The following is a 72,089-nucleotide window of genomic DNA, read 5'->3' on the forward strand; positions in this document are numbered from 1 at the left end:
CTGGGATACATAATTGCTATATATGTGAAATATTTCATATCTCAAGGAGTTAAAAGAAATTTAAGAAATGGTGTGTTTTTGGTCAAAGGTAGTCAAAAAGTACCAAAAAATTAAAAATTGTGTCTTTGTAGTACTGTCTAGGCATGTAGTTTGCAGCCCAAATAACCAAGGCCTCAAACAACTAAATTTTAGATGCCAAAAAAATATGCAGTTAGAAGTATGACTGTGCTTACCATCAAAATCAAAATTTAACATATGGCTTGATAATATAATTGACAGTGTTTATGAGTAGAATTTAAAAGTAAGTCACAAAGGTGACCAACCCATCAAGCAGAGTGTTTATTGGTAATAAAATATAAACAAAAGAAATAGGATATTTCTAATGATTTTTTTTTGTTAATCTATGCATTTCATAGATTAACATAGATTATCTTGTGCTCCTGCATAAAATAGGGATATTCTCATTGACAAAACTAAGGCAGGTTGTAGAACAAAGCTCCCCTTCTCCACTGGCTTTGATAAACGCTCGTTGGAACTATGCTTGCAAATCTCCATTTTTTCTCTGCTAAATACAGGCTTTTGATGCTTTTCAGGTGAGCAGGAGCAAAATGAAAATAATAAAGTTTTTGTTGTTGATTCTGTTTTGTCATATTCCAGGCAGTATCTTCTTCAAAGTGTATTATTCCTGAGATTAAAAGTGAAGGTTGAATACATTTCTGACATAGATCAAGTTTGTGTGTCTGTGCCTCACTACACCTGCTTTCCTTCACTTGTAAATTAATGTGTCTGGTAGTACCATATAAGTCTGTTATGAACATTAATGGGAAAATGCATGTGAAAAGCTTGGCACAATATCTAACAAATAGCAAATGCTGACTAAAGTTAACTATTTATTACAGATCATTCCTGAAGGAGAAGCATTTCTGTGAATAGTATATCCCATTCACTATATACTGATTTTACAATCTTTTGTTTTAAAAGATGACTTTTTCTTATCTTCATTCCCATCACTCAATAGTAGTGATCTTATCTGAGCCTTTGTTCTCTATGGAACAATTACAACTTCTACTCCATCAAAAAAGAACTAAATCAAACTGTACTAGTAGATTCATCTAATCAGAAAATATTTATTGTGCATTTAATGAATCATAGCACTCTATCAGAGATTCCTCAGGTCATGGGGACCAAAATAATATGAATTTTTCTGATTCTGTAACTTATTATTCGCCTCACTATTCTCTAAATGAGCAGCACAACCATAATTTTATTCAAGACTGATCTAAAATGCTCTTTTTCCACGCCTTCCTTGCACACCCCAGACCCAAGTTATGCCCCACTCCTCTGAACTCTCAGAGAAATTTTTCCATGCCACCATCATGACACATCTCATTTGCAAGGCGTGTATGGGTCTCTAAAAAATGATTTGGTCTGGTTTCCAAAATATATCATGAAAGATTGCTGAGAAAATATGGCCTCAGTACTTTACTAGCACAAGTTTATGAAAAGGAAAATTAAGGGCAAGATAAATCATTTTGTTCACTTCAAGTAAGAAGCTAATGGTGTGCTAAATACACTAATTCAAAATGCGTGGATACAAGGAAGTAATAATGGTCTCATCACCAAGGTAAAGATATCTTCTTAGAAAACAAAATGGAAGTAAACAAAACACCACTAGGTGTCACTGGGGAAGGAGAAGAAACAAGAGAAGAAGGTTAAGGAGGAGTTAAGTTGAAGCCTTACCAAAAATGCATTATTTATGAAAAGATGAATAGCAGCTTTTGCAGAAAAATAGCATGACATCAACAGTTCCCAAGAAGTGCAGAAGTAGAGGGGGAAAGAGTGTGGCTTCAATAATTCTGGAAGCAGCTGCTGAGATGTGTCAAACCAGAAGAACTCCAGCTGCTTGTTCTGTGAGCATTGCCAAAGGTTTCACACGCTAAATATGTATCAGAACTCCCGGAGAACACCAACACTTAAAATAGGTATGGATGAGGAGTAGAAGTCAGAGTTAACAGACATAAAATGATATTCCAGTCCTTTGAGAAAATTTGATATTTAGTTCTAAATTTTGTTATGATTGTGTAACTTGGGGTAAATCACTTAAAACTTCCTGCTTCCTTCAGTGTCATCTTTTACACAATAAGAAGAGGAATACAGGACTTCTGATTTACAGGTTGTCTGTGGGGATAATATAAGAACAGGTATTCTATAAATTACTCTTCTAGAATTAATATTATCAATTTTAGTCATTAATTTATTTTTCTTACATATTTAAAAGAAAGGAATTAACTGTTTTAAATTGTTATTTTATTAAAGAAGAATTTCTTTTTGGAAAACAATTTATGCTTTGAATCATAAAAAAATCATGATCTAAAACAGTTGAAACTATTTGGAATTCTCCCACTGTTAGTTCATCTATTGCTTTTCGGAGGCCCTAGTTTCTTTAGCTATTATTCAAAGAATTGTGAGTTGGGATGGACTAAATTTGCCAGTTGGACAAAAGAGGATTTTTATGCAATATTTCAGTAAATTGCTGGAATAAGGAGGCCTATGGCCCAGACTACGAATTCTGTTTTCAAAGATTTTAGATAGTGATATTTTCCTTAGGAAAGTTCTTTTCTAGGACTTATCCAAAGTGCTAAAGTCATCTTGTCCCTGATCCCAACCTGGACATAAGTCAAGTATAACCGTTCTAAAGTTGGTTTTGTGGTTTTTATCATAAATGGCCCCTGCTTGATTTCCCTGTGCTTCCCAGGCCCCAGCCATGGGTGCTCTGCTATGCAAATCTTTCTCATTGTATAACTCTCAACACAGTAAGACCCATGCTCACAGGCTCTAATTCATGCTACACGCTTGCTGAGCAGGATTACCTGATGATCTCATCCCCTCATTTTACAGAGGAGGAAATAGAGAGTTCTCATGATTTACTCAGCAGCAGAAGTATTGTAGAAGCATACATTTATGTATAAATTATCATTTATCTCCAAGAGAGGCTACTTCCAAACGCTCCTTCAAAACTACTCCCAGAGTTATGTTTCTAAAAAATCAAGCAGGGAATTCCCTGGCGGTCCAGTGGTTAGGACTCGGTGCTTTCACTGCCGGACCAGGTTCAATCCCTGGTCGGGGAAACTAAGATCCCACAAGCCGTGGGGCAAGGCCAAAAAAAAGAAAAAAGCAAGCAAAAAAGCGCAATCTTGTCACTCTCCTTTATAAACAATGAACCTTCAAAAGAGCCTCAAAGAACCCCAATGCATCCATCAAGCCATATCTTCGTCACTCATTGATTCTTTTAATATATATTGATTGAGAAACAAGAGACATTGAGATAGATGCTGGGAGTACAGTAAACGATACAGAAATGTTCCCTGCCATCAGGGCACTTAAAGTTTAGTACATGAGAAAGGTCGTACAGATGATTACAACTACATTATTTACACAGAAGACTAACTGAGCTTCTGGCTTTCTCCCACCCACACTCTCTTAGCATCAGTTACGCCACTCTTCCCACACAATTCCCAGCTTTTCCTAATCAAGCCCCGTTATTTCACGTGGCCTTGGATTTACACATGTTGTGTTTTTCCTGTCTAGAATATTCCAGTTTCTTTCTTTCTCTGGCAAACTACAACTCATTCATTTTACTCAGTTAGGACCTCTCTGAAAGCCTTCTCTACCAGAGCTGACTGTTTTCTGAGGCACCAGGGCACTGTTCATATATCTTGTGTATTCTGTTATTGAACCATCTTTTAATTAGTGCATTTTGCTCACTGGTTAAGAGCAAAGTTCTAACATGCATGGGTTTGAGTCTTGTCTTTGCTAATTTCTCACTGTGCTCTTGGACAAATAATTTAACTTCTCTGATAATCAGTTTCTTTACTTTAAATGTGCTTGTAATAGCATTTAGCTCTACGTGTTGTTGCAAAAAGGGAATGAGTTAGTACCTGTAAAACATTTCAACAGAGCTTAGCAAATATTAAGTAGTTTGTTAATACAGGTTTTTGATATTATTATCAAGCCAAATATCCCGAATCACAGTAATTCTCAGTAAATGTATATTGAAAATGTGAAAGTGTGAGTTTACAACTAGTGTAAGTCTTTGTAGTGGACTTTAAATAGATTCAAAAAACAAACAAAACTAGAAACTAAAACTAAGCCTAAGACTGCCTACCCAAATGTAAAACAGCACCCAATAAGGGACGTCCCTGGTGGTGCAGTGGTTAAGAATCAGCCTGCCAATTCAGGGGACACAGGTTCAAGCCCTGGTCTGGGAAGATCCCACATGCCACGGAGCAACTGAGCCCGTACGCCACAACTACTGAGCCTGCGTTCTAGAGACCGCGAGCCGCAACTACTGAAGCCCCTACACCTAGAGCCCGTGCTCTGCAACAAGAGAAGCCACCGCAATGAGAAGCCTGCACACCACAACTAAGAGTAGCCCCCGCTTGCTGCAACTAGAGAAAGCCTGTGCTCAGCAACGAAGACCCAACGCAGCCATAAATAAATAAATAAATAAATAGATAGATAAATTTATAAAGTACCCAATGAGAATCAACATTTTTTAATAAACAGACTTTACAATTCTAACCATATTCAATGATGAAAAATGCTACAGATATTTAATTTTTTTATTGCATTCATTTGTCTTAAGTTGACTTGGATAGTTTTAATAAGGTGACCTCTTACTGTTGGTTTCAAATTGGTTTTCCTTCATTATTTGGTTACGAGTCTAATGAAGCAGCACAACAGTGTTTCCCTTTTTGCTGTTCCTCAAGAGACAACTCATTTAATCATCTGAACACTTGGAACTCCATTGTGACACAAATAAATGATTATGCGGTATAGCTTTAAAAAAAAATCACTGAAAATTTCACCGAAAAGAAAACATGCAAAACGAATTTAAGAGAAGCATGTATATTTTACTGTAAAATTATATCCTTTGACTTACTCAAATATTACTGCATGTGTACCAAAAATAAATACATAAATAATAAAAGGAAAGAAAATAAATTACGTTGCCTTTCCAAAAATGCATATGCATATTTCTACTCTGGTGGTCAAACAACAACAAACTGTGACCGCAGCTTTACAACCACATGAGTGCCACAGGTGTCTAATCCTGGAGAGCAATTGGTACCCTAGAAAAGAAATGATTGCAATGTCACTAGTCATATACAATGCTCCTGGCCCCGTGAGGAACTACAGTTTATACATAATGAGACTGATAACTTTTCCCATCTCTAGCTGGAAATTACCATGTCATCCTTGTGTATTCTCCAACAAGGTCTGTTTTCAGGTTCAAAGTCACATATTTATGGATTACATTCTTCAGATTCTACATTACTATGGTATGGATCTCAAAGAGATAGAATACTGCCAGCCCTTAAATATTGATCTTTGCATCACTATATTTATTTTATTTATTTAAAAAATTTTTATTTTATATTGGAGTATAGTGGATTTACAGTGTTAGTTTCAGGTGTACAGCAAAGTGATTCAGTTATACATATACATATATCTATTCTTTTTCATATTTTTTTCTCACATAGGTTATTACAGAGTATTGAGTAGAGTTCCCCATGCTTTACAGTAAGTCCTTATTGATCATCTATTTTATATATAGTGTGTATACGTTAATGCCTCATTATATTTAAAAAAACAGTTTAAAAAACCCAAATTTGAACGATGTAAACAATTTTAGTGAAAGCCATATAAATAATGTTTGAATGAATCCAACAATTTATAAAGATGAAAAAACAAAATTTAAGTAAGTGGATGGAGTAACAGATTGTGTTAGTTTCATCAGCATTCTGAAAGAAGAGATTGATTACTTAAGGTCTAGAATAAAACATTAATTAACAATGAGGTTTAAAAAAATCCCAAACCTTAAAGATTATATTTCTAGGAAATGATGAATAATCATACAGGAAATGCCAGCCAGTATTAAGAATCCATTGATATTGTTTCAAGAAAATGACAAGCAGCTTAACATACATGATGGCTACCTGTCACCATTTTTTTAAAAAAGAATTAACAGTCACCAACAGCAGGGTCTATACACACACAAAAATTCAAGATGAAGTGGAGCTAACAACGACATCTCATTCTCTGACACCTAAGGCTGATGGCTCACTGCCTGTTAGACTGACATCAGACACTGAGGACCTAACTTCTGCCTCCCATGTGAAGTCACAGGAAAAATCATACCAATTATTGCAATGTGTACAACATCCATCTCCATCTGTTCAATGTTCATTTGGTGGATGTAATTCTAGTCAACATTATCATCATGCATTATCCCTGCATCAGCACTGGCCTAGTCAGCTTAGCAATATTACCATGTCCTTATTCTCGCAAGAGTATCCTGGGTGAAATCTGTCTTAGCTCGGGCTGTCATAACAAAATACTGAACACCCGGGGTGGCTTAAACAACAGAAATTTATTTTCTCACAGTTCTCAAGGCTGGAAGTCCAAGATCAGGGTGTCAGCGTGGTCAGGTTCTGGTGAGACCTCTCTCTGGCTTGCAGAGGGCCATCTTTTTTTGATGTGTCCTCACATATTAGAGAGAGAAAGAGAGCCCTCTCTCTGGTGTCTCTTCTTATAAGGACACTAATCCCATCATGAGGGTCCCATTCTCATGACCTCCTGTAAACCTAATTATCTCCCAGAGGCCCCACCTCCAAATACAATCACAATGGGGATTAGGGCTTCGATATATAAATTTGAGGATTTCATGAACATTCAGTCCATAATATAATCCTAAATGCTCAGGTTTGCAGTTTTCCTTTTTCACTCTTTAGTGTTTCTTTCTATAAAACATCACCATTACATTTTTGTATATGAAAATGATTGAACAGAAACTGTATGAATTAACACTAAAGATCAAATTATTAGAGAATTAAGAAATCAAGGACCTTAACCAGTTTACTTTACTAACAATATCAAAGATACAATTAATTGTGAGCACTGACAAAGCAGAGGGAGGCATAAGGACCACAAATATAGCTCCCCAGGTTTTTTTCTTGCCACATTAGGGCATTCTCTGGCCCATATCAACATAAAAGGTCTCTAAGCTCCATATTTCATCACATCAGTTGTGCAGAAAGGAGTTGTTTTGGTCATGAAATATTTCCATTTTATATTCTGATAGGTACGTTGCTTAAGTGACATTTTCCACATTAAGCCATAGGTGAATTTAATAAGTAAAACTTGAAACCCTTGATCAACATGTGTAGTTAAGTTGAAAAATATAACATAATCATGCATTTTAAGTGTTTTGTGCATCCTAATGTAGCAGAACAGTTTTACTTCCTAATGTTGATGTTTCTAGCAAATTTATTTTTCCCCATAAATCCATAGATTTGTTTGTTTACAATAATTCAGGGGTTAGAAATTTATTTTTTTTCTGTCAAGGGCCAGACAGTCAATATTTTTTAGACTTTGTGGGCCACATATAGTCTCTGTTAATCTTTGTATTCTATTTTTACAACACTTAAGAAATGTCAAAACATTCTTAACTCATGGGGTCATGGTTTGCTGACCCCTGCATAGGCAATAGTAGACAGATCAGATAGATTCTGCTAAAAGCATGCCTTAGATGAGGACTCTCTTGCTAGAAAATATTATTTATTTGCTAGGTATATTGTTTTATATATATATATATATTTATTTTCTGTATATTATGTTTTGAAACCTTTCTTTTCCTTAGCAAATAAATTTAATTGTAGTAAAATATTTATATGTACAGATATTCATTACAGTGTTACTTCAAAAAAACAAAAACAAAAACCCCACAAAAAACAAATGGAAAAACAACTGCAAACAACCTAAGTGCCCCAATAAGGGGAATGTTTAAATAAGTCATCATTTACTTGTAGGATGAAATATTATACAGCCATTAAAATCAATGTTTACAATGCTTCATAACATGGGAAATGACTATAGTATAGTGTTAGATAAAAATTAACATAAAACCATGTATATATAGTATGATCTCAATTTTATACATTCATGTGGGCAGAGAACCCAGAATGAAAATAAATACACCCAATATATGTCAGTGGTGGACTTGTGTTTTTTCCTGTTTTATATTTCTGTTTTTCCAAATTTTCCATCAGGAGTAGATACTATTTTTATAATCCTATTTTAAATTTTTGATTGAGAACTCTAAGTGAAAATTAAATTATGATTCCTGAGTTGCCCTCAGTTTTCCTTGGGTCACTCTGACTGCTGATTCCTCTGTTCATTTCAGTTATAGACTCTGTGAGGTCACCCCAACATTTGTTCCTAGAACAAGTGGTCAAACATGAGTGATTGGATAAAAGGCCTCAGGGTGTTGAATAAGAGCTGAGCTGGTGGAAAACTTCCCAAATCAGGTGGGCTAACTGAATCTCTTGATTACTTTGCCTTTTTTCCCATGACAGACTAACATCCCACAAATGGCTTACTTTTGAGAAGAATCTTTCATGCACTGCAGAGCAGAGATATTGTTCAGTCAGTTCTGGGTCAAAGAGGAAAAGCTGAAGAGATTTAAACAGGAAATGACTCGACTACAAAGAAATTAGAAGTATAAGTGAATAAAACGAGCCAGGCACAAATGATGAATTCTAGGTGTCCTAGAAACAATAGGGCCCATTGCCAGCTCAAATGGGTGGAATCCCAGGCTGATGAAATGCTCCAGAGCTCCAAGGAGATCACTCCTGGATCCATCACACCTGTGTCACATGTTTTGCCATCTTAAAAAAACTTTCTGGCTGAGGAGACTGTCCCTTCTGGGCTAGCCAATTCTTAGAGATGGCAAGGGACTTGGCCTGCAAACCTTTGATATGCAAATTAATCAATCCAGATCTATCCCTCCTCTGGGCTCATATACCCCAGCAGGCAGTAGCCTTCTGTCTTAATTATCCCAAGGCCAGGTCCCAGGCAACTAGAGACCACCCATATAGCCCAAAGCCAGCCAACTTTATTCAAACTACCCAGTCCTAAACTGTTTACCCTGTCTTGCTTTGCCTTTCTTGTAGAAACCCCAGTAAAGACATGGGTTTTTCCTCACTTCTGCTTCTGCTTCCTGACCAAAACCTGGTGTTTCTCCTGTGGATCTGTGTGGTGAGTCATGTCTCTTGTTTCTATGAGAAATTGAAGTAACATTAAACTTTTCTTTCAATGGCATTGACTTCACAGTGTGATCACTCAGTCATCTTTATAAATTAAGACCTGAGCGCAAAACGCCAGAAGGTCTGACGTCAGTATATTTACAAGGAGACTCTCAATGGGGTTATCTGCTTTCTTTATTCCCAGGAATGTCACTCGGTAAAGGGAGGGAATGCTTTGAGGGTCTGCAGCCAAACATTTCCTTTCCAGGGTATTATTGTCCACTTCATATATTTTCACATGTATAGTACTAATAATGACTTAAAAAAACAAATTATAAATATTATACTTGTATTGCTTTATTAGTGATTTTAGTTTCTTTTCTTCTTTTAAGTCTAATGTTGTATTTGCTTCATGCTTATTATTCTGTAAATTCTCTCTGTTGAGAGCTTATGGGTCAAGCGGAGGTTCTAACTACACAAATGTACTAAATGTTATTCACAATGGTGTGCATCCAGTCCCTTGGTGGTTTCTATACCAAAGCAAATCTGAGTGACTTACAAATTGCATGGTTCACCAACGTAGAGTATAGGATATAATCTAAGAACACGGGCTCTGGAAAGAGATATACCTTGTTTTTTATCCCATCTTTGCTATTAACATATTTGGGATTTTGGTATAACACTTCATTGCTTAAAGCCTTATTTCCTTCATATATTAAATAGAAATACAACTCTCTGTAGAGTTATGATTAAATAAAATGATTCATCAAATGCACTTAACCAGTGCCTGAATCATAGGAAACAATCAATTAAGATTGTGTGATTCCAGCCCTAGTAGTTGTCTACTGTTACCTCCCAGGAGCTTGGGAGTCTTTCATCTAAAAGTAGGAATCTTACAATGGGACTAGGGCCTTTTCACTATTCTTATTCAATATCTTTCATTGACAGTGTTTCTAGCAAAACTCATAGGTTAGAGAGCAAAACTCTTCTGCTACACTGGGAGGTACAAAACACTTAAAAATGCATGATAGTGTTCCATTTTTCAAGTTGGCTCTACTGCACACTGATCAGGGGTTTCAACTTTTACCTACTCAATTCACCTTTGCCTCCAACCGCAGTTGAAGTTAACATCATCCTTTTACTGCATTGGCCACTGATGAAACAAAGTCCTTTCTGGAATTCTTTCTGGGCGTATCTGCTGCAGTTCAATATCGAAACTACACTCCTTAAAACTACACTCTTAAAAAGGGTTATTTCACTTTGCCTGGGTCTCTTGCCTAGAAACTCCCTTGAGCCACCTTCTTACTGGCCCAAAGCACAGTCCAGTTTAAATAAAGGAGGTTTCTCTCCTTTCATATCTATCTTCTTTAGTTTCCTTTTTTTTGTACAAAAAAGTTTCTTCTAAGTAGCTGGTTGCAGGTTTCAAGATATTGTGGCAGACTTAAAGAGAGAAGCTACACTTTCACTTTTTTTATTGTGACCTTTGAATACCCTTTCATTTACACATTCATATTCCAGAAGTTAGCCAGATTGTTATGACACCTACAAACTTAGTCAATTTTAACACCATGTTTATATGTTATAAGTTTATATTTTTTTAACATCTTTATTGGAGTATAATTGCTTTACAATGTTGTGTTAGTTTCTGGTATATAACAAAGTGAATCAGCTATATGTATACATATATCCCCATGTCCCCTCCCTTTTGCGCCTTCCTCCCACACTCCCTATCCCACCCCTCTAGGTGGTAACAAAGCACTGAGCTGATCCCACTGTGCTATGCAGCTGCTTCCCACTAGCTATCTATTTTACATTTGGTAGTGTATATATGTCAATGCTACTTTCCTCCCTTCGTCCCAGCTTACGCTTCCCCCTCCCTGTGTCCTCAAGTCCATTCTCTACGTCTGTGTTTTTCTTCCTGTCCTGCCACTAGATTCATCAGAACCATTTTTTTTTTTAGATTCCATATATATGTGTTAGCATACGGTATCTGTTTTTCTTTTTCTGACTTACTTCACTCTGTATGACAGACTCTAGGTCCACCCACCTCACTACAAATAACTCAATTTCGTTTCTTTTTATGGCTGAGTAATATTCCATTGCATATATGTGCTACATCTTCTTTATGCATTCATCTGTCGTGGACACTTAGGTTGCATCCATGTCCTGGCTATTGTAAATAGTGCTGCAATAAACGTTGTGGTACATGTCTCTTTGTGCATTATGGTTTTCTCAGGGTATATGCCCAGTAGTGGGATTGCTGGGTCATATGGTAGTTCTATTTTTAGTTTTTTAAGGAACTTCCATACTGTTCTCCATAGTGGCTGTATCAATTTACATTCCCACCAACAGTGTAGGAGGGCTCCCTTTTCTCCACACTGTCTCCAGCATTTATTGTTTGTAGGTATTTTGATGATGGCCATTCTGACTGGTGTGAGGTGATACCTCATTGTAGTTTTGATTTGCATTCTCTAATGATTAGTGATGCTGAGCATCCTTTCATGTGTTTGTTGGCAATCTGTATATCTTCTTTGGAGAAATCTCTATTTATGTCTTCCGCCCATTTTTGGATTGGGTTGTTTGATTTTGATTTTGAGCTACATTAGCTGCTTGTATATTTTGAAGATTAATCCTTTGTCAGTTGCTTCATTTGCAAATATTTTCTCCCATTCTGAGGGTTGCCTTTTCGTCTTGTTTATGGTTTCCTTTGCTGTGCAAAAGCTTTTAAGTTTCATTGGGTCCCATTTGTTTATTTTTGTTTTTATATCCATTTCTCAAAGAGGTGGGTCAAAAAGGATCTTGCTATGATTTATGTCATAGAGTGTTCTGCCTATGTTTTCCTCTAAGAGTTTTATAGTGTCTGGCCTTACATTTAGGTTTTTAATCCACTTTGAGTTTGTTTTTGTGCATGGTGTTAGGAAGTATTCTAATTTCATTCTTTTACAGGTAGCTGTCCAGTTTTCCCAGCACCACTTATTGAAAAGCCTGTCTTTTCTCCATTGTATATTCTTGCTTCCTTTATCAAAGATAAGGTGAACATATGTGCATGGGTTTATCTCTGGGCTTTCTGTCTTGTTCCATTGATCTATGTTTCTGTTTTTGTGCCAGTACCATACTGTCTTGATTACTGTAGCTTCGTAGTATAGTCTGAAGTCAGGGAGCCTGATTCCTCCAGCTCGGTTTTTCTTTCTCAAGATTACTTTGGTTATTCGGGGTCTTTTGTGTTTCCATACAAATTGTGAAATTTTTTGGTCTACTTCTGTGAAAAATGCCATTGGTAGTTTGATAGGAATTGCACTGAATCTGTAAATTGCTTCGGTTAATAGAGTCATTTCCACAAAGTTGATTCTTCCAATCCAAGAACATGGTGTATCACTCCATCTGCTTGTATCGTCTTTAATTTCTTTCATCAGTGTCATAGTTTTCTGCATACAGGTCTTTTGTCTCCTTAGGTAGGTTTATTCCTAGGTATTTTATTATTTTTGTTGCAATGGTAAATGGGATTGTTTCCTTAATTTCTCTTTCAGATTTTTCAGCATTAGTGTATAGAAATGAAAGAGATTTATGTGCATTAATTTTGTATCCTGCTACTTTACCAAATTCATTGTTTAGCTCTAGTAGTTTTCTGATAGCATCTTTAGGATTCTTTATGTATAGGATCATGTTATCTGCAAACAGTGCCAGTTTTACTTCTTCCTTTGCTATTTGGATTCCTTTTATTTCTTTTTCTTCTCCGATTACCATGGCTAAAACATCCAAAACTATGTTGAATAATAGCGGTGAGAGTGGGCAACCTTGTCTTCTTCCTGATCTTAGAGGAAATGCTTTCAGTTTTTCACCATTGAGAACGATGTTGGCTGTGGGTTTGTCGTATATGGGCTTTATTATGTTGAGGTAGGTTCCCTCTCTGCCTACTTTCTGGAGAGTTTTTAACATAAATGGGCATTGAATTTTGTTGAAAGTTTTTCTACATCTATTGAGATTATCATGTGGATTTTATCCTTCAATTTATTAATATGGTGTATCACATTGACTGATTTACATATATTGAAGAATCCTTGCATTCCTCAGATGTACCTTACTTGATCATGGTGTATGATCCTTTTAATGTGCTGCTGGATTCTGTTTGCTAGTATTTTGTTGAGGAATTTTACATCTATGTTCATCAGTGATATTGACCTACAGTTTTCTTTTCTTGTGACACCTTTGTCTGGTTTTGGTATCAGGGTGATGGTTGCCTCATAGAATGAGTTTGGGAGTGTTCCTCCCTCTGCTATATTCTGGAAGAGTTTGAGAAGGATAGGTGTTAGTTCTTCTCTAAATGTTTGATAGAATTCGCCTGTGCAGCCATCTGGTCCTGGGCTTTTGTTTGTTGGAAGATTTTTAATCACAGTTTCAATTTCAGTGCTTGTGATTGGTCTGTTTATATTTTCTATTTCTTCCTGGTTCAGCCTTGGAAAGTTGTGCTTTTCTAAGAATTTGTACATTTCTTCCAGGTTGTCAAATTTATTGGCATATAGTTGCTTATAGTAATCTCTCAGGATCCTTTGTATTTCTGCAGTGTTGGTTGTTACTTCCCCTTTTTCATTTCTAATTCTGTTGATTTGAGTCTTCTCCCTTTTTTCCTTGATGAGTCTGGCTAATGGCTTATCAATTTTGTTTATCTTCTCAAAGAACCAGCTTTTAGTTTTCCTGATCTTTGCTATTGTTTCCTTCATTTATTTTTCATTTATTTCTGATCTGATCTTTATGATTTCTTTCCTTCTGCTAACTCTGGGGTTTTTGTTTTTGTTCTTCTTTCCCTAATTGCTTTAGGTGTAAGGTTAGGAAGTTTATTTGAGATTTTTCTTGTTTCTTGAGGTAGGATTGTATTGCTATAAACTTCCTTCTTAGAACTGCTTTTGCTGTATCCCATAGGTTTTGGGTCTTCGTGTTTTCATTGTTATTTGTTAGTAGTTATTTTTTGATTTCCTCTTTGATTTCTTGAGTGATGTCTTGGTTATTTAGTAGTGTATTGTTTAGCCTCCATGTGTTTGTATTTTTTACAGATTTTTTTCCTATAATTGATATCTAGTCTCATAGCATTGTGGTCAGAAAAGATACTTGATATGATTTCAATTTTCTTAAATTTACTGAGGCTTGATTTCTGACTCAAGATATGATCTATCCTGGAGAATGTTCCATATGCACATGAAAAGAAAGTGTATTCTGTTGTTTTGCATGGAATGTCCTATAAACATCAATTAAGTCCATCTGGTCTAATGTGTCATTTAGAGCTTGTGTTTCCTTATTTATTTTCATCTTGGATGATCTGTCCATTGGTGAAAGTGGGGTATTATAGTGCCTTACTATTATTATGTTACTGTCGATTACCCCTTTATGGCTATTAACATTTGACTTATGTATTGAGGTGTTCCTACGTTGGGTGCATAAATATTTACAGTTGTTATATCTTCTTCTTGGATTGATCCCTTGATCATTATGTTGTGTCCTTCTTTGTCTTTTATAATAGCCTTTACTTTAAAGTCTATTTTTTCTGATGTGAGAATTGCTACTCCAGCTTTCTTTTGATTTCCATTTGCATGGAATATCTTTTTCCATCCCCTCACTTTCAGTCTGTATGTGTCCCTAGATCTGAAGTGGGTTTCTTATAGACAGCATATATACGGGTCTTGTTTTTTTATCCATTCAGCCAGTCTATGTCTTTTGGTTGGAGCAATTAATCCATTTACATTTAAGGTAATTATTGACATGTATGTTCCTATTACCATTTTCTTAATTGTTTGGGTTTGTTTTTGTAGGTCTTTTCCTTCTCTTGTGTTTCCTGCCTGGAGAAGTTCCTTTAGCATTTGTTGTAGAGCTGGTTTGTTGGTGATGAATTCTCTTAGCTTTTGCTTGTCTGTAAAGGTTTTAATTTCTCTGTTGAATCTAAATGAGATCCTTGCTTGGTAGACTAATCTTGTTTGGAGGTTTTTCCTTTTCATCACTTTAAATATGTTCTGCTACTCCCTTCTGGCTTACAGAGTTTCTGCTGAAAGATTAGCTGTTAACCTTATGGGGATTCCCTTGTGTATTATTTGTTGCTTTTCCCTTGCTGCTTTTAATATTTTTTCTTTGTATTTAATTTTTGGTAGTTTGATTAATATGTGTCTTGGCATGTATCTCCTTATATTTATCCTTTATGTGACTCTTCTCGCTTCCTGGACTTGATTGACTATTTCCTTTCCCATATTAGGGGACTGTTCAACTATAATCTCTTCAAATATTTTCTCAGACCCTTTCTTGTTCTCTTCTTCTTCTGGGACACCTATAATTCGAATGTTGGTGTATTTAATGTTGTCCCAGAGGTCTCTGAAACTGTCCTCAATTATTTTCATTCTTTTGTCTTTATTCTGCTCTATGGCTTTTATTTCCACTATTTTATCTTCCAGATCATTTATCCATTCTTCTACTTCAGTTATTCTGCTATTGATTCCTTCTAGAGAATTTTGAAGTTCATTTATTTTGTTGTTCATCATTGTTTGTTTGCTCTTTAGTTCTTCTAGGTCCTTGTTAAACATTTCTTGTATTTTCTCCATTTTATTTCCAGCATTCTGGATCATCTTTACTATCATTATTCTGAATTCTTTTTCAGGTAGCCTCCCTATTTCCTCTTCATTTTTTCTCTGGTGGGTTTTTACCTTGCTCCTTCATCTGTTGCATATTTCTCTGTCTTCTCATTTTGTTTAACTTCCTGTGTTTGGGGTCTCCTTTTCACAGGCTGCATGTTCATAGCTCCCGTTGTTTTTGGTGTCTGTCCCCAGTGGGTGAGGTTGGTTCACTGGCTTGAGTAGGCTTCCTGGTGGAGGGGACTGGTGCCTGTGTTCTGGTGGGTGGTGCTGGATCTTGTCTTTCTGGTGGGCAGGGCCGCATTCGCTGGTGTGTTTTGGTGTGTCTGTGAACTTAGTATGACTTTAGGGAACCTCTCTTCTAATGGGTGGGGTTGTATTCCTGTCTTGCTTGTTGTTTGGCATGGGGCATCTAGCACTGGAGCTTGCAGGCCGTTCAGTGGATCTTGGTCTTAGTGTTGAGACGGAGATCTCTGGGAGAGCTTTTGCCAATTGATATTACATGGGCCGTGAGGTCTCTCATGGTCCAATGTCCTGAACTCAGCTCTGCCACCTCGGAGGCTCAGACCTGACACCCAGCCAGAGCACAAAGACCCTGCCAGCCACATGGCTCAGGAGAAAAGGACGAAAAAATAGGAAAAAAATAATAATAAAATTAAAAAATAATAAAATAAAAAAATAAATTAATATAATTAAAAAAAAAAGAGCAACCAAACCAATAAACATATGCACCAATGATAACAAGCACTAAAAAGTAAACTAAGATAAACATAAAAATCAGAAAGAAATCAGTCGCAGAAAGGAAACCCCAAGTCTGCAGTTTCTTCCAAAATCCACCACCTCAATTTTGAGAACATTCTTTGTCTATTCATGTATTCCACAGATGCAGGATTCATCAGGTTGATTGTTGGGATTTAATCTGCTGCTCCTGAGGTTGCACAGAGAAGTTTCCCTTTCTCTTCTTTGTTTGCCCAGCTTTTGGGGTTCAGCTTTGGTTTTGGCCCCACCTCTGTGTGTAGGTAACCCTCAGGTGTCTGTTCCCTGCCCAGACAGGAGGGGGGTTAAAGCAGCAGCTGATTAGGGCACTCTTGCTTACTCAGGCTGGGAGGAGGGAGGGGTACAGTAGTCATAGTTGGAATGAGGCCTGAGCCTGCGGCAGCAGAGGCTGACATGAAGTTGCAATAGCCTGAGGCACGCTGTGTGTTTTCCTGGGGAAATTGTCCCTGGATCTCGGGACCCTGGCAGTAGCATGCTGCACAGGCTCCCAGGATGGGTGTGGGTAGTGACCTGTGCTTGTGCACAGGATTCTTGGTGGCAGCGGCAGCAGCATTAGTGTTTCATGCCGGTCTCTGTGATCCGAGTTGATAGCTGTGGCTCATGCCCATCTCTGAAGCTTGCTTAGGTGGTGCTCTGACTTCTGTGGGCACACAGGGAAGGAATTCCCTCTCTTCAAGCACCCCAAAACAATGGTCTCTTGCCTCTTAGGTAGGTCCAGACTTTTCCCCTGACTCCCTCCTGGCTAGCTGTGGCACATTAGCCCCCTTCAATCTGTCTTCACACAGCCAGCTCTCTGTGAAGGGTCTCCCTGGGATCTGACCTCCAAAGCCCGAACCTCAGCTCCCAGCCCCCACCCGCCTTGGCGGGTGAGCAGACAAGTGTCTCATGTTGGTGAGTGCAGTCAGCACCAATCCTCAGTGTGGGAATCTCTTTACTTTGCTCTCTGCACCTCTGTCACTGTGCTCTCCTCTGTGGCTCTGAGGCTTCCCCCCAGCCCACCCCCCAGCCTTGCCAGTGAAGGGGCTCCCTAGTGTGTGGAAACTTTTCTTCCTCCACAGCTCCCTCCCAGAGGTGCAGGTCCTGTCCCTATTCTTTTGTCTCTGTTTTTTCTTTTTTCTTTTGCCCTACCCAGGTACATGGGGATTTTCTTGCCTTTTGGGAAGTCTGAGGTCTTCTGCCAGCATTCAGTAGGTGTTCTGTAGGAGTTGTTCCACATGTAGATGTATTTTTGATATATTTGTGGGGAGGAAGGTGATCTCCACATCTTACTCCTCCACCATCCTGAAGGTCTCCCATAAGTTTATATTAACATAATTTTATCCCATAGTTTCAAGGGATCAAAATACCTCCAAGAACTTTTGTAGCATGAGAGATATAGTTGATAACTTGTCATTGGGGTGTGGGGATAATGCAAATATAAATATAATTACCCAACCTTCTTTCTTTCCAATTAGCATTAATTTGAGTCTCCTCTTAGTCATTGGAAAATAAAGAAATTCCCCTCTCCATTACCTCCTTTGCCTCTAAATGTACCATGGACTGTTTATAGGAAGACAAGATCAAAAGAGAAACAATGTACAAAGCACTTAAAATTAACCACCCCATTTCACCTGGTGTCCTTGGTTCCAGAAAATCTTAGAGGTCCCAATGCTACCAAGAACATTTCTGCTGCAGATCTCTTGTATCACCCTTGGCTAGTGGCTAAATTGTGCCAGCTCATCCTCAGTTCTGATAACATAATACCATGAACTGTCTCCCCTTTGATATATCATGGTGTACAAATTTAATCTCTTGTCTCCTGAAAGTTGCAAAGTATCCTCTGTGTGCCATGTCATTGTAATGCACCAATATTTCAATTGTTCCTCAGTTATGGTCTTCAACTGACTATTTTTCTTTTCCAATTAGGATATTAGAAACAACTATCCCTGAAGTTTCTGAATTTGGAGAAAGAACATTATTATATTCTTCAAATGAAGTCCTTATGTGATTTAGCATTGTCTTAAGTTCCTTCCTGAAACTAGGGAGTAAGAAAATGAGTGGGGTTTCAATGTATTTTCTCTCTTCTCTCTCTTTCTCAAACTTTAGGGATAATCGCAAGAAGAATTATAAACCTTTTGCCTTTGTCAGCCATTTTATCCTTTTCTCATTTATCTTAAACATATTGGTGTGTCTATAGTAAAAGGTATATCAGTCACAATATATTTTCTCCTGTCTTTCTTTCTAAAGCAGTCATTTACTCCAAAGGTTAGTTTCACAAGGTCCTAGGATAGTTTTAACTTTTAATTTGGATATTTGGTCCCAAAAACTATACAGTGAAGTATTACAGTTGAAATAGTATTTGAAACACTCTGACATTGGCTACACAAATGAGCCTTGTTTTGTTTCAGAACTATTGTACTCATATTCACATTGATGAGTATTAGAAAAATACCAGGTGTTCTATAAATTATATAAAATAAGTGACTCCACCCTATTCATTTAACCCTGAAATAGAATTGTTCAGTATCTGTGTATTTTGGTTTGGTGTACCTTGTACATATAGCAAGAAAAACATGGAATAAATGAGCCAGACAGACAATAAGATGCCAGCTTTGGCATACAGTAAATCAAAGAGGAAAGCACAAAATACTAAGGCTGTACTGGATATTTTTTTTTTAAAAAGCCCTCTAAATATATTAAGTGTAAAATAGATAATCAGTTGCAGATGCGTCATCACAATCCTCATACCGATGAGTATGATCATCTTCATCCATTTAAATATTTATTGAGCACCATTTATTGTGCCAGGCACTGTGCTAAGAACTAGGGATAAAGTAACAAGTGACAAATCTCTGACTTAAGATAACTTCATCTTACCATTTAAATTTCAGCAAATTATGTTTCAAACAAATATCTTCTTAATGTTTCCTCCTTTAAAATAAGATGATAAAGATAAGACATGGCTGTTTAAATCTGTATTTTGAATTTGGCCCTTGGATGACTGAAGCACACTACTATTGGGATTTCTCTTATGTATCATGAATGTAATGCAGTAGAAGTGTTTCAAGGATGTATACTACTATGCAACTATTTAAAATCAAAGCAGTTTGTGTTGGGCTATTTATATTTCTAATAAAATCTCTAGCTTTGATCCTGCTAAGTCTAATTTTATTTAGAATTCCTAAAAAGACTCCTTAGAATAATTTGTCTGTGTCATTCAGCCATGAGTTCCTACTACATTATAAGTCATTTAAAATTTTAGATTCAGATTCTAATAGGAAACTTTCAGCATAAAAGCCACAGCACTCAAATTATTTCTGTGAAAACCAAATTATTCATATTACCATATTCATATCAATAAATTATCCTATTTTTCTACCCAAATCATTTCAATTAATCTCTCATCAGGACAATCAGAATTGTTTTGTCATTCTAGAATTAGAGGATTTGCCAATGTGTTCTCCATTTCTACTACATTTTCATCATCTTTACATTTAATCTTTTTTTTGAAATGTTATGTCTACAACAGAACATATCCGGGAACAGTTGAGGAAATCAAGCAGTGTTGATATGAAATTGTCTGTCTAATTCCAGGAAAGAATTCCTGATGAACCACATGCTCATTTATCATTGTCTAATAAATGTTTTGCACCAATCCTGCTTAGGTCTTACAAGTCATTAAATAATTTCACACTTTGCTTTCTTTAAAGCAGAGTTTCCCAACCACAGCACTACTACATTTCAGACCAGATAAATTTGGGCATAGAGGACAATTCTATGCATTATAGAATGTTTAGCAGCATTCCTGGTCTCCACTAAATGACAGTAGCTCCTGCCCAGTTATAACATTCAAAACTGTCTCCAGACATTGCCAAATATCCACTAGGAGACAAAATCACCCTGGTTGTATTATAAAGAAATAAAATAAAATATAATACAAAGAAAAGGAAAAAAGAAAGGATTATTCAGCCATACAGCATATTTTGATTGAATATCCACTGTATGATAACTATGGAGGAGGATATTAAGATGCATAAGATTTGGACTGTAGATAATTTTTTATCTTCATGTTAGATGAGATTATGTCCAAAATTCAATATACTAATAATCATTTTCAAGCTACTTACAGATATATTTTATTGAAATTTTCCATTTCTCCATGAATTTTTACTAATTTCCTTTCCTAACATGTTTGTTATTTTATTTTTAGACTGTCTTACCTAATTAAGAAACCCATAAATTCCTTGATATTATGGTAAGTGAAGTTTATGTAATTATCTCTATTTTGATTTTAATTTTTCTCATCCATGAAGATAATTCTAAATGTAGGCTTAAATCTCCTATGGTAGCTGTCTTTCAGACATGGAGTTCCTATTCCCTCTGGAAGAGAGCATTAAGCTTAAACTCTACTTAGAGCTTCGGAACTTAGATTGGAGTCCATGGAGAGTTTAGTTCCTGACTCTTGGTTTCATGGACTCTTTGAATATATTTACCATGTGATCCAGAGTCCTTCTAAAATCACACATACATTCTATTATTGCCCAGTATTAGAATTAGGGAGGAGTGCTCAAAGACACCAAAGTTTTTAGTAGTATCATTCATGTCTTCCACTTCCAAAAATTCTTTGAGGATTAATAAGAAAAGTCGAAATAAATCTGAATGTTGCTGTTTCAAGACTTTTTTAAGCTGTATAACATCACATCAAAATGTGGGGTGGGTTTGTTGTTATTTTATGGCACCATGTCTCTTTGGTTATTTGACATCATTTTTTTACTGAAATGCCTTTATGCACCATATTAATACATTTATTTATATAAAGTTTACCATATATAAGAAAATCATACCATTTCTTGGAGAATTGGCAAGGAGGAAAATGTTAATTTTTTGGAAACTTCCTAGAGAAAAATTATTTGTCCTCACCTTTCTTACATAATTTTTTCTCATAAAGTTAGTTTTAATTTGTGAATATGTATAATTATGACTCGTTATCAAGGTTATTTTACAGAAGCAATTGCTTACCATGAAGAAAAAATAATAGTGATATCTAGAAAATCAAGTAAAGTAATAAAAATAACAGTGCAATAATTTACAAGCATGCTTTCTAAATTAGGTCATTGCTATGTTAGTTTTACACTCATTGACAATCATTGGAATGACATTTAAAAACCAGGTATCTTTGTGAAATTGTCTGTATTGAGCACAGGGAGTGATATACACCTAACTTGTTCTCATGAAAATTTCTTCAGGCTGTGATTTGATTAGCTTATGATTCTTTTAGTTGCCATGTTCCAAATGCAAGTTAGAGTTATAAATGTATTTTGCATTCATCTGTAATTGATATGGAACTCAACTAACATATCTATATCTTGTTATTTTGGAAATTCCTTGTTCTAATACAAATTGAATAGATATCCTGGAATCCAATGCATCTGAAGGTTGACCTATTAATTTATTTGGTACTTGGCACTATAGTTTATTGCCACATCATCCAAATCATGAATTTTAGAGCCAGATTTTACTTTGGAGACCATCAACTTGATCCAAACCTCTTGTTATATTGCCTAAATTGGAGTAGGTATTGTATTAATTTTCTAATAATATATGAAAATTTGGGATTAAAAAAATACGCATTTATGATCTCACATTTTCTGTGGGATAGGAGTCTGGGCATGACTTAGTTGGGTCTTTTGCTAAGGGACTCACAAAGCTACAGTAAAGGTGTTGGCTGGGGCTGCAATCTTTCTGTGGCTCAGGGTCCTCTTCCAAGTTCATGTGGTTGTTGGCAGAATTCAGTTCCTTGTATTTGTAGGCCCTCAGCTCATAGAGACTGCCCATAGTTCCCTGCCATGTGGCTTTCTCCACATCAAAGAAATTTGCTTTTTCAAGGCCAGAAGGGATAGAAGGAGAGCAAGTCTATTCCAAATGGCTAAGTCAGAGTCTTATACAATGTAACATAATCAGGGGAGAATCATCCTATCACCTTTGTCATATTTGACCTGTTAAGAAGTGAGTCACAGGTCTATCCATACTCAAATGGAGAGATTATAGGGCATTACTCATTGGACATAACCTTTGGGTATGTCTTTTTCAGTCTTCCTTCTGATCCCCAAAGATTCATATCCCTCCTAATATTCACCATGTTCCAGGTTTCCCAGAGTTTCATACCATTTCAACATCTGCTCAATATGCACGATCTCATCATATAAACCAGTTACCGATGCAGATGAGGCTTTAGGACATAATCCATTAAGTACTGCTCCTGTAGCAAAATCTCTCCATCTGTGACCTGTGAAACTAAAGAGGCAAAATAATTGCCCCCAACAAACCTGACATACAATGATGGAACAAGTCTAGGAAAAAAAGCATTCTAAATTCCAGTTCAAAAGGGGGCAAATGGGAGGTAAAAATGTTGCAAGTCATTGAAGTTCTGAACTCTAAGCTGACAAAGATTGGGGGTTTCTTGATTGAGTTTCGAGGCCTCAGAGTAGTTTACAGTGGTCCTAGGCTCTTCCTGTAGAATCTTGCTCCTACCCTCTAATTCCTTCTTTCTTTTTCATGAAAGGTAGCACAGTTTTGCTGCTGAATAATTTCATCAAATTTCTTCTTGTCAGTAGAATTTTGGATACCTTTTAATTTGTACTCTTTATGTCCTTTTTAGTGCAGATTGGCAGTGTTTCTGCTGGAACAATTTTCTGAAATGCTTTTTGGATCTTCCATGGGTTTTACTAGCTTTCACTCCATTAGATAAAAGCTGCTTCCACAGATTCTTTTAATATAATCCTTTGTTTATATTGGCCTTCTATTGAGATGATTCAGGAACAGTACTCTGAAGACTTATAGAGCCCCAAAATTTGATTGATAGATTCAAGGAGATATACCCTTAATCTCTTAAAAGACCCCTTTGTGTGACAAAATATTCTGACTTTAAACTTTTGATCTTATAAGGTTTCTGCAAAAGACTGTATAGTCACACTTTTGGCCTTTTCTTCTAGAGCGTGGTATCTGGACAACAAATCTCTTAATTTAGCATTTTTTGCCATCTGGAGATGATTTTTCAAAATCATCAAGTCCATGTCCCCTTTTGTTTAGCAATTCTTTCCCATAGTTATCTCTCTGCTCTGCCATTTTACTATTGCTTCCCTGAAAGAAACCATTATCTCCTATAGATTCAGAACTAAGGTGCTGAGAACTAAATCTAGAATCACATTTAGCAAATAGCTTAGTTGCTACAGAAATTTAGTATCTAACCTCATAGAGTGTCTGTGCTAAACTGAGGGCATTGATTAGAAAATAACAGGATCCTGAAAATTGGAATGGGGGCATATTAGGAGATCTTGGTGAAACTGGGGACATTAAGGCACAAATTCTGATGAATGTTTGCTAGCAAAGATAGCTCTATTATCTCTGAATGAGGAGACTCACTCTACTTTTTCTGAATAAAGTATAATAGCTTCTTCTGAGGTCATTGCCTTACATGACATTGCTGATTCTCCTTAGGACCCACTCCCATCACTCTTTGCTGCTAGACCTATAACTGAACACGAGTCCCAGTGCTTTCCTAAAGGTAGGTACAAAGCATGTGACACATGAGGAAGTATGCTGCACTCCAAAAAACACTAAATGATTTCTCCAATTTATACAGATGAAAATCTCGGGAATATGTGTGGAAATAAATATTAAGTAGAAGGGACATAAAGTTGAGTTAGGCTGAATTTATTGATTTGGACCCACTAAACAGAGATTCAGGATTTAATGTTGCAAATTGGGTGGTTTAAAAAATGATGTAATAGTTTGTTTAGTTGGTTGACTCAAACAAAAGTTGGCCTACACTAAATGAAGTTGAAATATCAGAAGTGTTGCAGTATATATACTACAGTGGAAGAAATCCAAAGGCTTAGGGAGATTGGAATGTTAGAGAGGATTAATTATTTAAGACCTGCTCACCCAGGGACTAGAGAACACAAGTTTTACCAAGACTGTGAGGAATAAATTTGTGAGGGAGCCCCAGCATCCTTGAAGGGCTCTGTGATTACTTGTCTAAAGGCCAGAAATTACAGGGGCCCTGCTGCCACTGAATTGGTAAATCTGAATACAGCAGAGATAATTGGATCCCTGGGTGTCAGGGGTCAAGCGCCAGCACTTAGTCACCAAAGGCAAGGTGGGCATGGTTGCCATAATGGATAGCAGAATAAAACCAGTAATCAGAATAGTGTGACTTGCAGAGACCTATGGTGTTGTCTAGTTGATCAAGGTGTTCCTAGAATTCTTACTTGATCTGTATAAGTAGAGAAGTTCTAGGACAAGTGAACAAAAGTCCAACTTGAATCATGAAAACAGAGATTCATGGCCTACTTAATTAGTTCCTAGACTTGAGCCAGCTTACAGAATTCCCCTTAATAAAGGAGAGGTCTGGTCTCCTTAATGAAGGACCCCACTACACTGCCAAAATTTTACAGTTACTCTTTCTCCCAGACTTCTGTAAAGGGACCTATAGGCTATCACCAGGGTGACTGTACATTGGTAAAAGGAAATAATCAGACTCTTCAAGGATTACTGAACACTGACTCTGAATTGACACTGATGCAGGAGACCTAATATGTCACCATGGTCTACCAGTCAGAGTAGGGATTTACGGAAGTTATCCTGTGAACTGAGGACAGCTGGGCTCACGATGCAAACCTATCTTGATTTTCTCACTAGTCAAGCAGAAAATCTGGAAGAGTGAAAAGTTATGGAAGGCCATTGAACTGTATTTCTGGTTAAGAAGTGGAAGATAATGAGTGATCTGAGGAAAGACTCTTCGTTCTGGTTCACTCAAGCTGGCATACTTCCTTGCACAATGAGACCTCAGGTATGGACTTGAGTTTGGCCATCAGCTTAGTGTAAGAACAAACATCCAAGACTACATGAAGTTGAACCTCTTATTGTGTGAGTTGACATTTAACACATCTATTCCACCAAAAAGTGAATACAGAGCAGGTTAATTTCAGGTTCTTGTCAATAAAAGTATATAGTCCTCCTCATTTCTGGCGAACCAAATTAAGAGACTGAATTTGGAATAGAGACTAGAAAAAACTGAAGCCACTTACCCTATGGATACATGAGGAAATATAGCATATATTTTCTCTAATAATATTCTTTCATCTTGAATGGCATTACTAAATGTATAGTTACATACCTATTTTTCTTGTAGGTTGTATCATTGTTCTCACTTCTTCACTCCTCTCTCTTCTTCAAGGATGTGGTTTTCTAATCAAGACATTTAATATAACTGAGAATTGCTGCAGCTTTCTGGTGAGCTTTTGAAAACAGCCTGCTTCAGTACTTCATGGTGAGATCTTCAGTGTTGGTTCCAGTGACTTTCTCAGGTATTTGCTGATTTCTGAAGCTCTTCAGAGAACGATGTTAAGAAAGACGTCTTTGAAACAGGGCAAAATTCTTGGTAGTTTCAGACAAAAAATTGGAGGTAAGGACCTGCTAAAGAGGAGAGGTATTGTTAAACACTCCAGGTTCTCAGTTGAAAGCCTGGAAGGATGCATTCTAAAAGTAAGAATAAAACAGAAGTAGATAGAGTCTTTCAAAATCTGCAAACAAAAATCCAGATAGCTAATTAGATTGACATTATCTTCTCACTGTATCTTTCTTGTTGAACTCTCTCTGAAGTGATTCAAAAATCTCTTCAGAGACTGTAGAGATTTTTCTGCAAAATCCATTACATCTAATCAAAAATTACCAAGGATCCCAAGAACCAAGATCTGAATGTAAAATATAGAAAATAAAAACATATCCACAGATAAATCAGGTTTTGAAAGTATCAGACATAGAGTTTAAGATGAAAATAATTGTGACTAATAGGTTCAAAAATATATGATCAGATAAATAATTTAATCAGAAAACTAGAATTGTAAAAAGAATTAAAAAGAAATGCCAGTACTGGAACAGTACTAATCAAAGACTACAGCAAACATACTTGTGATTAAGAAAAAAATCTTTCAATTTGCCTCAGCAAAGGTTATTATAATCAAAAAGAACTGTAAATCTTCTCCAAAGAGGAGAGTTGGGGAAAATACACCAGGGATTTTAGATTTGGGTGTTTTAGTCTTAACAAGGATTCGTCAGAATTTATGAACAAGGCAAGTTGCTGGAAAAATCAATGCTTACATTAAAATATGTAAGTCCATATTGAATTACTATTAATTCAGGTTGTTTGCAGTCTAACCTTATAAATATATTTCTGAACAAACTGGTCTAAAAGGAATTTGACCTCAGATAGTCTGTGATATCATGGTTTAGTTTGGTATAGTTCTGAGAGTTTTTTGAGAGTGGTTTTGAGAGTACAGTCCTTTTTTGCAAATTGTAATTTCTGATTTAATTTTCAATATGAACCAAATCTAAAAAAAAAAAAAAATCTTTAAAAATCTCTAAAGAAAATCAGGAAAAATAATTATAATAAATAAAAATGATAAAGGTTTTCATGAATTCTAGGTTTATGGCTTGGCTGCCAGGAAGAGTGATCATTTAATTAATTAAAGTAGAAGATCCATGGAAAGGTCAAGAGTTAGATTAAAGAGACAATCATTAGTTTTCAAAATGTTAATTTTGATGTTATTAAGGCATATCCAGGTGGTAATTTGAATAAGAAGCCGATTCTTCCTATGTAATATCTGGTATTAGGAAGGTATAGAAAGTAAAATTCATTTAAATATGTAATGCTTATTTTAGCCAACTGTTTTCTGTTCTTAGTTTTTCAATAAACTATTTTTTGTACGTTATACAGTTACTCTCAGCATTTCAATGTAAATTCGAATTGTTTTACTATAAAACTATCCTCAACTTGCTTTATATCTGTTGCTTTATTAATAAAACATGCCATAGCAAAGCTTATATAAACACTGTAGCAAAAATGAACTGATCTAGATATGACAGATTCTTCTAGTCATCTTAGATGTTTTAAATAATTCCTAAAATTTGTTTACTTGATTATACAGTGGTGTCCTATGGGGTTTTGATAATGAAGTAAATCTGTAAGACTCGGGATGACATGCTGAGTTATTAAATTAGCCTCTAAATTAAATTTTGAGTATATCTTAGCTTGTCTTTGGCACCACATAAGTTTATTTAGCTCAGAAGTACATTCAAGTACATTTTAAATGGTATGATATGTCTTTGAGAATAATAAAAAATTTGTGTATAGGATTACATCTCTTTTTTTTAGAACTTGGAAATCGATATCCACTTAAGTTTAACTGACTTGTTATCTATGTAAAATAAGAGGCAGTATTTCTAAAAATTTTGTGACTAATAATCATGCAGAGTGGAATTCTCTTCAAAATTCATGTTTAATCTTACTTAGCTAAGGGTATGGACAGTTTATTTTCATGATTGTGTCATCATGACCTTTATTTAATCTCCTTTTCTGTTTTGAGTTCTATTCTTTTTTTCTCCTCTTGAGTTTCTGCATATTTTCCTCTATTGTTTATTGTATTTTTTCTTCTTTTTTATTTACCCCATTTCAGTCTCACATCATGAGATAGCTACAATTTACTGATTGTCCAGTATCTGGAACCATGGGCTAGGGTCATGTTTGAAATATGTAAGATAAAGTCTTTACTTTTTACAAACATATGAACATAGTTGTACATAAAGATCATGGGCTCTTCAGCTTTCTCCACGTGCTCACAAAGCAGAGTGCGAACAAGTGCAAATATACAAGGTGAAAACCACACTCATGAAGGCCAGGGGCAACAAGAAAGAGAGTGTGATAGTTAGAAACATCTGATTAAAAAAAAAATCTTGGAGAAATTTGAAAGGGAGCTGGCTTTTAAAGAAAGAGACAGAAGAATATCAAGTGGGCAAAAGTCACATGCACAGTGGTGTCTAGCACTGTCTCACAAATACCATCTGTTTGTTGAATTAGTCTCAGGTAGCAACGAGCAAGTGACAAGTAGGCAAAATCAGTCAAGTGAATCTGGCTGGAGCAGGGAGTCTACAATGGGAAAACAAAAATTAAAAGGTAAGGTGAGGGAATTTGGAGACAATTCCAAAATCTTAGAAAGATCTGTATGCATTTTGTGTTATTACAGAATCAAATTTGGAATATGATAAAAGTACTATTTCAAATAGTTTTAGATGTTTTGGAAGTAGTGATTCTTGTGGTAATCTATACCTAAAATATTGTAATTTTGATGGAAAAGTACTATGAAACCAGATAACAACAATTTTATACTTGCATTAGAAAAGTATTTGCATAGGTAGTAGGCTAGCTAACAGGTGCAAAAGAAGTTGAATTAAAAATAATTCCAATTAGCTGCTATCATTGTCAACAATGGGCACAAAGTTACATTTAAACCAAGTAGGACAAACAATAATCACATGAGTGCAACCCTATTATATGGTGTTATTTTAAAAAATGTAAGATTAATGCTGTTTTCCTATTTCTGTAATGTATTCAAGCATTAAAATAATTACACAAGTACTACATGAAATGTAGTGATTAAGAAAATTCAGGCCCATACGTGTTGTGTTCATATCCTTTTGAAATACTAGCTTTTTGGACATCAGATGCATTACTCAACCTATCTGCGCCTCAGTTCCTTTACATATTAAAGGGAGGTAATTGCAGATGTCTGATAGCATTTTTATGAAAATTAAATGAGTTAACATTTGGAATTTGGAAATGCTTGTCAATTAGTAATCCACCCCTAAATGTTAGCTATTATTGCTGTTGATACTGTTGCTGTTAGATAAGATTCAAGTAATACCTAAAATATAAAGTGAAACATAAAACTTACTCTTTACTCATATAGAATCACCTCATTCTCCTTTCCAGAGTGGAGAAGAGTTTTATTTTCTTTGTATACTTTTATTCTGAATTTACTTAAAAATATGTGTTTATGCATGTTTATTTAGCCTTTTAATGTAAATTTAGGTCATACCTGTGTTTAGTTCTGTATTCTTTTCATACATCATTGTGCCTGAACATTCCGTGTTAGCAATAAAACTTAAAATAGCTTAAAATATCTACTCAGTAAGTCATCATGTTCATGTACAATGATTTATTTAATCAGTTTCCTTCAGCTAGTATTTAGGATATTTTCTTTTTTTTTTCTATTATGAACAATGTTGCAAAGGGTATTCTTTTACAAACAACTTAGTATACATATGATAGTAAAAACTTTTAACCAAGCAGTGCAAGAACCAACTAATCACCATGTGTAAAATAGATAGCTCCTTGGAACCTGCTGTTATAGCACAAGGAGCTCAACTCAGTGCTCTGTGACAACCTAGATGGCTGGGATGGGGTGGGGGTGGGAGACAGGCCCAAGAGGGAGGGGATATATGTATACATATAGTTGATTCACTTCATTGTACAGTAGAAACTAACACAGCATTGTAAAACAATTTTATTCCAATTAAAAAAAAAAAGCCTACTAATCAGAATAGCTGCTAGATGAATGTGCTATAGTAAGAGACAAGCAAACAAAAAGTAGCATCTTACAAAATAGATAAATATAAATTCTGATAAGTTTTTCCGTGGACTAATTCTAAGAAGTGAAATTAGTTGTTTAAAAAATGTGGCCTTTAAAAAAAAAAAAAAAAAAAAGTGGCCTTTAAAATTTTTAAAGGTATCATCAAATCTGTCCTTCTAAAAGGATTTTATTTTAAAAAAAACTTTAAATTAATCTAAGTTAATGTTTATAGACACTGATATTATAGTGATGACAGAGTAGTAAGAAGTCATGAGTATTAAAAGAGTAACTGAATAATTTATAAAATAGCAATGTTGGGCTTCCCTGGAGGCACAGTGGTTGAGAGTCTGCCTGCCAATGCAGGGGACACGGGTTTGAGCCCTGGTCTGGGAAGGTCCCACATGCCGCGGAGCAACTAGGCCCGTGAGCCACAATTACTGAGCCTGCGCATCTGGAGCCTGTGCTCCACAACAAGAGAGGCCATGATAGTGAGAGGCCCGTGCACTGTGATGAAGAGTGGCCCCCGCTTGCCACAACTAGAGAAAGCCCTCGCACAGAAACGAAGACCCAACACAGCCAAAAATAAATAAATTAATTTAAAAAAAAATAGCAATGTTGCAGAATCCATTAATGACATTCCTTATTGAGTTAATGGTGGCAAAATTAAAGGAAATGTTTAATATCTATTCAAATGCCTAAAATATGTATATATTTCATAGAGCACTTGATTGTCTCGAAATCACAACTCACGATTTTTAGTTTTATATTAGAATCAGTGATCAAATAATTGCTAGAGTATGTAGTCAACAAAGAGTGGCCAGTAAGACTTTAACTCTTTGTATGTTAAAGCTAAACCTTAAGCCAACAGGGTAGTAAGTTTTTCAGAGGAATTTCATATCTCTGTGTATATTAGTCAAACAAATTCAGCAGCTGCAATGGCCAGAGCTAAGTCATGGTTTTTCAGTTTGAATGTGATTTGAATCAACTTTTGACAAATATTGACTAACCTTACTTTATGTCCCTGGTACCATGCTAGATCCTTTGGATTCAAAGGTGAGTAAGATACAGTGACTTCCCTCAAGGAACTTAAAATCTAGAGAGCTAGACATATTAAATAGAGGTCAATGCAAAATACTGTTCAGGGGAGGAGATTTAAGATGGCGGAAGAGTAAGACATGGAGATCACCTTCCTCCCCACAAATACATCAGAAATACATCTACATGTGGAACAACTCCTACAGAACACCTACTGAACGCTGGCAGAAGACCTCAGACCTCCCAAAAGGCAAGAAACTCCCCACGTACCTGGGTAGGGCAAAAAGAAAAAAGAAATAACAGAGACAAAAGAATAGGGACGGGACCTGCACCAGTGGGAGGGAGCCGTGAAGGAGGAAAGGTTTCCACACACTAGGAAGCTCCTTCGCGGGCAGAGACTGCGGGTGGCAGAGGGGGAAGCTTCAGAGCCGCGGAGGAGAGCGCAGCCACAGGGGTGCGGAGGGCAAAGCGGAGAGATTCCCGCACGGAGGATCGGTGCCGAGCAGCACTCACCAGCCCGAGAGGCTTGTCTGCTCCCCCACCGGGGCGGGCGGGGCTAGGAGCTGAGGCTCGGGCTTTGGTCGGGTCGCAGGGAGAGGACTGGGGTTGGCAGCGTGAACACAGCCTGAAGGGGTTAGCGCACCACAGCTAACCAGGAGGGAGTCCCAGAAAAAGTCTGCAGCTGCCGAAGAGGCAGGACACTTTTTCTTGCCTCTTTGTTTCCTGGTGCGTGAGGAGAGGGGATTAAGGGCGCCGCTTTAAGGAGCTCTAGAGACGGGCGCGAGCCGCGGCTATCTGCACGGACCCCAGAGACGGGCATGAGACGCTGAGGCTGCTGCTGCCACCACCAAGAAGCCTGTGTGCGAGCACAGGTCACTCTCCACACCTCCCCTCCCAGGAGCCGGTGCAGCCCGCCACTGCCAGGGTCCCATGATCCAGGGACATCTTCCCCGGGAGAATGCATGGCGCACCTCAGGCTGGTGCGATGTCACGCTGGCCTCTGCCGCCGCAGGCTCGCCCCACGTCCGTACCCCTCCCTCCCCCTGGCCTGAGGGAACTAGAGCCCCCGAATCAGGTGCTCCTTTGACCCCGTCCTGTCTGAGTGAAGAACAGACGTCCTCAGGAGACCTACACGCAGAGGCGGGTCCAAATCCAGAGCTGAACCCCGGGAGCAGTGTGAACAAAGAAGAGAAAGAGAAATTTCTCCCAGCAGCCTCAGGAGCAGTGGATTAAAGCTCCACAATCAACTTGATGCACCTGCATCTGTGGAATATCTGAATAGACAACAAATCATCCCAAATTGAGGGGGTGGACTTTGGGAGCAACGATATATATATATTTTTCCCTTTTTCTCTTTTTGTGAGTGTGTATGTGTATGCTTCTGTGTGTGATTTTGTCTGTATAGCTTTGCTTTTACCATTTGTCCTAGGGTTCTGTCTGTCCGTTGAAGTAGAAAAATCATATGATCATCTCAATAGATGCAGAGAAAGCTTTTGACAAAATTCAACACCATTTATGATAAAAACTCTGCAGAAAGTAGGCATAGAGGGAACTTTCCTCAACATAATAAAGGCCATATATGACAAACCTACAGCCAACATCATCCTCAATGGTGAAAAACTGAAACCATTTCCACTAAGATCAGGAACAAGACAAGGTTGCCCACTCTCACCACTATTATTCAACATAGTTTTGGAAGTTTTAACCACAGCAATCAGAGAAGAAAAAAAATAATAACAAAAGGAATCCAAATTGGAAAAGAAGAAGTAAAGCTGTCACTGTTTGCAGATGACATGATACTATACATAGAGAATCCTAAAGATGCTACCAGAAACCTACTAGAGCTAATCAATGAATTTGGCAAAGTAGCAGGATACAAATTTAATGCACAGAAATCTCTTGCATTCCTATACACTAATGATGAAAAATCTGAAAGTGAAATTAAGAAAACACTCCCATTTACCATTGCAACAAAAAGAATAAAATATCTAGGAATAAACCTACCTAAGGAGACAAAAGACCTGTGTGCAGAAAATTATAAGACACTAATGAAAGAAATTAAAGATGATACAAATAGATGGAGAGATATACCATATTCTTGGATTGGAAGAATCAACATTGTGAAAATGACTCTACTACCCAAAGCAATCTACAGATTCAATGCAATCCCTATCAAACTACCAGTGCAGTTTTTCACAGAACTAGAACAAAAATTTCACAATTTTCACAGAAACACAAAAGACCCCGAATAGCCAAAGCAATCTTGAGAAGGAAAAACGGAGCTAGAGGAATCAGGCTCCCTGACTTCAGACTATAGTACAAAGCTACAGTAATCAAGACAGTATGGTACTGGCACAAAAACAGAAATATAGATCAATGGAACAGGATAGAAAGCCCAGAGATAAACCCGCGCACATATGGTCACCTTATCTTTGATAAAGGAAGCAAGAATATACAGTGGAGAAAAGACAGCCTTTTCAATAAGTGGTGCTGGGAAAACTTGACAGCTACATGTAAAAGAATGAAATTAGAACACTCCCTAACACCATACACCAAAATAAACTCAAAATGGATTAACGACGTAAATGTAAGGCCAGACACCATCAAACTTTTAGAGGAAAACATAGGCAGAACACTCTATGACATAAATCACAGCAAGACCCTTTCTGAAACCATCTCTTAGAGAAATGGAAATAAAAACAAAAATAAACAAATGAGACCTAATGAAACTTAAAAGCTTTTGCACAGCAAAGGAAACCATAAACAAGATGAAAAGACAGCCCTCAGAATGGGAGAAAATATTTGCAAATGAACCAACTGACAAAGGATTAATCTCCAAAACATACAAGCAACACATGCAGCTCAATATCAGAAAAACAAACAACCCAATCAAAAAATGGGCAGAAGACCTTAATAGACATTTCTCTAAAGAAGAGATACAGATTGTCAACAAACACATGAAAGAATGCTCAACATCACTAATCATTAGAGAAATGCAAATCAAAACTACAATGAGATATCATCTCACACTGGTCAGAATGGCCATTATCAAAAAATCTACAAACAATAAATGCTGGAGTGGGTGTGGAGCAAAGGGAACCCTCTTGCACTGTTGGTGGGAATGTAAATTGATACAGCCACCATGGAGTACAGTATGGAGGTTCCTTAGAAAACTACAAATAGAACTACCATACGATCCAGCAATCCCACTACTGGGCATATACCCTGAGAAAACCATAATTCAAAGGAATCATGTACCAAAATTTTCATTGCAGCTCTATTTACAATAGCCAGGACATTAAAGCAACCTAAGTGTCTATCAACAGATGAATGGATAAAGAAGATGTGGCACATATATACAATGGAATATTACTCGGCCATAAAAAGGAACAAAACTGAGTTATTTGTAATGAGGTGGATGGACCTAGAGACGGTCACACAGAGTGAAGTAAGTCAGAAAGAGAAAAACAAACACCATATGCTAACATATATATATGGAATCTAAAAAAAGAAAAAGAAAAAAAAAATGGTCAGAAGAACCTAAGGGCAAGATGGGGATAAAGATGCAGATCTACTACAGAATGGACTTGAGGACACAGGGAGGGGGAAGGGTAAGCTGGGACAAAGTGAGAGAGTGGCATGGACATATATACACTACCAAATGTAAAATAGATAGCTAGTGGTAAGCAGCCGCATAGCATAGGGAGATCAGCTCAGTGCTCTGTGACCACCTAGAGGAGTGAGATAGGGAGGGTGAGAGGCAGGGAGATGCAAGAAGGAAGAGATATGGGGACGTATGTATATGTATAACTGATTCACTTTGTTATAAAGCAGAAACTAACACACCATTGTAAAGCAATTATATTCTAATAAAGATGTTTTAAAAAAAAATACTGTTGGGAGTAACTATATATAAGAAGCACCTAAACAAATATTAAGTGGAAAGTGAGCAAGTTTTAAAGAATGTTTCCTGAAAGAAGTAATTGCTTTTTAGAGTTTTAGAGGGAGATGGGGACTAAGGCAGTTGAAGATGCAAGGAAGAGACTGTCTAGCCCTGGCTCTTACAAACACCAAGTGCTGGTTCAATTTTGCAGGTGTGAATTAGCAAGTTATATATTGCTAAGATAATAAAAGTTAATTTTGCTGGAGAAGAGATCTTGCAAGGAGAAGATCTGGAAATAAGGTGGTGAGATTAAAACTCAAAGTTGTAAGAGAGCATGGTTTGGTCAGAGAGCCGGCGTTTTTGTGGCTAGTAGCAAATGAGTGGAGCACAGATTATGAAATGGGGATTGGTAGGAGATGAAACCTAATGCCCAAGTATGGAGTGGGCTTAGAGTAATTTTAAAATTGTGTCTTGTGGGAGACTGTGGTAAATTATTACAAAGATGGCCAGAAAAAAAATCTTTCCATCTCTGTTGGCATGAATTTTTGTAAACTGACTTTGCCATACATCCCATCAAAATGTGATATTTGTTTTCTGTGAATCTGGTACAGCCTTGTGAATTGCTCTGATCAACAGAACATGGCAGAGGTGATTTAGTGTGGCTGCCAAGTTCAGACCTCAGGAAGCCTTGAACCTTTTGCTTTCCTTCTCCTACTGTTCTGAGGTTGCCACCTAAAGAAGTCTCATCTATCGAATTGTAAGCTAATTGGCTACTGGACAGAGAAGTGCAGCCAACAGTCAGAACCAAATACCAGATATGTGCATGAGGCCGTCTTAGATCACCCAGTTCCACTGAAGCCACCAGAGAACTGTAGCCATATGCATGACTAGGAGAGACCAATAAAAGAACAATCCAGAGAAGTCTGGCCCAAATTGCTGACCCACAGATTTGTGAGGAAATAATATGGTTCTTATTTTAAGCTAACACTTTTTTGTATAGTTTCTGAGACATATGTGGTGAGACATTACAAGGCTTTTAAGAAAGACTGGAACAGGGAGATGATCAGCTTCACTATTAGAATATCAATCTGGCTGCTTGTGGAGAATGGCTTATAGTTAGGTCCTGAATGAAGATGGTTGCACAGCTGTTGCTATAACCTATAAAAAATGATGAAAATTTGTACTAAAATGTTAGTAGTGAAAATAAGTGGACAGATTTTAGACATAATAAATAGTTGGATTGGACAAATAGTAATGATTGATGGGGAAGCTGATGCGGAGCAGGATGAGTAATGGAGCAATGAAGGATAGTGCTTAATTTGTAGTTGGGATTCTAAATGGATTCTTGGGCAGTCATTGAGGTAGGGAACATAAGTAGCCATTTTTGTAGAGGGAGTGTTGAGGATATTGTTAGTGTCGACTCTTTCAGACTACTTTCCTTCATGAAATAAGAAGCAATATATTTATTCTATGGTATACTCACAGTGATAATGAAAGGCTGGGTCCAATGTTCTGGAACAGAAAGAAGAAATTTGGCTTCGAGAAAGTTACAAATGGGTTGCAGATGAGATCATTCAAAGCAAGAGCATAGTATGAGTAGAGGAAGGGACTCAAAGACTCAAAATGTAAATCTAGGGGCTTACAGGAAGAGTTGAAGATTTAACCAGTGATATCTGAGAACAGATCTTTCTAATAGTTCTGCTGTTGTTTTCCAGCTTTGAGGATACTATCTTACTATCACTTCAATATTTAGCCACATCGATTCTTCTGTACTCTAAGATGAATGTGATACAGAGTCCTTCACCCAAATTATAGTGTCATAAACCAACATTGGTTTGCCACATATTTATTGAACACCTACTACTGTGTTTTCAGGAACTTTTCTAGGCTCTATGAATACAATGCTACATGAAATAAACAAAAGTTTTGCTCTCCTGGAATTTAGTAAATAAATTATAAACAAAATGTAAATAATTTGGGGGAGTGCTAAGTGTTATAAAGGAAAATAAAGCAGGATGCATTGGTACAGAATAATGGGAAAGAGGTGCCATTTATGTCAATCATGTGAAAGTTACCTTCCACAGACCCGAAGAAATAAATATGGAGAAAACATGCCAATATTGGAGAGAGAACTCTGCAGGTTGAAGAGAAGAGCACATAAAAATTTCTTGAGATGGACATGAGTTTGGTATGCTTAAGAAACAGAAAGAAGGCTATAGTGTTTGAGTCACTTTATAGAAAGAGCTTAGTTGGTGGAAAATGTGAGACTTCATAGATGTCAAAAAGAATTTTGGATTTCAGTAAATCTATTATGGAAAGCCAGTGGAGAGGCTGAGACAAGACAATGACAACATTTGATTCATATTTTTAAGGGATTCTTCAGCCTATCTTATGGAAAATAGCTTTGACTGGGTAACAGTGCAAGCAAACAGAAGAGTTACATGACTATTATAGAAAGAAAGGGTAGAATAAGTGGTTAGTCTAAAAATATATTTAAAAGGTAAGGTGTTAGTTTTCTATTACTGTTTTAAAAAATTGCAAACAGTGATTTAAAACAACACAAATCTATAGTCTCACAGTTGTGGGTCAGATGTTTGACATGGGTCTCATTGGGCTACAATCAATATGTCAGCAGAGGTGAGTTCGTTACTGGAGACTCTAGAATCTACTTCCATGCCCAAGCAGGTTATTGGCAGAATTCAATTCATTGTGGGTGTAGGACTGAGATCTTGATTTTCTTGCTGTCTGTCTGCCAGGCCTTGTTCTTAGCTGCTAGAGACCCCCTGCATTTTTTTGGGCCTAGCTCCCTTTGTCTTCAAAGCCAGCAAAGATGGGTTGAGTTCTTCTCATGCCTTTCTGTTCTCCTTTCACTTTTGCTACATATCTCTCTCTGACACTTGTGCCTTTCTCCTCTGGTTTTAAGGGCCTATAGCTTATATTGGGCCAAAGATAATCCAAGATAATCTCATTTTAAGGTTCGCTGATTAACAACTTTAATTCCATCTTAAAAGTTCTTTTGCTATGTAAAGTAACTCATTTAAGTATTTATAGTAGTAACACCAATGGGTGAAGGTCATGGAGCCAAAACGTCCTGCCTATCACATTCGATCTGACTGGCAATTACTTGCAGATATTTGAACTTTTTTTAACCTATAAAAATGGCAATTTTATGCAGTTTGATCTAATATTATTATATAACAATATTCAGAATATTTTTATGATCAATCTTTCTGAATACATATATATGATAAAGCCTCAACTTTTATTGATAGTAATAAGAAAAAGGAGTACTAGCAAAGAACCATAGTTTATATATATATATATAATTGCTTCATAAATCCATTTAATTTTCAGAACAACCCTATGAAGTCAGTACTGTTGTTTCCCTTGCTTAAATATTTTTGTCTATATGGAAAAATAATATTCTCACTCAACTTTTTTCTTTTTTTTCAAATAGTATATGTAATACACTCTCAATTCTTCCTGGACCAACACAAAATACACTTCTTTCACACCTACATCTGCACTCCCACACGTATCTCCTAGACAAGATTACATATTTATTAACATTTTGCCCCTCCATCCACAGTGTAGCAACATGACCATGAAACAGCTGCCCAGTCAGATCCTATATTTCTCAGCCTGTGCATATTGGTGGGTCAGATGATGAGTTATTGCTAACGAGATGCAAGATGTTGTGAAATGAAACATTTCTAGGCTAAGGCACTTAATGTGTATGTGTGCTTTCACCTTGTTCTCTTTTTTCGCAGATTGCTTATTTTGACAGTGGTGGAGGAGCTATGACATGGAAGGAATCTGTTTCCCCCAATTGTCTTGTGGGGTAAAAGCAACTGCTGGCCAGGAACATCAGAGAGAAATAACCTTCCACTGATATTTTCTTCACTGCAGAAGCTAGGGCTACACTAACTAACACAGCAGTTGATTATTTAAAGGAATGGTCTCTGAAAAAAAAAATAACCTAAAGTAAGTGGCATTGGCATTGGCTAGGTAGTTGGGAGGCAGGCAACCAGAAATAGGTGGTCCTGCCTGGGATGATGTAGACCTATTGCCTCCATTACCTTGGAAGGCAGAACTGGTACCTACTGAGACTGTCTCTCTCTGGTGGTGATGGGAAAGCCAACATGTTAGCGTGCATTGTTTGGTCTTACTGCTGATAACAAGTTATTACATGGAATAGATCAACTCATATGGCAATTATTCACTTTGCTAGAAAAGACTGAAAGGACATAGAGTGCAGAATTTTAAGGTCTCAGGTTTTTCAATCTTAAGGGTCTCTTTGCATATAATAGCAAGAAAGAATACTGTAATAGTTTTAAACCATAAGATCCACTAAAATGTATCAGTTTAAAAAAGGGATCCAGTTTTGAGGCAAAGAAGATAAGGTGTAATCTTTCTATGAAACCCTACTGCTTAATATACCTACAATTTGAGAAAGAGAGGGTCATGAAGAAAAGACACCAAGTAAGTTAGTAAATAAGTAAGTAAAAAAGTCAGACATTAGTACTATGCCTGGAGAAGAATTATAGGTGCTTAGTGACACATGAAATGGCCTTTTCCTTCTGCCATTCTTTTATTACTTTTGAACATAGTAATTTTAGGATTTATGTAGATGATAAAAACATCTCTTTATATTACATGCCTATAAAATAGCAGTGCAACTACTCAGCACCATATTTAAAAATTATGACATGATATAAACTTTCTAAAATAATTTCTACTTTATTCAGAGTCAATCCCTAATCATCTAATAATGATTTGGTTTTTAGAGGCTCTTAACTGGGAAATTCTGACATCTTCTCTTTAAATTTTGATAGAATATCTAAGAATTAGATAATCTGGAGTATATAATATTATTACCATAAAGGATGGGAATGCCAGGTTCAGCAATCTGACCTCTCATATAGCTGACTCTGTTATTGTACTCTATCGTATACCTAGAACAAGCCGACAAAAAGTTAGCTGTGTATACCAAAATTGATTGGAAAAATACATTCATAAAATCTGTCTAACACTAATTCACTGAAAATCACATGCAAATTTTGTAACCTCCCCAAAATAAACACAGTATACAATTTGGAGTCGTTCTGAACTATACAATGGACTTCTGATTTATAGGAAGTGTATCATGAGAAGAATAGTACAGTCCTCCAAATTGTTGTTATTTGTTCCCAAACTCAGATCTGGTTAAAATTAATGTCAAACAGGAACTGTCACTGTAGAAAGGACCCTCAGTAATATAATCAGCAGAAAATGATGAAAACATAATCACAATGTATATAGCCAGAGGAAAAAGATGTGACAAAGCTGACAAGCAAGTGGAATCCAACGTAATTCTTCTCTGTGAGTGGCTTACTTCCAGACAGATAACAACCAAGGAATAACAATGTTACCACCTCCCTTGAGCAATAACATTGTCTTGTGAGTAACAAGAATGACAGACATTGACTGTATTCACAGATACATGAGGCTGTAGCGTCTGCTATGTGTTTTGAAAGGATGCAAATGTGTAACTGACAGCATATGAACACTATATGTTTGAAGTGTGGGGCAAAGGTAGACAAGCTTGATAATATATTTGCCCAGACACTTTCATCGATAAAAGTGAGTAAAATCAAATAAGACAAATAGCATGATAATTTACTGGAGAATAGTTATTTAAAACTCTTTTCCTTGTGCCCATGCACAAATTTCTATAATCATGAATATTATCTAAAATGCATAGGCAATATTAGATGATTAGAGAATGATTTGTTCCTGGAGACATAAGGAAGATATATAATTGCACTAAACATGAATTAGGAGATCAGTTTCCATAAGTTACATAAGTGTACTATTTTCTACAATAAATTCACTGTTTTCATGTGCTGATGCAAAAATAGAGGTACAAAATAGAGGTAGAGAGAATGAGAAAAATTTTAGAAAGTAGAAAACCATAAAGATTCTTTGAATTTTATACTTCTTTAGAAATAAAGTTCAAGAAGAATGCTTGAGGGGCTTCCCTGGTGGCACAGTGGTTGAGAATCTGCCTGCCAATGCAGGGGACACGGGTTTGAGCCCTGGTCTGGGAAGATCCCACATGCCGCGGAGCAACTAGGCCCGTGAGCCACAATTACTGAGCCTGCGCGTCTGGAGCCTGTGGTCCGCAACAAGAGAGGCCGCGATAGTGAGAGGCCCGCGCACCGTGATGAAGAGTGGCCCCCGCTTGCCGCAACTAGAGAAAGCCTTTGCACAGAAACGAAGAACCAACACAGCCAAAAATAAATAAATAAAAAATAAATAAAAATAAATAAAAATAAAGGAATTCCTTTAAAAAAAAAAAAGAATGCTTTAGTGCTTTGTAAAAGCTTTAAAAATTAGATTTAATTGCAATAATTCATTGGTGAATTGATATAGCTGCTTTGAAAATAGTAATTTTTTTTCTAAAATAAAACCTTCATGCCACAATAATATGTGTGTGTGTGTGTGTGTGTGTGTGTGTAATTGTAATCATGGCACCCCACATATAACTTATTGTTAAATCTATTGACATATTCAAAAGTTAATTCAACAATTGATTTATTACTTCATATTTAGACCTGAGCTAACTTATAAGAATCTTCACGTGAGTGTCTGTTTGCTGTCACTAATAAAAAGCAGAGTAGTTAGAAGTCTGAGTTTTAGTGTCAGGTAGCTCTAGGTTCAAATTCAGGCTGATCTTAAACTCATTTTGTTTTACTGGACAAGTTAGTTAATCAGTTTGAATAGATGCATCCTCATCTATGAAATGTCTCTAGTAATACTTATTTAGCAAACACATTGTGAGGATTAAATAAAATAATTTAAGGTAAAATCCTTAGCATGTTTCCTGTCATACAATTTACACTTCAAATAATATGTTTTGAAAATGTATATAAAAAGTGAAGATTCTTCTGCTGTGGTAGGTGAGATTTTGTCTCCCATGACCTTCACTGCCAGATGTTATGCATGTGAATATATCTTCCACTGGAAAAGAGACTTTGTAGACAAAATTAAGGTTACTACTGTACTTATAAAACTGTGAAATAATAAATTTATGGGTTTTTTAAAACACTAAATTTGTGGTAATTTGTTCCAACAATAATAGCAAACTAAAACATCCACACTTACATGCATACCTATGTGTGTACAGATATATAATCCCATAAATATGTTTTTGTTTAATTCAAGTACATAATAAATGGTATCCTAGAGGACTGAAAAAGCTAATTCCTCTTTAATTATTTCTCTCAGAGAGTATATTGCATATTAGAATGTGATTTAATTTAAGTATTTGAAGCTACCTACAGTTTCATTGTTCCTTAGGGGTAACTGACTTCACATCTGATGCTCATTTTGCTCCAGAGATGGTGACTTTACATTACTCATGATTGTCTGCATTTATCTACCTTATGAGAATTTCAATAGCTCTGATGGTGCGTGTGTGTGTGTGTGTTTGTGTGTGAGTGTGTGCATGCCTGTCTGTATTTTAATACTCTTCTCTGTTTAACTGTAGAGATTATTTTGGAAACAGAATGAATGAAACCACTTTATAAACCTCTCCACTTACAGTGACTACCAACTAAATTTGTGAAGTAGGAACCCAAGCTGAATTTTAAGTATATTCTTAGTAATTTGAGAATGTTCACTGATATCATGTTACACATAGAGAAGTAGTGAAGTAATAGAAAGAGAAAATGACAGTTTTCAAATAAGGTGTCATGGCTGAATTACCAAAAAATTTAGAGAGCAGTTATAGCACATGGGGGATGGTTAGCAGAGGATACATATAGAAAGTTTCAGAAAAGTTGCAAATAGATAAATATAAATAAAACTTTAAAATGTATTTTATTCTAAAATTAATGACTTTATTAACCAAAGAATACATTTCAAAATTTTATTATTTTTTTGTTTTATTAATTAGTTAATTTGCTTATGAGGTAAATTGATGAATTTTACTGAATAATTATGTGATTCAGTAAATACTTTGAATGAATTATATTATTTAATTCCACCATATTTTTGTGAGGTTTTTTTTTCCTATTTTCTAGATAAAACATGAGCAACAGGAAGTTTAAAAATTCAAAGTAAATAGCTAATAATTGATAGATTCAAGCCCTGGCACTATGAATTCAGAGCCCACAACACTAACATTTGCTAAAAAATAGAGTACTGTGTAAGAATTTTGGCCTAAAGAGGGTCATTTAGTAGGGCTGTGATGCTTTTAACATAATTCTATAACATTTAATAAAGTGAAAAATATACCATATCTTAAGATGAATGTGATAGAAATATATAAGTATGAGTAGTTTATAAACATTCACAAACTATATAAACAATAAGATCATACTTTTGAAAAAGTGTTGAGCATAAAAATTCTAATGTAATAATATTATATGAACTATGACAGAATATAAAAATTTATATTCAACATTTAAATTTTAAAATCATGTAAATATATACCAATATACATTTGGAAAGATTAATTTAAAAGAAGAGGGAAATATACCAAATGTTAACAATGTTTACCAAATGTTTATACTGAATTGTGGGATAATTACTGATTCTTTTCATTATATATTTCTGTGTTTTCCAATATTTTACATTGAATAGAGAAGTGCTTAAGAGGAAAAAAAATCCTGCTTATAAATAAACAAATGCAAAGCTGACAGTAATGTCAGCCTGTAGTTATCAAATGATTACTGTGTACCAGATACTTTACTAAGCATTGTATGCAACTCATCAGATTTCCACAATTCAGTTCCAGTTCTTTCAGACAACACAGTCTATCCCAGAGAGGTTCAGGGCTAGGGAAAGGGACACATACAGGGATGAGGATGGGGGGTGGATACAGAGAGAAAAATCTTACAGACAATACTGTAACAATTGAAATCACGCAAAAATAATAAAATCATATGTAACAAATTATAATCACTATATATGGAAACAGTTTAAATCCTCATTTGAAGTAACTTTCCCACTCAAATAATTCAAGATTCTTCTGGTAACCATGATTTCCAGCATTGTTCAAAAAGTTTTGTTTCCCAGAAAGACTCTCTGATTTCAAATGAGTGCCAAAGTGCAATCCAAACCTTAGTTTTGTATATTCCCTCATTTTAACACTTTCCTTTTTCCTATACAGAGAGTCAGATACAGGTTTCTTCTTTCTTTTCTTCTCCTCTTCCTCTTCTCCCCTCCCCTGCCCTCCCCTTCCTCATCCTCCTCCTTCTTCTTCCTTATTTTGACTATGTGTGTTTGGAATAAGTTAGAGTTAAGAGGAATACAAGGAAAATTTTGAATACAATATTTTAAAAAACGTAAGATCAATAGCATCTTAGAGAAAATCTAAGCTACATCACTATAGATTATGTCATATAAATACTTCATTGGTAGATTAGATTGGATCCTATGTAAGCTGGGTTGAGCATCACATCAACTATTTTTTTCTTAAATGGTTGAGAATAACTATGGACCTAGGAGCGTATCTCCTGTCTCGGCCCCTCACAACCGTCTTTTCCTGGCAGTTACCTAAATATACATCAGCCACTTGGATGCTGCATGCTGGCTCCGTCTTGTACTCTTGACAAGGCAGAGCTGAGTTTATGGCTTCCTGTGGCGAAGGGGAGCACAACGTTGTCCGAGGCTTAGTAGCACCCTAGAGTGGAAAGTGCAGAGTCTGCATGTTTATGACATTTGGTGGTTTGGCTTAAACTGAGTCTTTCAATCCAAGGGCTTGATTGGCTTTGGATAAGGATCATGATACAATAGTTTGGGATAGATTGTTATAGCAAGTTTTGGGGCAAGGATTTTGGAGCATCTTGGTGTGCAAACAGTCATTTGATTCTCCCTCTTGAAAAGTTGAGCAGTCTTAAATGGCTTGTCAGGAATTCCTTAAATTAACAATTAAGTTATTTGCATCAGTTATTATCCTGGTAAAGAGTTCCCTAAAATAGTAATGTCATATAGGAAGACAGTGGAGTAGGACAATCATGGTACTAATTATGCTAATAATCAAGTCATGTGACTAATAAGACCTGTCTGTGTGTTTGCGTGTGTGTGTGTGTGTGTGTGTGTGTGTGTGTGTGTGGTTTTTTGGTTCTCAATGTGAACAGCTAACTCTGAATTTCAGATTGACTTTTCCCTATAATTCAGATTAAGCCAAATAAAATTAAAAGTGTATAACTTAGGATAAAATAAAGAAAGATGATTTGGAGGATGAAAAACATGTTAATCATCCATGCTAATAGATGTATGTCATCTCAGAAAAGTGAAAGTTTATTGCACTTTTAATAGGCATCATATAATTTTGTGCCTAATTCTAGGGGATTTCTTTACAGTGCTGAAGTTAGGAAGTATAACAATTGCTTAATACACTTAAAGGATTTCCAAGGATGCATTTATCTTGTAATAGTGCATAATGATTATTACATATGTGCATGTGTGTATGCCTATATACCTATAAATATACCACATGCACGTATTTATTCTAAAAGAGTAGGAAACCTGAAGAAATATGCTTACAATTAAATGTTGTCTGGAAAAGATATACTCTGAATACAGAATGTCATGTCCCTCTTGTCAGCTCTGTTATTTTGCTCTATCAACACTTCTCCTTTGCCACTACTGTGATAGAGTATGTTCATGCTCAGAACTAGAGCTTTTCACTTTTTACTATTCGGAGGCTATTTAATTTCAGTTGCTCCCCAAGCATAGGCCAATTCATGATGGCAAGAGCAGAGCAAGAATCCTTCACAGATACTTTGAAGTTTGAAGAGCTGCTATTCACATTGCCTGAGGCTTCCATTCCCACATTTGTGTGAAAATGAAAGCAGCTGAATACCTCTGTCATACATGCCCAGTGTTACTCTGAAAATATCTTGTGAAGATTAGTTTAAGATTTTTAAGCTATCTATATAAAGTTTAAAATAAGGATATTAAACAGATGTTGTTTTGCTATACACATTTAAAACGGCACTAAAAATACATGACTATGAAATAATAACTGTGCTTGAAGTAATTAAGCTAAACCGAATATACACATTGAACATTGTGTGTGTGTGTGTCTGTGTATGTGAGAGAGACAGAGAGAGAGAGAGTTGGGGGTGGTTAAAGAATTGTAAGTCATCTCCCACACTAAAGAATAAAATCATTAACCACACCTTATAACTTTGCCTATTTAATATATGCAAAAGTATACTAAATAGCACTGATCTTTTTTAAAAAGAAACAATAATTTCTTAAAGCATTCAATTTCATGGTTTTTGTATAACACATAAGAAATGTGGATTCATTTGCCCAGGTGTTTAAATGTAAAACAACATGTAGACCACTTTCACTCTGTATTTGTGGAAGGTAGAAGCTAAAAGTTGGTAAATCCCTTCTAGGGCATATTAGAATAATGATTATTATTATTTTCAAAATCCATTTAAAAAAAATTCAACAGAGGAAATTTAGACCAGGAGACATGTAAGAAGAAAATCTTTTGAGCGGTATTTATTAATTCTTTCATAAGTGATCATTTTCAAATGGGAGAGTTACACTTGAAATTTGAAGACAAATTTGAGTGTTGACCTGGGAAAAAACACACCACGTAAGAGCTGTGGGTTGAGTTTATTGTGTCTTACTGAGGAGGATAGCCCAGGAGACAGCCTTTCAGAGAACTCTGAGAAACTGTTCCAAAGAGTTGGTGAGAGGGAGAGGTGGGGAGGTCAGTATATGTATGATTTTGGCAAAGAGGCACTTGTAATCAAGCATACATCTTGGTAGAAGGTTACTGCTGGTAATGAGGAATAGATATCTCAAGTAATGATTTTAGAGCTTTTCTAAGTATGGGAGGATGCAAGAATTCAGGTTCATTCAAATTTCTCCTAAAATATGTAACTATCTGAAGGCCTGTTCTGTCTGTTTTCCCAGAGCACAGAGTGCCTCATCCTGATCCTCACCCTGAATTCCTTCAGAGTGTGTTGTATGTGATAAATGGAATATTGCTTGCCATATCAGTGAACAAAGGGCGTCATAGTCATCAGTAAACAAAGGATTGCAGCCCTCCACCATGAGCCTGTGAGCCCTGAGGTAACTCAGGAAGGAAAGAATACTTGCCATCTACCAGCTATCAGACTGCAGCCACTCCTGATGGTGAGCCCTGAGGAAACTCAGGATGTGAAAACACAGGATATGGCCCCAGATAGCTGAGGTGCATATCAAAGGAATGATTTCAGTGAGCCCAGACTCTTGCATCTTCCCATATACAGAAAGGTGCTAAATTCCTTAACTTGACATACCTGGTTTTCTTTATTTAACAATAATCTTTTGATGTTATGACTACCTGTCCTTTATTGCAAAACTGCTATATAAACTGGCTCCCCCCTCGCCTCCTCAGAGCGGGTCTCTCAGGGTTACTTGAGATACTGCCTCCCAGGCTTGAAGTCCTAAAGATTCCAGCCAAATAAAACATAACTCTCATCTTTTAGGTTGTGAGTATTTTTTAAGTCGACATGTCAGCAACTGTAATGGCTAATGACTTGATTCTTGTAGAACTGGATGGTGGGCAACATTCTTTGTTTTATAAGAGGATGACAAGGAACTTACCATAGTCATTAGAGATTTTCCCTTGACATTAAATTCTAAAATGGTTTCTTTGTATTTCCATCTAAAGGATAAACTGGGAGAAATGAATCTTTAATATGCATATAAAGTAGTCAAGTAAACTTATTAACTCTAAAACTGAATGTTCATTATACTTCCAAAATACTTATAGATTCAGAAGATTTTGTTTGAACCTTGTGTTATCACCTTCCAAGAGCTTGAGTTATTCACTTTTGGCATGAGAGAATTAGAGAATTTTTTGATTAAACTTTTCCCTCAGTAGGATTTTCCCAGGTTATAGTTAAAGTCTTTGATTTAGAGATATCTAAGGCATATTTTTCCTCTTCCAGATTATATTGCAATTGGATATTCTATTAATTTTCTACCTTTAGCTTAAGGAATCAATAGATCAGCCACTTATATAATGTACCTTTATGCTGCTTTGTATTTCTCCTCCAGATTCCTCATCTCTGCTCCCTGGGACATCACTGAAATTAACCACCTCAATTCAAGTCCTCTCCTTTTGTTTCTTTTGGGGAAACATGATCTAATAAAAGGGACTCTTCCTCTCCAAAGTCAGCAATTTAATTTAAAACATGCTATGTATACCTGTTTCAATTCTGAAGGAGATTTTGGTTTTGCTTTCAGTGATATTTTGTTGTAAATAAATGCAGCATAGCTAGAAATAAAATAAACATGTGTAACATTCCACAAGGCTGTTTTCTGAGAGCACAGAAAATATTTCTTGTCTTCATATTCTGTTCTTTCCTGTTGCTGATTTTTCATTCAGTTCTTTATTGTGCAATCGATCTCTTACACACAAAATCGAAGGTAGAGTCTTGCCATACTTTCCTCATTACTCATTTTTTACCTTTGGTCAAGACTGTTAAAAGCAACAATGGATTAAACACAGATATTGAAAGAAAAAAATAAAATTACTAGGTGATATATAAGAAAAACCCCATTAGAAACAGCAAGGAATTATCTCTGCATACAAAAATGGGAGAATTTGGTTGGGGGAGGGCTTACTTCTTAGGAGTGGACATGTTTGGGATGAAATGTGAAAGAAGAGACCATATATCCAAACACCACTATGGGGTGATAGAAAGTTCCCCATATTGTAAAATATTTGTATTTGGCTGAGGTGCAAAGTACTGTGTCCTCCTCCTCCCTTCACAAACAACCTTTTCTTTTTGATCCTTAGAGACAGTGTATGAGAAGGATATGGTATTCCTGATTGCATCACTATAAGGGAATTTTTAAAAATATGTATAAGAATAAAAAAATAAGAAGGAAACAAATGAGGCTGAACAGAGAATGAAAACATAATAGGACAGCATGTCATAGGCAGGAGGTAACTATGAAGATGGATGTTACCCAGCACCCAACTCTAAAAGTCCCAAGTGAAGTTATAGAAAGGAAATAAGATAATGTTTGTGCTATGGAATAATATTCAAATCGATTGTATCATGATTGTTTTTGACAGTGATACCCCGGCTGAAATCTGTGTTAATATGTACAACTTTGCCCAAGATTATGTATATTCTAGGTTGTCCCATCTGCATTTCAGGTTAAACCCATACTCTGTACTCTGATTCAGACTTGGATCCTCATCTGAACTGCCAAAGAAATAAGGCATGATTCAAGGGAATGCCATGTTTCTGTCCTGTGCTGGGTCTGCCTTTGGGATTTTACCACAAAGTGGCATTGTATATAATAACATTGAATTTTAATGTAATGGGGAAAAGAAGCAGTTTTAACATGTCTTAAAGATAACTGGCTAATTATTGGGGAAAAAAATCAAGTTAGATATTTAATGTACACCAAGTATAAAATTATTTTTCAGATTTAAAATAGAAAAATATGTAAAATGTACATTTCTGGAAAAAGAAGAATATATTTCTGTAATTTTAAGATGGTAAAAATTGTGCAGATTAGTGCTGTACAATGAAACTCTCTGCAATTATGAAAAGGTACTATATGAATATCCTTTGTGAAATCTCTCATCATCCTCACACCCAATATACCAACCTACCTTCATCTATATATATATATCCTCTGCTTTCAGCTCTTTTACTACAGATTTGTGTCCCTGACCCTGTCAACAACATCTGTTTTGCCTGAGCTCTTGATCAAATCTATTTTTGCCTTCTCAATTTATGCCCTCCGATTATTCTCTCTCATGCATTCTTGATTTCTCCCCCTCCATGCCATAATTTCCATCAGCATACAAATATGTACTAGAATCTCCAATTAAGATAAAAATATCTTCTGGCCTTATGTTTCCCTTCAGCTATGACCCTATTTTTTTCCACTCTACTTCCTAGCTGAAATTATTTAAATAGTTGTCCATATTCGGCATCCTCATTTCCCCACCCCATATTCGATTTATGCTTTATTCCAGAAGTCTTCCACTGACAGCACTCCATTTAAACTGTCAAGACTGTGGACCCCAGCTTCATCCTTTAAATACTTCCTTCTCTTGGCTTCCTGACTCCTTATTTTTCTCTTTCTCTTTCTCTGTCAGCCTCCCTTAATATCTGTTTTTGGTACTTAGTCATCTGCTCAGCTTCTGAATATTATTATTTGATCTTGGCTCAGTCTTGAACATTCTACTTATCTATACATTTCCTTAGTGATTCTATCCAATTGCCTAATATTAAATGCTATCTATATGCTGTTTCCTCAGACTGTATCTCCAATCTCAGCTTTTCCAGAAAAATATAAACTCATAAATTCAACTACTTACTTGATATTGCAATTTTCACCCCTTTCAGTAGCTTAAAGGTAACTTGGCCATAGCAGAAATATTGATAATTCTCTAAATCTGCTCATACCATGTCTTCCATATTCGTAAATGGCACCACTTTCCATCACTCAAGCCAAACATCTTGGAGCTATGTTTGAATAATTTAATTCCCTTACATCACCATCTCTTTTTTAACTCTAGCATTAGTGGCTCTTCTTAAAGCTACCAATAGAATAGATCCACTTTCAGAGAGATTCCTACTTCTCTCTGCCTTTCATATGATCTTGGTCTGAGTCACCATCTGTTCTCACCCAAACTCTTTCAATTGTTTTCAATGCTATGGGACTGAATTCTGTTTGGTCCCCTCACCCCACTCCCACCCTTATCCTGTCCCAGTCATATTTTGAAGCCCTAACCCTTAATGTAATGATATTTAGTGATGAGGTCTTTGGGAGATAATTTGGTTTAGATGATATCATGAGGTGGAGCCCTCATAATGGGATTAGTGCCCTTATAAGAAGAGACACCAGAGAGGTTTCTCTCTCTCTCCTCTCTCAGCCAGATGAAGAAACAGCCAGAAGAGGGCTGTCTGCAAGCCAGAGAGAGCTCTCACCAGAACCGGACTATGCTGGCAACTGATCTTGCATTTCCCAGCCCCTAGAACTTTGAGAAATAAATCTCTGTTGTTTAAGCCACCCAGTCTACAGCATTTTGTTATGGCAGCCCAAGCTAATATACTTTTTAATTGGATTTTCTTTTTTCCACTTTTGATTTCCTATTACCTTTTCTTTGCTTAGCGGCCAGGGTGATAACTTAAATGCCTATATTATACTTTGTATAAAACATTTCCAACGGCTTTCTTACTCTTAGAATAAAATTCAAACTCATTATCCTGATCTTGTTCATATTTACCTTTCTGATCTCATGTTGCACTATATTATTCTCCCACTTTTCCACTATGTTTCAGACACACTGGCCTTCTTATCACATATTTAACATGGATACTGTCTCAGTGATTTCAGACCAAAAATATTCCTCCTCTGATCTTTGCTTCATTGGCTCCTTCCTAGGAGCCCAGCAATTTAAGTTAGTCACTAACTCACTGTAAATTCTAAGACCTTATTTTAGTTCTTTTCTTTTTGTACACAATATATATTCTTATTTATTTAGCTTGTATGCTGTCCACCACTGCCTAAAATAAGGTAAACTTGATTCTTCCTTGTTCAACAATCTATTTCAGTGCTTACTATAGAAAGAAATAAATATTCAGTAAAACAATAAAGTTTTGTGTGGAAATTAAATATGATGTTAATACCCACTGTTGCAATAGCGCCTGATAATCTTTTTTTGAGACTGTAAAACTGGCATTATCTGACAAGATTTAAAATAGAAATGCCCTTGAACTACTAATTCTACTTCTTTCAATCTGTCTACTTGCTTAAATCTATCCTTCAGTTATGGTCTCATAATGAATAAATAAATAAATAAATAAATATACATATATATATATATATATATATATTTTTTTTTTTTTGGTCAAGCCAGCCCTGCTTTTATTCCAAGAGATTTTCTCCATGGCCGACAGGAGCTCAGGTTTAAGGATACAGGAATTCTGCTCGGCCCCTACGGATTTGATGTCCTCTAGAAAGGCCACCCCCACATGAAAGTCAGGAGGGCTGAGGGCATCAGCCCTCACTCTTTCAAGGCCAGGTTCCCGTCCTCCGATAACCTGTGTGCTCCGGAAGCCAGCAGCTCCAATGCAGCCAGTCGCTCTGCAAGGCCTCCAGGATGAATTCACGCAGTACCGTGAGCTCTCTGATGTACTGTGAGCTCTCTGATATGCCGCGAGCTTAGAAGGTCCATTGGAGGAGGAAGCGGTCTGGGGAGCTGACTCATAGCAGCGTGTAGGTGTATTTCGCATCTCTCTAGCTCCTTCTTCTGCACTGCCTTGGTGCACACCACGCTCAGCCCCTCCTTAGCCTCAAACCTGAGCCTCTGCTCTGGTTTGACCTTCTCTGCTGTGAGGCTGAAGAAGACCCGGCAGGTGGAACTGGGAGGCCAGGGGCGAATATCCGGTGCTGTGGGTCAGGTGCCCCACCCCGGCTCTGGGCGCAGCAGCTGGTCCTGGTGCCTCTCCACTCTCCGGGGCTGGAACAGGGCCGCCTTGCTCAGCACACAGAACTCTTCAGGGCGCTCTTGATTGGAAGCTGGAAGCATCGCCTTCTGGAAGCCGCCGGCCTCAAAAACTTGTGGGTCCCTTCCAGGCTGTAAATGCGCTCCTGAAACACTTTGTTCTATAGCTTGATCTCCCGGTACTTCTCCTCCGGATGCAGAAGGATATTGTCCAGGTATTGGCGATGGTGTCCATACTCAGCTTCACCCTGTTGCACAATTACTGGGTCGGTGAAAAAGTGGAGAGAGAATGATCCATTTGATGTGGGCATCCCTCTGGTCCTTCCTCACGGTGACCCCTGTGAGTGGGCGGGTGAAGTACACTCCAAGCGCAGCCATGGGTAGAGGATTCTTTGGGTTCAAGCACCTTGTTGGTGCCTGGGGCCTCCAGCCTCCCATTCAGAGTTCCTTCAGCTCTAAGTTCCTTTCTCACCTGGCTCTGAATGGAATCCTGTGTTGGGGGTCCCGGGGCCCTGAGTTACTTATGCTCAAATCGACTACGGCAGCTGCTGCAGCCATCTGTAACTTATCGGTGGGTCCCCGGGTGGAGACTATAAAAGAAATGTGTACTAATGATATATCATTTATAGCATCATCAGTAATTGTGAAAAACTGGAAACAAACGAAAAATTCAGCAAAAATATAGTGATTAACCGTGCACTACATGTGTCGCATTGCATAGAAGACATCAAACAAATGACACTGCTGATCATAAGGCATACCATTATATTTATAACATCAAGGGGAAAAGAAGCCTTAGCCAATTACAATTATAAAATAAAATCAATTATAGATCATACGTAAACTTCAGAGATATAAAACACAAAAAATCTATATCTTAGAAACAACTAAATATAGTTTACCAGAGGATACTTTAAAATACTGAATTGTTTCATATATATTGCAGTTGTTCTAAAATAGTTGGGTGTGTGCATGCATGTGTGTGTGTGTGCACATATATGTATAACAAGTTGTGCGCTGCTAAAATTTTGAGAACTGGCTTTTCCCCTGCAATGACCACCCCCCCAAACCCCTATTTATAGTGTTTGTCAATTCATAGTGTATATATTTCCACTATGCCTTATTTCAAGCTACCAACATGATGTGACTTATGGGGATTTGGGAAAAGATGCACACAGTTGGCTTTTGTAAGCCAGTATGAGACAGCTCCAGCATACTGCTGCAAATAGTTATGGATACAGTCCAGGGCCTTTTTAATTTTCTATTAATATATCTATGTATCTATCTACATGCATATATCTGTGTGTATTTATATATGTATGTCTAAATATGCATATGTATTTTTTAGAAAAAGGTCTGCATATATGTTATGGAAGTTGGTATAAATTTGGAGTTGTTTTCTTGACAGATCTCTGTTTAACAGGCACAGCACGCTAGGATGTCCCCTTTTCATCCATAAAATATATTGACCGTGGTTGCACAAGGCAGCCTGAAAATTAGTGATTAGTAGGTTTCTCTCAATTATGGTCATGAACTTCTCCTCCCACCAAAAGAGTCATGTGCTTAACAACATTCTATTGTTCCCAAATCTGTTTAAACTGGTGGCACATTTTCTTATAATTGGTTCATTTATTTAACAATCAGACATGCTTATAAAATGTGAATGAAAAATAAACACCATTGTTGTTTCTCTGAAAATAAAATTAAGTAATTTTATGTAACCTAATGATGTCAAATTAAAAAAAAAATCATTGCTGTCATTTTGGGAGGAGACACAAAATAAATAAAATTTGGGGAGATATATATATATATATATATATATGTGTGTATACATATATATGCATATATAAAAGTCTAACAAGATTCTGCATTCAAATTATTTTTAAAGGGTTCTTAAGTACTCACTTCCCTTACATCAGAATTGGAAGTCAAAGAAGATGTGCTTTATTCAAGAAAGTAATGATGTTAAGAACATAGTAATAATCTCAAAGAAAAGACCTTGATTTTATGTGGTGGCTTTGTAAAGTGTCAACAGAGTGCCAGGCTGTACTTGGTTCCCCAGAGTTCCCTTTCCAGTATGTTTCTGGTTAAGGTAGCCCACAAGAGACATTTGTGCACTAGGTTTAGAGGATTGAAGTAAAGCAGCAGCCATATTGTTTTTTTGTGCTCAGAAGTTTGGGTCAGTGTCATCAGGTACTTTTATAGCTGACTCACATTGTCAGTCATTTGACGACTTACCTTGTCAGCATGGGGTTGCTGCTGACCCTACAGCTGCCCCAGATGTTCTTTGATCCTCCTTCAGATTCTGACTCTTGGGTCAAGTGTGGGGTTGGCTCCAAGATGAAGGATGCCAGCTTCTCCTGAAGGACACCCACATCGTCAAAGTTAAACTTAGTGAGAACTGACATGGCCTCCAATCCTCAGGTGAGTTCCTGTATATGCTTGTAGGGTTCCTATTGTTCACACTTATCTTCTGTTTCCAACAGCCTGCCCTGAAGAAGTCAAGCCCCAGAATTAGACCTGAAGACAACTGGTATACTGTATTTCCAAATATGATATAACAAACTCAATTTATTTACCTATGATTCCCATTTTAACTGTTTTTTGTTCTATTTAACTGAAAACCACTGATCATTATGGCACCAGATAACACAGCTTCTATATATACTCTAATACTCAATGAGGGTCATGTCAAGTTGGAAAAAAAAAGCTTCACTATTACAAAGCTGAAGATTGTACAAATTTTATTAAGAAAAAAACTTTTATAACACCAATTTGGCAGCATATATCTTATCTTCAGTCTTAAAAAAATTGTATCCTAAAATCTAACACATTTCCACTATTTAACCTAAAAGGATAGTACTGCACCTAAAAATGTGTGATTTAGGACGTTCATTACTTTACCCTCAATTAAAAAATAAAAGAAACATCTATATTTCTGTTAAAATAAGAAAATAGTTAAGTAAATTAGGATAAGCCTGTATGATAACATATTTATAAATTATTAAAAGAAGTGTCTAAACTGTAGGAAAATATCAGTGATATAATTTAATTAAATCATTAATTTAATATTTTAAATGTCAGTACTATGATCATTTAAAGAAGGATATCAAACTGCATTTACAGATATAATAACAATTTGTATATATATGTGCACTTCTGGGTTTAAGTTTGTGAATGAATAAAAGGCTAAAAGAAAATATTTCATCATATCAAGATAATTTTATCTGTGAATGAGGAGGTAATAGGTGATACTGTTGTATGTAAATTCTTCTTTTTGCAATTTTTTAAATTTTCCAATTCTATATCTCTATTGCTTTTATAATAAAATATGTCAAACAATTTTTCAAAATATACTAGAATAAGAAAAGATACAGAATAGAGATAATTTTTGTTTTTTATAACAAACCACTATCATGTGTGACACAAAATTATTTTATTATTATTTCTTCAGGCCCAGGGAGTATTATGAAATGTGGATATTTTAGCATCCCAACAGCCTCATTATTTTTTATTCATACTTAGAATTATTGTCCTAGGAGTATACTTCTTCTCTGTAAATTCACAGGAAAGATAAAATACCCTCAATTTATTAATCTACATATTTTTTTAAACTCTGGGATTGGTCATCCCTCCATAGAATTTTGGCACATCTCTCTAATCTCTAATCATCCCCGCCTTAATGCAAAAAAAATCTATGCCTCGTGTAACACTGCATCAGTGAAGTGTGCTTCCTCTCTTCATAATCATGCACTGTGATGGCTAGACCATGTACCTCAAACTCGAAACACTTGAACTTCCAAATTGCATTTTTCAGTCATATTCTCTTTTTTTTTATGCTCTGAATCCAAATAGGTCAGATGTTAGGTCATACCATTTTCTCGTAGTCTACTGAGACCCTTTGGTTTTATGCATTTTCTTTTCTACAGTAAGTCCCATGATTCACCACTTCAATATTTGTTTAGCAATATTTTGCCCCCTCTTCTTCTTGAGTTTTCTACTCAGACTATAGGTCAAGTAAATCATCTTTTCTCTCTGAAACTGTACCTAAATCATTCATCCTGATGCCTCTATCCTACTCATCCTGCAATGCAAATATATTCACCCTAATTTCTGTCTTGCCATTAGCACTTCCTGACAATTCTTTCTCTTGTCTGTAGTTTGATCATTCCCAAATTCCCTTCAAATTTCTTTTACTCAATGTCAAATTCATTGTTTAAGCAGAATGGCTTTATCTCCTATTTTCTCAAGAAAATATAGATAATCAACAAAGTATAATCTCAAAGTCAACCTCAAAATTAATAATAGTCTACATTCCTCTCATTTCAGGAAACAAATACCACATCTCTTAACCAAAACCAATCTGACCAACAATACTCTTGCTTCCCCTATAAGCTCATAACTACACAAATGTATTGCTAAATGTCCATCTCTCCCCATCTCTACCAATAATTTATCACTCCAAAACTTAACCACTTATAACAACACACTTTTATTATCTCGGTTTTTGTGGTTCAGAAATCCAGCGTGACTTGACTAGGTGCCTCTTGCTCAGAGTATCTTACGAGGCTGTAGTCCAACAACAGGAGAGCTCTGTTTATCTCCAGGCTGGATTGAGTGAAGATTGGCTTCCGAGCTCACCCTGCTTTCTGAGTTATTGGTTCTGCTCTCAGAACCATTTTTCCTTTCTCATAAAAAGATGCATTTGTTGCTGAGTAGTTTTCCCACCCTGCATTCTGACTGTAGAAGTTTTGGGGGTCCCAAATGCCTTTTTTTCAGTTCAACTGGGTGGTGATGTTTCTGTATATAAATAAGTGTTTAAAGGACTTTGTGGATCTTTTATAAATCTTCTTGGGGTTCACTCTATTAGACAAATCTCTTAGATAGAAGTCTATCTCTACTTTTGATTCCTGTTGAGAGGCTGAAGGGCAACCCCTTTAGAATTCATAGAGTCCCTATTGTTTGATTGAGAGTATCTTTGTAGTACACCATTAATCTCTTTAAAGGGCCTTTTATGTGACTGAACAGTACTCTGAGGCACCACCTTTGATCTTTCTGAGATCCTAATAAAAGATTTTACAGTCACACCTCTAGCTTCAGCTTTATACCATATTTTCCTCGTAGTGCCCTGGATTTGATCTTTGCTGGAGACTTTTTTAAATTTTAGCACTGAATTTTAGCACTTTTTTTTTTCAGAACCATCAAGTTCTAGATTCTTTTTTTAGCAGTCTTCTCTCAACTTATTTCTTTCCTTTCACATTTTACCCTAAATAATAAGAATAAACCAAACAGCACCTACCACAATGGGCTTTCAAATCTCCTTAAGTAGATTGTCTAGATCATTAGGCACAAGTTCTGCTTTCTGCATAAGTGCAAGTGACAGTGTTTATTAAATTTCTCCCACTATAACAATGATTGCCTTTTCTTCAGTTTTTAGTAACATTTTCCCTACTCATCCACAGGCTCCTCAACATCTTAAATTCTATGAGCAGTGTGTTTGATGCCCTGTAAGCCTTCACAAAACTCCCTCAATATCCACTGCCTGGTTCCAATGCCACTTCTACATAGAGATTAGGGGAGCATCCCAATTCTAGGTACCAAAATCTGTATTAGTTATCTATGGCTGCATAAAAATCACCCTGATCTTATTCTTAAAAAAAAAAAAAATGAACATTTGATACTTCATAGTTTCTGTTGGTCAGGAATCTGGGTGCAGCTTAGCTGGGTGGTTCTGTCTCTGATCTCTCAAGAATCTGCAGTTAAGCTATTGGCTGAGGTTGAAGGTATCTCAAGAGTTCTCTCAGCTAGATTCTGCTTCCAGTTTCAATCATCTGACCAGCTGCTTATAAAATGGCAGGTGGATGGCCATGAAGTAAATGGGCAAGAGAGCAGGAGAGAGCCCCTAAAAGGGAAGCCAGTCTTTTTATTATATGATCTCATAATTGACATCCCATCCTTTCAACCAAATTCTATTAATTAAAAGCCAGTCAATAAAGCCAGCTCACACTCACGAGGAGGAGGACACTATACAACCCCTCCTTTTTTTCTTCTGTCCTGGTCCTGGATGCAGAAGTCTGGTTGAAGGGCCTCAGCCTGATCTGAGGGTAGGAGCCTGATCACCTCCAGTGGGCAGAGAACTCAAATTCTGGTTTTGGTTTGGTATATGCTTTCTGGTTTCTGGTAGGACCGAGTTCCCTTCCTCCCTTCCTGGAAGCCCAGGGAAAAGTCCTGGGCATCTGCAGGTGGCAAGAGACATCTGTAAGGCCACCCGTTTTGTCCCCTCTCCTTCCGCTCTTCTTTCAACCTGGCCTCCTTTCCTCCCTTTGAAATCTTTGAAGACGTGAGATATTAGCATTTACTTTGTTATTACTCAGATCTGAAGTCCTGTGTCTCTGTAGGAGGTTTTCTGAGAGACTGCAATCTTGTATTTAAGGGAGTGTCTGATTAGGATGGCCAGGCCTGTGTGTGTTTTATACTTTGTATTCTGTGTTGTGATTTGTGATGGCCATTCTGCCTTGTGAAATGGGATAACCTTGTGTGGTCACCATATTGATTAGACGCCAGAGAAAGTTGGTTTAGGTAAAACTCTTGAAAACTGGTTTGAAAACCAGTTCTTTTTGCATATACAGTTAGTAAAAGCAAGCTTGATCAAAGGTCTTTTCACAATTCTGATTCTGAGGGAACAAGTCCTACTAGGAGAACTAGATTTTCTCTCCTTGTGCCTTGAGACCAGGGCTCTCAGGAACACTTATCTTAACTAGGCCATCTCTAATTCCTGAGATTGAGAAAAAATGGGAAGAAGCCTTTAAAAATTTTACTTATTCTAACTGTTATTTATAAACTAGTGAATTTTATATTGTGATATCTGATTCATGACTAAGTTTATAAAATGAAGCTGAATCTCTCATTGTGTCTGTCTAGATATATGTATGTCTCAGTCTATGTCTCTGTCTTTGGATAATATTGCTGAGGTTAACTTGTAAGTGAGCTCTATTTAACAGACTTAAAGAAAAGTAAGTGCTTACAAATCAAACAATTCTAAATACAAGAGGAATTAAGCTAAATGAACTGGGAAATATTCAGTATTAAATTAATACCTGGTATAAACGTTTAAGTTTGTTGATCTAATTAATATAGATGTCTTTAGAGTCATCAACATTAAGTATAATACTTTTATTGTACCTAGGTTTAATAGAAGTTAAATAAGATCTTATTATATCTGCTGCAAATTTGTCAGCAAGGAAAGTAACTCAATGTGAAGAAACTTCTAAGGAAGGAAAATGCAAATGAGATAAGAGCTTCGGGTAAACTTTTTAGGAATAAAATAAGATACTGAAGCATTAATTACTGAGCATTGGCTTCCTTTTACAGAGAAACGAAAGGTTTAGAACTATTAATAGATATGTTTGGTGCCACACTGAGATATTTTCTATAAGAAAGCACATTTTTCAAGAAATTATTTGGATTTATGTTTACCGATCTACAGAGTGTTTATATAAAGGATAGTTCATGGTTGCTTAAGGAAAATAGGATGTGTATTTTTAGTAAAGAAGGTAAGGAATGGAATTGCATTTTATTAAGGGAAAAGGAAGTAGGTCTTACTTACAGGTGGCTGTTTATGGATGGAAAAATAAAGTGATGGATACAGAAAGTGATAAAAAGGTTTGTGGAAAGTGGACCCTGAGAAAAGAGTTCTGTGCATGGTCAGGATTGACTAAGTTTAAAATAAATTTAATTGAGTAATGGAATTTTAAAGGTAAGCAGTTGCAAAACTTGAATTTGGCTTTTCTCTCTCTTAGGAGGACAAGATTTCTTAAAATGTTGAACTGTGTTTGATAACAGATTTCAAGTTTCTTTACCTTTTAAGTGATCTGTTCTGTATTTGCCTTTGAAATAGTTATTGTTACTTTGGCTAAGTGAATAACTGTTATTTCATAGTGACCTGTCATCCTATCTGACTGAGTGTTTGAAACCATTTTTGATATTTTTTTGACAAAACTTCCTAAATCAAATTATAATGAAGTCCTTTTGACCTCTAGCTAACTTTGGGATGCTTCAAAAAGCCCCTGAAACATCTCAAAGAGAAATATTAAACTAATTAAGTTCACTTGGTATGTTAAATTACATGGGAAGTATTGTCAAATGAGTAATAAATTTTCTTAGGTTATCTTGTATGGTAAATGTTACTAATATAGATATCCTAGAAATTATATGGAGTTCCTGAAATTCCGATATGTCCTGGTAAAATGTTATCAGTCATAATTCTAGTTATTATCTTAAAGTGTTGTATGTCACAGCAGTAACAAAGTTTCTTTGTCAGTTTCATTGTAATCAGATTTAAATGTGCCTTCTTAAGCCTTTTGTCATTATAGACAGTTACAGTTTCACTCTAATGCCTTTGCAAAAATGCTTCTTCTTCAAGAAAATTTATAGAAAGGACTTTAGAGTAAATACAAGTTTCTGACGTTCAGACCATAATGCTGAACTGGGTAAGAAATTGAAGATTTCTAATGAAAAAACTGATGGTTTCATAAAGGTGTTAACAAAAAGGATTAGTTACATAGGACTGAGTGAACTGGTGAATATGTTATAATTTTTATGATTTCTATCTGAAAAATTACCGGTTTAAATCTGTTTTTTCCAGGTATGTGGAAACCTTCCCCTCAAACTCATTGTGACTTACAGAAATTTGGTAAATTATGCTTTTGTAAGCAGAATTGAAGCATTTATCTTTTTCTCTCTATCTGTTCCCTCCAGAGATTGGAAACTCTTAGGTTCCCAGGAGCTTTGTCAGATAAATTAGGAAGGCTACCACACTAGCAAGTACAGAAATCCCAAGGTATTTTGGAGACATCGAAACGGAGGAATTCACCTACATCCGTTAGGCAAGAATCTGTGAGAAGCACTTGGTGTGACTTTCCTAACCCTGAGAGGTCTTTTAAAAGTCCAGGGCTTCCCTGGTGGCGCAGTGGTTGAGAATCTGCCTGCCAATGCAGGAGACGCGGGTTCGAGCCCTGGTCTGGGAGGATCCCACGTGCCGCGGAGCAACTCGGCCCGTGAGCCACAATTGCTGAGCCTGCGCGTCTGGAGCCTGTACTCGGCAACGAGAGGCCGTGATGGTGAGAGGCCCGCGCACCGCGATGAAGAGTGGCCCCCGCTTGCCACAACTAGAGAAAGCCCTCGCACAGAAACGAAGACCCAGTACAGCCATACATACATACATACATACATACATACATAAAAAGAATGTAAGCAGACAAGAATAGCATTAAAAAAAATAATAAAAAAAAAAAAAAAAAAAAAAAAAAAAAAAAAAAGTCCAAAGAGTTTCAGCGAGTAAAACGTCTATATGATCAATTACAGTTATATAAATCATCAGGCCAATTATTGATCCCAGACTTATTTTGCAAACAAATTAGTCTTAATTTTGTTACTTTTGGTAGAACAGAGGGTAATTTTAGAGAGAAAAAGATTATGTTTCAAAGAATATTAAAACCCAGTTTTGTTAACAGAGATCTGTATTTACTAAGACTCACCTCTCAGATAGTTCTTTGTTGTTATGTTATATTAATGTAAAAGTTAATTGAAGGACACTCTAAGTTTGTTTCTGAAGATTATTTCAGTAATCTATCTTTGGATGAAGATCAGATGCCCCATGACCTACAACCGGGGGATTATGCATACTAGAAAAGACATAATTTAAAAAACTATCTCCAACTTGGACCAAAGGACCCTTATCAGGTACTTTTAACTAGCTCATGCACAGTGAAACTGAAGGGAATTGACTCTTGGATTAATTTCCACTCACAAAGGCCCCTGCACTGGACTGGCCTGTAGAGAGGACGGCTGACCTCAAACTCACCTTAAAACAACGTTCAGAGGAGAAACTACACTCACACTAGGATGAGAAGAAGACACCATCAGAAGTAGACAGCTTGCCCAAGATCCTCTACCTGACTCATTTGATCATTTATAATGTTTTCTTGACTTCTTGGACCCTTGAATATGAATCAAATATTTTCCTGTCATGAGCACGATGCTATGCTAGTTTTAAAATCAATCCAGTTGTTGGTTTTGTGGCCAGTTACCTGTGTCTAGTACTTCTGGGTTACCTTGGTGAATTTCTCCACTCCAAGGCTCTAATTGGTTGGCCCTGAGGAAATTTACTTTAAAGGAAAAATTATAATCATGTTCAGGTAACTATTGATATTACTAAGTGGAATCCCCTCACCTGGCCAATTAATAATGCCTGCTCTGACCCTGCCCATAAATATGAGTTTTCTTCAATTACTCAAGCTCATTCAGAGCAACAAGCAAAGTTTTAGCCAAGGAACAAGACCTCCCACAATCATGGGATGGATTTATGTAGTTAACACCAGGCTGTGGTAATTTAAGTTTAAAGGCGTCTCTATGTTGGGAACAAGTAAATCATACTAAGGATAGTCAGTCTAGTAACACTAGGAAACTGGGCTGGGTGCGTTATGGAAAATGCCAATATATAATTTCCCTTAAAGATAAGGATTGGTACAGAGCAGACTAAGTCAGACAACGTGGGATATACTAGGCTGCACCTAATGGAAGTTCTTGACTTATATTCTTGCTTATGACCTTATTAATCTGCTAGCTATATTGTTCTTTTATATTGCCTGTTTTACAAAATTGTTGTTTCTTGCATTACCAAATGTGTGACTGAGCCTCTGATAAAATGATGATATACAGTTCCATATAAGATCAATGATGGTAATAGCGTAAGTCTAGATATGGGAAGAAACAACAAGAGGGAATATTTTCCTGGACCATAAGAGACTAGATTAGACAGGTGATCCAGAGACATTTTGCCTACCCGTAAGACCTAATCCAATAATAGCAGCATATTGAGTGGCCTTTCAGTGAAATCTTTGCCAGACCTGGGAATAAGCATTCCTAGCACCGTGGGATGAAATGGTCATGAAATACCCCCCAAACCATCGTCAAATTCATGACCCTGAAGGGGCTCTGCCAACTGAAAATTTCCATCTGCCTCTGCAAGTATTAAGTCAATGGTCACTGCTGCCACTGACCTTCAACACCACCTGAAAGAGATTCAGGGTGGAGATCAGGAATGAGGCACTCTGTGCTCTGAGAAAACCCGGTAGAACAGGCCTTCAGATAGTGAGATATTTTCAGGAGAAGATTTTATGATCCCAAACTCTTGCATCTTCTCATACCTAGAGAAATACTAACATCATTAATGGTGACATCTGCTTTGGCTATTAAGGAGAAAATTAAAATTAAAAGTCAAAATGGAGTAGCTATGGTTCAGTCATCCAAGGAAATAACTAGGTGACACTATGGGTGTGATTTCAGACAAGTCCTTGTATTGCTGAAAGTCGCACATCTTGCAGCCCTCACCCCAAATTTTGATCAAGTGGAGAGAGACTTCTACTCTATGAGGCAGGACCACACCCACTCTCAGCAGGAAGTAGTTATGGAAGAAAGAGACCTCTGCCTCAATTCCCAAGAAGTATCTTTTTTTTTTTTTAATATGTAAATTTATTTATTTTATTTTTGGCTACGTTGGGTCTTCATTGCTGCATGTGGGCTTTCTCTAGTTGCAGCGAGCAGGGGTTACTCTTCGTTCTACTCGCTCTAGGCACTCAGGCTTCAGTAGTTGTGGCTCACCAGCTCTAGAGCACAGGCTCAGTAGTGGTGGCGCACGGGCTGAGTTGCTCTGTGGCATGTGGGATCTTCCCGGACCAGGGCTCGCACCCGTGTGCCCTGCATTGGCAGGTGGATTCTTAACCGCTGCGCCACCAGGGAAGCCCAACCAAGAAGTATCTTGATTATGAAGTCTCTCAGGGGGAAGTTGTTAGGGGAAACACTGACCAAAACCACTCCCTCTGGTGAGGCAAAGGCAGTTACAATTTGCGTGAGTTATTTTACGACACGAGATCCTGGTAAGGAACATGGAACTAACAAGCCACCAGCAACCAGAAAAATACAGGAAAGGTCAAAAGGAGAGAGGAGACGCCAGTCCACATGTCCTACCAACCTCCCAGAATCCTCCTCTCTAGAATCCATCTTGGCTGAGCAGTTGCACCGCCACCAGAAACGACCCTGAGTCAGAATGATTGGCCAGAGACAACCCGGAAACTAATCCCATCACCATAAAACCCGAGACTGTGAGCCACATGGCAGAGCGGTCCTCCTGGGTTCCCTTACCCTCCTGCTCTCCTCCCGGGTGCCCCTTCCCAATAAAGTTTCTTGCTTTGTCAGCACATGTGTCTCCTCGGACAGTTCATTTCCGAGTGTTAGACAAGAGCCCACTCTCGGGTCCCGGAAGGGGTCCCCCTTCCTGCAACAGTTTTATTTAAATATTTATAATACAATATTAAATCTTTGGTGTGTATAATTATTGATACATATAGAAAAATATATATGTACATATTTTTTTCTCTCTTCCTAATGTCTTTGCTTTGATTATATCATGAGTGTCTCTATTTATTTACTTATTTTCTTTACTCTAGGAATATATTCTGTTATGGTGTATAATTGTTTGGCCACCTACTGCAACATTGACCTACATTATAAAGATATTTGATCATTAGTCCATACAGTTATTTCATGCATGAGAATTATCATTTTTAATTTGGCAGCAGTGAACCAACATCCCAGCATGTGTTCAAAACTGCCACCTCCAAAGAGCAATAAACAGAGTTGACTAAGTTGATTAAGACAATAAAACTATCAGAACTGCTTCAGGGCTAACAAAAATGTTTACACCAACTCATACTGTCTATAATTTCTACTATTTTTTTCTATTTTTCTTAATGACAGTACAAGCTACTAATCCAGATTGTAAATTAAAATGTACATAAAGTGATAATGTAGTTAATAAATTTAAGAAATTTTCCATAAAACTTTAATTATCAAGATATTTCAATGTAAAATGCGCCATAATAAGATACTGAGCTAAATATATTCAAGTAACAGGCATTCAGTCTTCATATTCAGAATACCACGACTATTAGGAATGAAAATGAACTGAAAATGTAATTGGCAAAAAAAATACACAAGTTATAAAAGTACTTTTTGCCTCTTAGCTTCAAGGACTGTTATCTAAAACTACACTCCCTTTTGGTAGCATTTCATAGTACAGAGTGAAGTAGGAACTTTGTGGTTATCCAGTAAATGTAGTTTATTTTCACAGTTAAATTACTCAGTTCAAGGGGGAAATTGGCATTTCTCATTACAGTTATGCTTTATAATAAATACAGTTTTGATTGACTATTGTTTATTGATTATATTTGCAAATTTCAGTTCTTGTTTATTATTTTTATATTTGATAAAGAAAATGTTAATATAGTACACACAAAGTTTAGAAGATCAATTTAAATAAATATAAAAATTGGAAAAAATATTTTGCTCCATGTATACCCAAATATATTAGGAATTCATCTAATATATTCATTCTTTTTTTTTCCTTCTTTGTAAACTGAAATAATTTTATAATCAGTATAATAGTAATAACATTAAAATTAAATGAAGCAACCAGTATACATGTTATGGAAGTTTCCAGTCAAAAAACACAGCATGATAATTCTATTAAATAGAAATGTGACATCATTTGTAAAGAATGGTTATTAGAATAATTTGCTTTGCTTTAGTTGGTCTTATTTCTAAACCATAGTTCTCAACACTGACTATAAATTAGAATCACCTGGGAGGTTTTCACTTCCTTTTTTCAAACTTTATTGAGGTTCAATTGACAAACAGGAATTTTATATATTTGATGTATACAACCTGATGCTTTGATATTTGCATACATTGTGAAATGATCACCACAGTCAAGCTAATTAACATACCTATCGCCTCACATAGTTACCATTTTATTTCCTTTTTTTTCTTGTTGTTGTTGTGAGAACACTTAAGACCTATTCTCAGCAGATTTTATGTATATAGTACAGTATTGTTAACAGTCACCATGCTGCATATTAGATCCCCAGAACTTATTCTTCTTGCATAACTAAAACTTTCTACTGTTTGACGTGGAATTTTTTAAAATCCACAGATACCCAGACCACTAAGACCAATCAAATCAGAGTCTGTGAAGGTAAAGCCCAGACATCAATAGAATGTCTATCAGAAGCTTCAGAATAGAATGTCTATTAGAAGCAATAGAATGGCTCTAGAAGTTTCCCAGATAATTCTAATGAGCAGCTATTAGAGATAGTTTTTTGCATAGGCTCTTCAACCTTTCAATATCCTACTGTCTGTGTGTTAATAAATTAGATATAAACTTAATTTTGTATGAAATAATGTGAAATCAAGCATTTAAATATTACTTTTTATATTTTCTTTTAGTTTTTCTCTTATCCAAAATTTCTTTTTACATTTATTTTAAAAATGAATGACAAATCATATATATATTCCGTAGTTCAGCTTTAATTTTTTATAATTTATAATTTTGTTGTTTTCAGCAGTGGAACAGACACTCCAGGATATTTACATTAAATGATATGACCAGACATTGATTAAGTCAGATGTTCTGATACTCAAACATAAAGATTTTTCAAAGGTCCTATAAGTTGTGAGCTCAGTCTTTGAAGTATCTGAGGCTCTGGGTGATATACCTGTCAACTCATAGAAATTTTTGCTTAACAGGGGGAAAAGTGGCTTCTGTGCACACTGGTGAGTTTAAGTGAAAATTTAGTTTCTATTATTTATTTGAAGTGCTAGTTTCTTCCGGGTTACTAGGATTGAATCCAGCTGAACCTGGGTGAATTCAAAGGCTGTACTCAGCAGAGGCCATAGTTTCTGCTAGAATTACAGCTAAAAAGATAAAATATAGTAATGTAAAACTCTCATTTTTAGGACAGGGATGGTGTAAAATATTTCTGCTTTGTAATTTGCACCGTAGTTTGGAAGCAGGTGCACAATGTTTGGAATATTCCTGCTGCTGATTCTTCTTATTAATTTTAATTAGGAATAATGCAACACTTAGAAAGTTGGGGATTTCTTGAAATAGGAATTGATTTATTGCGAAAGATTTTTTGAACACAAGCAATATAGCTAGTTCATATTTGTCCAGGTATATTCCATAATTGATATATAATAATTTCCTTAAAGTTAGTAATTGGAAAGTGACACAAACATAGCTGAAGTATTAAAACATATGATTTTAAAAGAGAATAAGAAAATGAACTCATCCATCCCAAGTATAAAGTATACACTATGTTGTAATAAATCACAGTCCCTAAGGGGATAAATAAAAACTAGTCGTTATCCTAAGAGTTTTTATACTTTAGCTGGCACACAAAGAAGAATAAATAGGTCTAGGACATAACATGCTAACTGATGCTAGAGAATTAGAATGTTTATTGCTATTTGGACTATATTTCTAAGTTTTAAATCTATATGTAGCCATATTAAGTGATTGGGTTTCAGGAAGCTTTTATATACATATTTGCAATTATTTATCTGGCTAAGGCCTGGAAAAAATACAAAGAATGTGACAGCCATGCTGATAATTTATTTTTCCAAATTGCGATATTTGACAATATTGATTATTTTAGCACTGACCTCTGTTATAGAGTGGATGGAAGTGGGCTACAAAAGTAAGTGCAAAAACTATAGACATCTTAGAAACTGAGTGAAATAAATGAAGTTGTTTGTTCCCGTCATTGTTGATTTTGTAGTACAAATTTAAGTTTTATTCAGGTAAAATATCTTACATTTCATTCATAATCTGAAAGCTTTGGACAAATGTTTTTAGTGTTTTACCCCCATTGCCTGGACAAAAAGCAAAAAATCACACTATTGGTGTATTTTTGAATTAATAAATACTGCATGTATTAATTTGGCTCCATAACTCCTCTTTTCCAACAAGTTAGTACTGTTCATGTAATTACTATAATGATGTTGTAACCTCAATGTTTTTACCTTATGGTTAAAGCCCCTTGTGTGAAGACGGGATATACAGCTTTCCTTTAAGGCCATAATGACCCCTTTACTGAGTAGCTCATATGATACAGGCAGGCATCCTTCTCAAGCTTTGGTTGTGTAGATGTGGCTAAAGAAATCCAATTTTATTCAGTCATTGGAATGTGAAGTGCATTCCAGATGGATGAATCTGGAGAGCAGAACATCTTTTTTTCCCAGTACCTTTTATATCTTACTTTCTTACTATGACAATTCAATCTCTCAAAGACAAAATTATTTTTTCTAGTTATGAATTCATTGCTAAAATCTTTCAGGCCATTGGTAGGAGAAAATAATTAAGCTGGAAAATTGCACATTTGGAGAATAACAAATATTAAAATTTGTAGTCTAGATTTTCTCATCAAACATTTGAATGGCTAGTTGACATTTAAAAATCTCTGGCTGCAAAAATGTTGACAAAAACACCCCAGTTTGTATAAATATAGGCCTCCTAATTTTACTTTATTGATTTTACCTCTATTCTTGAGATTGTTATAGTGGAATCTTTCTTACCTGCCCCCCATCATTTGAAGCCTGTGTACATATTGCCAAGCTGTCTGAAGTTATAAGCAAACCCAAGTTTAATGCCGCATTAAGAATCACAGTGATGCTTGTTTTTAAAGAAAATACATTGTTTATAATTTTTTTCAAAACTGACTTAAAGGTTTTAATAAAATTATTAGAGTTTACCTCCTCTAACCTGGGAACAAACAATAGCGTTTTTAAAGATTAGATGTGATGAATTCATTCATTTGATCAACAAATATTTATTGAGAAACTATTATAAACCAGGCTCTTTATTAAGTACTAAAGGTAAACATCCCTAAGTAGTATGAGTGTCTTAACAATCATACTATTAGTCTGGAAGAATATTTTATCAGAAATGACCCATGGACCATCTCTTTCAGAATCTTGTGATGTAATAATTTAAAACTGATGATTTCTGTGTTGCACCTGAGATCAAATGAGTTATATTATCTGCTCATAATTCCTAAGAATATGCATTTTAGCAAACGCTCCAGGTGCTTCATGGCATAGGAAGAAACACTTTTTGTTTTGGTTCCAAGTTTGTGTGGTTTTGAAAAGTAGGCTCATATTAGCCTAGGGCCTGATTCTATATTAAAAGAAGACTGGACCAAGAGAAGAAATAGAAAAAAATGGCAAGCTCCTGACTGTGTTAAAAGTTGCATTCAAATATTTCTGTTTCAGGCTTCACAAACAAAATAACAACTCTAGCATTGGATCTTATTTTCTTCTTTGGATATTATTTCCTGTGAAAGTGTTCTGGACTTCACTCAGTTTTCTTCTCCAGTTATTAATGTATGTGAGTTCTGCAGGTGAATTATTTTATTGCTAATACCCAAGCCCAGATTGATCCAGTATGGTCTATTACAAATCCTTAGTAATCATGGAGTAATTGTTCAGCATATCATTAGATTTTGTTTTCATAATTCTAACAACTGAAAAATCTCATCAGTTGACACCTACCAAATATTGTAGTGAAACTGATACTAATTCAAACAAATACTGTTTTGTAGTCCTGCAGAAGCTGAAAGTTTTATGGGTTCTAACGCTCCTCAATGAAATAAAATGACATTTTAAAGGAAGGGGATCCAAGTATTCACAGTAAAATATCCTTACCATATAGTTAAATGAAATTATATGCTCAGTGAATATTCACAAGAAAATTAACATTTTCTAAGCAACTGACCAACTTGAAGGAAACAATTTTATTTTTAATTAAAATTGTGGCTCATGAGAAAAGTATAGTCAGGGAATAAGGGGTGTGTGTGTGTGCGCATGATATGCTTCTTGAACACAGCAAACAGTTTGACACGTACAGAACATTCTGTTTAGTCTTAAGGCCCAAGAAATGACATTAGAAGGATGACATTTTCAGGCATAACCCTTTAGATGTATGGGGTTCAGAATGAAGACCAAAGTATACACATTCATTTTTATTGAAAGTTAAATTTGTTTTAAACCTGTTGTGTAATGTAATTGTAGATATTCAAAGATGATTTATTAGATTCTTAATTCATTCAGCATGAAAGACAAGAGGAGGGAAACAACTCATAAAGACCTTCTAAGTACTGCTTAGTGAGCTCAGGTTACCCCTGGTAATCAATCCCGATGCCTTCAGGGACTTCATGTTCACATAAATATGGACTCTGTTGGATTATAATGGCTGAGTGGACCACCAATGCAAAAATAGCCTTTGTTCTGTTCTATAGTAGAGCTCATCAACTGCCAACAGCCATGACTGACCTGGTGAATAGCTAATTATTTATTAATTTCAGATTCTTCCTTAATTATACTCTTTTTATTATTCCATCTCTAAGCCTTTGGATACATCATACTCTTAAATGTATATTTAATCGGTTAAACTGTTAAAACAGTTTCTTTCCTAGAGAATTATCCTTTGAATCACTAAATTCAGTCCAAAAAATAATTTATTGACAAAACAGTTCTTTTTCACCTAGACAAGACTTCAAGTAAATAAAGAATAAGATGGTGAAGAAAATTATGTTAAAATTATTTGAATATTTGTTGGCTTTTTATAGTTGGCTTAGTAGTTATTATGTTTAATTTGTTCTCCTACTTAAAAATCCCTGTGTTTCTAAGTCACACAACTGAAATTTTTAGAGGACCGTGTCTTAAGAAGGTTATTATGTAGGTGACCTAATTCCCCAAGGGAATGAAATTAATGCAAAGACCAGCAAAATCTTTCTCCGGCAATTCTGCAAAGCAAAGAGCTCTATAAACCTGACATATACAAATAATTATAGTAATAATTGCAATGGTAATAAAAGTAGCTAACTCTTATTTAGGTCTTAGTATGTCCCAAAGAGTAATTTGCATTTTTAGATATGTAAACTTATCTATTTTTCACAGCAAAATCCACAAGATGAGTACTATTATTATCGCCATTTCACAGGAGAGAAAAGTAAGGCATAGAGAGGTAAAATATGTTACACAAAGTTTTACACAAAGTCAGACGTCTAGTAATTGGTAAGGCTAGAATTCAAACCCGAGTTATCTGGTTCCAGAATAAAATTTCAAATGTTGGATCAATCACCATTTGTGAGAGGGGAATCCTGGAAAAAAATGAAATAAAAATAAAAGTATTTGGTTCTTGCTAAATGGCAAAGACTTTGAATTCCTTTTGAGTTATATACAAAAATTACATAGTGATTTATAATTAGGAATTATTTTATGATCTGTCAGCTGCTAAATTGGTTAGGTTCTCCTGTAATTTTGACAAAAGCAAAGAATTGCAGACATTTGAGTTGCTAAAGATTTGTTACCCAGTCATTAGGCTCATTCACTCTCATAATATTGATATCTTCACATTTATTCCATTAAAGCTATTCATGTGTCTATGTTTATCCTTTGGAAAGTATTCATGTAACCTGGGAAGTGGGGGTGAGTACAAACAAGTAGTCTAATATAAAAGTTGTTCAACAGAAATTCCATTTTCATGTGGCTTCTCCATCAACACATTAAAATTTTTTTTTGTAATCCTTGTAACCAGGATAGGTCCAGGTGTAAATTAAACTTTGATGTGATTTTTTTTCCCCCACATACCATCCATGTGTATCCTTGATTTATAGCCCTCGTAATGTTGTCATATCATAAATATTCTACATCCTCCTCTCCGTTTTCTTCCTAACCAGACCAAAGTCATCACTGCACTAAATTTTCTCAAGTGTTTGTGTTCACAAGATCACCTTCTTCCATTTTACAAGGTTCCCTACCAAATTCAAAGTACAGTATAAGAATGTGCTTACTCTTATACTGGCTTATAAG

The 72,089-nt window shown here is 36.2% G+C and overlaps 1 pseudogene; it reads right to left on the bottom strand.

Annotated features, from left to right (window-relative positions):
• Positions 1 to 5,051: 5,051 nt before the first annotated feature.
• On the bottom strand, positions 5,052 to 54,727 carry LOC118895326 (annotated as a pseudogene).
• Between the last annotated feature and the right edge of the window lie 17,362 nt (positions 54,728 to 72,089).

Source organism: Balaenoptera musculus, chromosome 5, assembly GCF_009873245.2.
Source record: "Balaenoptera musculus isolate JJ_BM4_2016_0621 chromosome 5, mBalMus1.pri.v3, whole genome shotgun sequence".
Classification (NCBI taxonomy): domain Eukaryota; kingdom Metazoa; phylum Chordata; class Mammalia; order Artiodactyla; family Balaenopteridae; genus Balaenoptera; species Balaenoptera musculus.